This window comes from Chlamydotis macqueenii, chromosome 6 (genome assembly GCF_036417535.1).
Source record: "Chlamydotis macqueenii isolate bChlMac1 chromosome 6, bChlMac1.mat, whole genome shotgun sequence".
In the NCBI taxonomy this organism is placed as follows: domain Eukaryota; kingdom Metazoa; phylum Chordata; class Aves; order Otidiformes; family Otididae; genus Chlamydotis; species Chlamydotis macqueenii.
The window spans coordinates 42,809,064-42,864,890 of NC_141561.1; the positions used below are offsets into that span (position 1 = coordinate 42,809,064).

The following is a 55,827-nucleotide window of genomic DNA, read 5'->3' on the forward strand; positions in this document are numbered from 1 at the left end:
CTAATTCCCCCAACTTTACCCCCTCTGCTGCTTCTGCTCTCTGAGCCGCTTGCTGGACACTCTGGGCTGCCTGTTCGGCCTTTTCCACCATCTCGCTCGGTTGCCCCATAAGATCTATCATTTTCCTCACCAAGTCCTGTCCCCCACCCGCTTCTCGCTCCTGTTGTTCCCCCTTTTTATCCGCCTGTTCCCCCCCCCGGCCCAAATACGCCGGTGGCGCCGAGGCGTCTAACGGCTGATTTGTTCCCTCCTTCTGACTCTGACTCCAAGAGGAGAATGGCGGTGTGGGGAACGGAGTGGGGAATGGGCCTCCCCCCATCCCCCTTCCCTCCGCGACGGGGTGCATCCACCCTGGGAATCCTGCTATTCCCCCGACAGAGTTATTTTTGTTGAACCCCTATACTGAGCGTGTTTTTCCTTTTCAGCCGGCGCTAACAGTGTCTCCTGCTCTCCGGGGTTTTCCTCGACCACCCCCCCTTTCCCCGACTTGTCCTCCGACTCGCCCTTCTTGCTCTCCTTTCCTTCCGCGGGTGTTCCCGTCCCTTCCCCCGGGTCAGCGAGGTCCACGACTGCGGCAGCTAGCGTGTCGCGGTGCTCTCTTGGCGCCTTAAAGGTATCTCGCACAGCTCCCCATGCCGAGATTAGCCCTGCAGCCTCCTTGTTTCCCGCACAAGCCGATTGAAACAACTCCTCCCCCGCCTTTTCTAATACGCTCCGGTCCAGGCACCCCCTGGACTCGAAGCCAGACCACGCCGCATCATCCACTGGAGTAGCGCGCGCGTCTGTTTCCCATGCACCTCCGTGCCTGCACGAGATGCTAATGTCTTTAACGTGCTCACCACCGCCTCCATGGATGCCATGGTTATCCCGGGTGCCACACGCGTTCCCGAAGAGCACGCGCTACCCACTTCGAGAACCCTTCCTTTCTTCCTCTGGAACCGTCCTTCTTCTCTTGTGGCACACAGCTACCTCAAAGACCCCTTCACCCAGCCGGGCCTTTATCACGTCGGGGTCACCACTTGTAGCGTTCTTCTGTGGGCTGCTCTCCTCAGGAGGTCCCGAATACTAGGGCTCAGACCCGTCTCATCTGCCCTCCCAGGACAGGGACACGCAGAGACGGACACATTGCATCTAGCTCCAAATGCTGATTTATTGCTGCGTCACACAGCCTTATGTACCACACGCCACCTAGACACCCGACTGCCCCGGAACCCCGTGACCTCCCTAGCCCGCCCCCTCTCGCCCCTGTTTGGCTTTCCCAATTTTTGTCCCGCCTCCCTACCGCCCCGCTTCTGCTATCCTATAGATGGAGTCTTACTGAAATAGCGGCGATGCTCCCTGTGAAGCAGAAGTTAATCTGCAGAGACCTGGTTTGGAAGTGCTCTGGTTTGCCATCTTATGCAACTGGAGTTTCCCGCTGTGCTCGTGACGGCCAGCCGAGCAGTTCTGTTTCCTTAGCTGCAGAAGCATCTCTGGCCGTGAGATGAAGATGAGGGATCTGAGCCACAGTCAGCAGGCACTGACCTCCCTTGAGCCCCGTGCCAGAGCCTGCCCAAGAGCCCTGGGCAGGGGCACTCGGGTGAAACGCATCCGTTTGAAGGGAGCCCCGGTGCGCAGAGCGATGGAGCGCGGAGGCCGTGTGGAGCTCCTGGGTGAGGGAGTCAGGGGGAGCCTGGGTTCAGGAGAGAGTGGAGAGCTGTGTGTGTCAGGCTGTGCTTCTCGGGGTGCTTCGTGAGAGCGACAGGGCCGGCTGTGCTGGGCTGTGCGCGTGGGTGTCAGCCTGTGCCCAGAGCCCTGCCACGGGCAGGCTGGGAGGTGCGAGGTGCCAGCAGAGCAGGGCAGCGGGCTGAAGCAGGGTCCAAGTTATCACCAAGCGTGCCGGAGAGAAGAGCAGCTGGCCCCTTCTGAGGGCAGCGCTGGCACCTCTGTGGGCTGTGTGGGACTTGGCTTTTGGCATATTGGGCCAGAGTGGGTGTTTGCAGGTGGTGTGTGGCTCTGCTCACGGTCAGTCCTGCAGGCTAGCTGGCTTGGTCTGAGCCCTGGCACAGGTGATAGAGCTGGGAGGAAGCCTTTGGGTCCTGCCATGAGTTCCTCTGGCCGCTGCTGTGTTTCAGGGTAACACCCCGAGGGATGTGGCTGCGCTGGAGCGGGGAGGCTGTGCTGGCGGCAATGTCAGAGATGCCTGCAGTGGCCATTGTGTGCTTTCCCTGAGCTGCTGTTGCTGCTGTGAGATGAGGCCCTGCTAGCCAGGCACTCTGGTGTGCCTGCCCCAGCAAAGGAGGGAAGAGCGGCTGGTTTCTGTGGCGCTGGGGCAGCAAGGAGCGGGTCAGAGATCCCTGCTGATGGCGTGCGCTGCTCCTGCGGGAGTGGGTGGGCGCTAGCGTCCCCGTCCCCTCTGCCTCCGTGTCCGCCATGGTGTTCCGAAGCCGCCTCCTCCCCTCTGTGTCCCTGCTGTCGCCATGGCGGTGTTGGGATGCCCTTGTTGCTACGGGAACGAGGGCAACAGTCCGGCTGACAGCTGGGATCAAGCGGGTGAGTGTGCCTCGGTGTCCCCGCGGTGTGGGAAAGGTGAGGGATGCTGGTGAGCACCCCCGTGCTGACGTGGCTGCGTCTTGTCCCCTCTGAAAGAGGGAGGGCAGCTGTCGGTGCCGCTGAGCCCAGGCTGCTGAGGGTCGGGAGGAGGGGCTGGGGAGCGCGGCTGGGCAGAGACCCAGGGCTGTGGGGGAGCTCACGGAGGGCTGACACCCCCTGTCCCACGCAGCGGTGTGGGGGCACCCCTTGTGTGAGAGGGGGGAGAGAGGCAGGGCTGCGCCTGGGCCAGGGCCACCTCGGGCCTGACAAAGCTCTCCTGGGAGCAGGTTGTGCTCCCCTCCTGTGGGATCCCTTCCCCTGCGACCAAGCTGCTTTTCTGGGGGAGGATTTGAGGGGTGAGGTGGCCTGTGGAGCAGAGTGGGGGCTCTGCTGCTGCCTGAGAGGCACCTGGGGGCGGCAGCGCTTTCCGTGTCAGGGCCTGGGAGCTGGAGCCCCTTCTTCCCCCGCAGAGCTGGACAGGGAGCAAGCTTTGCTCCCCAAAAGACAAACTGCCAAAACTTCTTCCTTTCTTCCCATGGGATGCCCTTGTGACTGCATCCAGGCTGTGGGTTAAACGTGGAGGGGACAGAGGCTGCCTGCCTCGCGGCTGCTGCTGTTGCCCTCCTCATCTTGCACGTGGCCTTTTGCATGTTCTGGCTCAGCCTGTCAATGAGGGGTGAGATTATTTGTGCTTGCTCTGTCTATAAAATGCGGTGAAGGCTTATGATGAGAAGTGCAACAGCTGGCCCAGCTGGAAGGGACTGCAAAGCTGACTCACCGCGACTCCCCTTGCGTTTTAAACCCGTGGGTGATTTTCTGGGGAGCGGTTCCTGCGTACACCTAGGGAAAACAGCAAGGCTGGACTGCTCCAGGAGGGTGCAGATTTCTCAGACAATCTGATCCCCACAGGAGTCTTCCTGTGATTTCCAGGAACTTGGAATGGGCTCTTGACAGGAGCCCCTCAGGAGTGGTACGGCTTCGCTCACCTGCTGCTCTGGATTCAGCCATGCACAGTCAGCTCTGACCGCGCGTCTGGCTGCTGGCTGCTGCCCTGGGGATCCACTCATAGTCCTTTGGGTTCTGCTCTTCCCTTCCAAAGTCGCCAGCTGCGTGGGAGCTCTGATGCATTGTGACCCAAAATGAAATGTGGGCCAGATGCCCGGCCAAGAGTGAATAAAAAGGCAGAGCTGGTGCAAGTTGGGAAGGCAGGAGAGCAGAGGGAAATGCTGGGAGAAGAGACAGTCGTAGTGTAAGGCCTTAAGGCAGGAGCCATAGCTGTACATGACAGCATGTGGAGCTGTGGATCTCCAGCAGCCTCTTGGAAGGGAGCTTGGTCCACCTCAGTGTCAGCTGAGAGTCGGCGTTTGTTTAAAGAGCGAGCAGGAAGGTTTAACACCAGGCTCCTGGTCATTCTCTCAGCTGTGCTGGAGCTTTTGCACTGAATTGCAGGGTGACAGTGCCGCAGGGAGAAAGCACAGAGGAACTGGAATAAAAGGTGATAACAAAAGGGAAATCGTGCTGCTGTGGAGTGGGCCGTTGGCCTGGCAGGGCATGGTGGTCTGCGCTGGGTCCCCCTGGGGAATGCAACGCCTGGCTCCATCCAGACAGCCTAGCACCATTCCTCTGTAAGAGTTTCTCGGGTGCAATGTCCTGCGCGGCTCGTTGGCAAGCTTTGATAAATGAGCTTTGCCAGTTAGCAGCCTTGCAGATTCACCTCTGGAGCAGAGCCATCAGGTCTCCTTTTCAAGCGAGCTCCCCTGTGTCAGCATGAATCCCAGGAGAAGTTGTACATTAATGTCAATGAAAACCTGCCAGCTGCCAGCTGGGTATGAAGGTGTTGGCTGGGTAGCCCTTGGCTGATGGCAGAGCAGTGGGTGCCTCTGAGGCTAGTGATGGGCTCCGCACGGGATGCAGAGACAAGAGAAGAGGGTTGGTGGGATCCTACGTGGTCGCTGAGGCCACTTCTCTTGTCTGCCTTCCTGGGGTTGTGTGGATCCCTGGCCTTTGAGACAAAACTGCATCTGGTGCTGATGTTTGGGTGGTTTCAGGAGGCTCAGTGGCTGTGGTCTCTCTGGGGGAGCAGGCAGAGCTCTGCTGACAGGTTTTGCTTTGGTTGTCGTCTTCCAGAAACAGAAGTGAGTGCTTCAGTCCTTCAGGGGCTGTTGAGAAGCGCTACCTAACTCTTGGGAAAGAAGACTTTGGTGCTTTTGATCAACCGGTTTTGCAGAGCTGTTCTTCATGCTCTCAGCAGTATCGCCCAGCCACGTGGCTGCTGCGGTGGGATTTGAGCAGTCCTGGCTTCCTCTGCCCTTGAGCCTTTGTGCAAACCTGGCCACCCTTGTTGGGGAGCCAGCAGCGATAAAGTAGCTTCCCTTGGCGCGCGCTCCAGAAGAGAGACTGGAGGGGGAAATAACCTTCTCCTGAGGATGGGCATCCCTTGGGTGGGCAAAACCGGGTTATTGAGGTGAATCTATTAAAAGACACAGTGAGTGTTTCTTGTACACGAAGGAATCCATTTCCATTGCATATTCATTTTGCTTTCTGTCTAGCTGTAGTTATTTATCTTACAATGTCACTGCAGCGTTAATCTCGGGGAAACGTCTGTTGATCCTGTGTTCTCACAGTGCGTCTTCCTAAAGCTCAAAGCAGCTGCACTGTTGAGGCAAAGGGCGGTAGGTGTGGGGCAGTGGCGGTTGGCTGTTCCCTAAGGGATGGGGGGCCGATGTGGATAACATTGGTGCCAGGGCAGGGACCCCACCACGGGGGCCAGCCCAGCATCCAGGTGGGCAGATGAGGCTGCAAACCCTGCAGCTCCCAAATAGCATCTTCAGAGGAAGCCAGCTGAGGCAGCAGCTCCCAAGGGGAAGGTGAAATGGCAGCCAAGCTGTTCCACCATCCACTTGCAGCCAGGACAGGCCAGCTCGGCATCCGAAGCAGCGAGACCTGCAGGAAGCACCTTGGAAAAATGCTCTGGGTCTCAAGCGCCAAAGGCTGGTGTTGCTCTGTCCACAGCAACTGAGATGATGTTCTTCACGCAGCTTTCCTTCCGTGAGGCAAACAGACCAGCTAGTGGATGGTGATGAACTTAGGGGCAGCCAAGGTCTGGCTTTTGCTGAAGCTCTGAGCTGGGTCAGCCTTTTTGGAGGTGGCTTTATTGCGCAGTGTGCAGTGCGCTAAGGCCGTGGGGGTGCTGAGGCTGAGGGACTCCTTGGAAATGGCAGCTCCCATGACATTTTCCATCTCTGCTTCTCTTCTAGCTTGGTTCCGTGCTGCTGTTACTCTTTCAAGACAATGAAGAAAGGAGGACGCACTCATCATCTCTGTGGGACAATGGAAGGTTTTGCCCCATCTCACCGGTGTGACCGTCTGCCTGCCATCCCAAACACCAAGGGCAAAGCTTCCTTGCAGAGCCGCAAGCCTGCCTGCCCTGTGTTTAAGCTCCATCCTCTGAGGATGGAGCTGATGCCAGGCCAGAGCATGGAGATGGTGCTGGAAGGCTTCTCCAGCACTCCCCAGGTGAGGTTGCCCCGAGGGCTGAGCCTTTCCCATCAGATCACCTGCGCTGGGACTTCTTCTGCAGCCCCTTGACATTTCCCTGAGAAAATGAGCAAGTGCTTTCAAGGAACTGTTGTAGTGGCACAAGCAAGCTGCCACCATGGCGGTACCAGTTGCTTTCCTTGCTGGCCACCATCAGTTGCTAAGGCTTTTTCATGTTTCTGTAGCTACCATAAACCCACCTTGCTGCTAGCAAAAGATGGGCAGAAGGAAGCATTACTAGCTCAGGGGCAAACGGCAGGTTACGAGGTGTCACGTGCTGAGGTGGAAGGGAAAGGCAGAGAAAAGATGCTACACTTTGACTAGGAGCACAGGCAGAAAGTAAAGAAAAATGCAAAAAAAAAATGCAAAGCTTCTGGGGGAAGCAGCGAATAAAACAAAACACCGGTGAAGGGAGGGAGTGTCTGGGAACGACATTTTTTTCCTCTGTAGACAAAGATGGACAGAGGGCTGCTCTAGCTCTAAGTCCTGGAGGAGAAAAACAAGCACATTGTGCCAGCTCTGGTGATCACAGTGACGGTCCCCACGTGGGAAACTGTTCCCAGGGATCACTGTATTTGACAGCTTGACTTTTGTCAGTGTTTCCATAACTGCCTGCCCCAGTCTCGCAGCCAGCCCCGCTGTCCCAAGGGCAGCCAGGTCTTGCGGCACCCTTGGATGGCAGCTCAGAGAGGGAAATGTCAGCAGGATTGCTGGCTGTTCTCCTCCCAGGCCCCTTCTTTCCAGGGGAAATCCAGCTCTGCAGAGAAGCTGCCGGCTAACCCTGCTGCGCATTCCCTGCCTGCAGCATTCCTGGGCACAGATGTTTAAGCGAATGGGAACTAAATCTGCATACCAGCTCCTGCTGGTATGAGTGGTTTGAAGGTTGTTTGAAAGCGTTGCCTCAGTGGTAGCTTGAAGAAGACTTGATTACTCCCCTCGCTGACTGTGATGAGACTGTCCCAGTGCAGCTCTGAGCCCACAGGTTTAGCTGAAGAGGAGACAAAGGTACCAGAAAGGAAATAAAGTGCTCAGGGCACTGGTGAGGGTGTCTTGCCTGGAAAGCTGAAAGGGCATCTGTGGGCACAGCTGTGGCTTTGTGGCTCCTGCAGTCAAAGCCAAGACTCTGGGAGTGGGCTTTCCACCTTCCTTGGGTCTTGAGAACTTAATACTCCTCAGGCTGGTCAGAAGCCCAACTCCCTGCCTTGCCCGTGCGACACAGATGATTTGGAAGGCTGTAGGCTCAGAGGAGGAGTTGGGTTGTGGTGTTGTACAAGAAGGAAGAGTGAGAAATGAAAGGAGGAATTGGAGAAGTGAAACCATGGGAAATGAGGAAAAAGTCTTGAATGTAAGAGCATCTGGCTTAAGCAGAGGCTTTTCTTGTGAAGGGCAAGACCTCTCTTTCCTGGGGTGCTTTAGGAGGGCAGAGTACACGAGTGATCCCCTCTTGACCTGAAAGCAGGCTGGCTCCTTGGGTTTTTCCATGGATCCTTTCCACTAAGCTTCCAAGGCAGGGTCTGCTGGCGTTGGCCCTTCCAGCACCTCCTTCCCTTCATATGGTTCTATATTTTTAATCAGCTCCAACAGCTCTCCGTACGTATTGTGCTTAGCAAGGGGGCACATCAAAGCAATAATCCTTTGTGGCAGGGATTATTACGGCTGTAGGCAGCAGGTGACTCACAGGTGCCTTTTGTGGACGTTGGGGTGTAGCATTATGGACACTGGCGTGCAGAATAAATAGGAAGCAGCATCAAAAGAAAAGGGGGCTCTTGAGGAGACCAGTGGCTGTCACTTCATGGCAGCAGTACGGTCCGTGGCTGGGTGATGGTAAATGCAGGGTGTGTTCTGGATGCCGTGCTAGCACCCGCCGGGTGACCTGCGACTCTTGCACACAGGTGGTGAAGGAGCGGCTGCTGTGTCACGCCATCGTGGGAAGGGAGGGAAGGAAGAGGCAGATAATGCACATGGACGTCACGTGCGAGTTCATTGCTCCCGTCCTGCAAATGTCCTCCAGGGCAATCACTTTCCGGGTGGAGAAGGTAAGTCTCGGGACTGCATCCTGGCATTTAATAGCGTGGCTGAGGCCTGAAAGCCTGTGGGGTGCGTGTGCTTGTGCTCAAGGAGGAAATGAAAGAGCTTCTCCAAGTCAGAGACGGGACTTTTTTTTAACTTCAGCCAAGTAAAACTGAGATGACAGCTGCTGCGCTGAAGGGGATCATGGCCACATCCAGAGAGACACAAGGTTCTGCAGTCAGTGTGGAGGGAGGTTCTTGAGGATCCTCCAAGGCACGGTGAAGTCTGAAGAGCAGTCCTGTAGGGAAGCAGAGGAAAACTGAGATTGCTGTCAGCTCCTCAGGGTGATGAGCAAAACCTGTCATCTCTTGTCTCTCTTTGCCTTCTCTGACGTTGGTATGGATGCTAGCTCTTCGCATTTCCCCAACACTCACCTTCTTCAAAGGACCTGCAGACGACTTCAGCTGCAGCGCTGAGAACAACCCAAAGCAGGTGCCCTTTAGTCTCTGGATCCCAACTCCTGCGTGAACTTTCCCTCTCCCATGAGGTGTCTGACAAAGAGAAGATATTTCAGTGTTTAGTTTCTGTGTTTTCAGATGTCTCCTCTGGTTCCCAGGCATCCTGAGAAGCACAAAATCCTGTGAGCTGGCAGATTTAATTAGAAGCTTTTCAGCTCTCCCTGATGTCTGCCTGTGGTGTGCTTGACGCCACGCGCTCCGATTTATGGAGGGCTATGGCACTGCAGCTGTTTGATATCAGCACGCACAGCACTAGTTTCCCAGACACTGTCTGGTTTCTATAAACCATGCAGGAAACCCAGAGCAATGCCCCCTGTAGCAGGGGCCTCAGGAGACAGGTTGCTACCGGGCAGCTGAGGTTTCTCGCTGACTGTGTGTGCGTGTAAATGTTCCAAACTAACCTCAGGCTACTGCAGGCTCTCCACTACAGGGTAAATCCTATTCCCTCCGCTGTCCCCACACGGGATGCTGCAGTTTCTGAACATGGAGAGCATCTGATAGTCTTAGAGGAAAAACTTTTGGAAGGATACAAACTAATGAAAATCGTAAATAGAGATGTATGCATGTCTGGGGTTGAAAAAGTTGCAATGCGTCAGAAAGGGAAGGAGGTCCATGGCCACTTGAACTTGATTTTTTCCCCTTGTCTTCTGTTTCTGTAGCAACCCAGTGATGTCCTTTGCCTTCAGTACAAGTCTCTTTCTTTAAAAAACGACTCCTCCCTGCCAGTCAGCCTTGTCCTGGCCTTAGAGCAACCCTTCTTCATCTGCGATGCGCACCGGCAGCCCCTCCCTGCAGATGTCCAGGTGAGCAGCCGTGGACCTTCCTGCTGGTGGGTGTTGGAGAGGGAGGAGTGTGGTGGCGCGTTTCTGGTGGGAGGCCCTCCAGTAGAGAAGTTGATACTTTAGAGTCAGCAGTAGACTGGCCTGAACTAAATCAGATTTGAAACGAGCTGCTGAAGGAAACTGAATATCATCTGAATTGGGGAAACACACCTGGCTCTAAGACATGGAGAGAAGGCAGCAGGCAACTAGGTCTGGGCAAGCCGGGTAGTAAAGGCGTCTCTTGGAAGCCGTCCCAGCTCTCCAGCCGCCATCCTCAGACCACTTCTGGAGCTGCTTGCTCTCTTGGAGGGCAGCTCTGCCTTCAGCCTGGTGCCTGCCCTGCTGTTAGTGGAAGGTGTGGGACGTGGACCCTGCTAAACACGTGTTGTTGTAGGCACGGCCACCACTTCTGTGCCGTGCTGGTGACTAGCCCCGGCAAGGGTGAGGACGCAGTGCTGTTGTGTTTGTGTTGAGTGTGAGGATAAAGGAGTTTTTCTAGAGTCAGGGGAAAAGGCCCTGGCTTGCCAGAGTGCTGCTTTGGTGATGTACTCAGCATACAGCTTTGGTGGGTTCCGAGTACCGTAGAACAATATTTCTTTCCCCCTTGTATTGCTATCGATGCAGAGCACAGAGATGTGAGCCTGAGGCAGTCTCAGAGAAGACTGCTGTGGTGCTTGCGGTCAGGTGCACACTGTCCAGAAAATGAAGCATGACCTGAAGCCCACGCAGGGGTCACACTTTGAGCATTGACACGTTTTATGCCCTCAGACCTTGGGACTTCATCAGCTGGTGGTGAATGCTTTTCATCTCCTTGCAGCCCATGAAGCTGGAGGTAGGGGAGGAGCTTCATCTCTTCATCGGCTTTAACCCTGCTTATGAAAAGGATTTGAATAGCCGGGTAGCAGAGAAGACTCTGAAGATACAGTTTCTAGAGCACCCGCATGTGGAGCTGGTCCCCGTTAGGGGAGAGGTCTACTTTCCCAGTCTCCGCATCCAGACCACGGCCCTGGACTTTGGCGGCATCTTGAATGACACCGAACAGGAGCGTTACGTCGAGATGACCAACTGCAGCCCGCTTCCTGTCCGGTACCACTGGATGCTCCTGCCAAACAGCCACGTGAGCCGGAGGAGGTATGTGCACCTCTGCCCTCTCCTTGAAGCTCTTCTTCCTGATGTCCTGCCTGTCCTTGGCAAAGACCAAGGCTGTTTGCCTGGGACCTGACAAATTGCATTCCACTTTGCCTTGTGGAAATAACACCTGCCAGCTGTGGTCAGGGGAGATGCTCAGCAAACAGGTGATCTTCACCAGTTTGATGCTGGGAAGGAGACAATGTTCTCCAGCCAAGCTGGGGCTGTAGGATACTACCAGCACGTTTTGCAGAGCCGTAAGCTAGAATCCTGCTTTATTTCTGGAGCTACAAAGCCATGCTTAGGCACTTGGACAAGCAGATGTATCATGTGGCCTCTTTTCCTTCCCTGCCAACTCTGTTTGTTGTCGTCTCCTACTAAGAAGCTACAACGGCACTGCCACCAGCACGCTGTGCTGCTGTCCCAGCCTCTTGCTGCTGTTTGGCTGTAGCCTCTGTACTGGTTCCCCTGGGAAGGAAAGCTGGCGTGGAAAGCTGCTTTCTCAGAGCTTGGTGGCCTGAGGCAAACAGCACCTTGGTGAAGTGAGTTTCCATCTGTTAACGTGCACGTCACCTTCACGAACCAGCTCTTGAGTGTTTCACAGCAAACGGCAGGTTCTGCTGTGGCTTCGGGTACAGCTGTAGATGTTGGCGGGAGGACTTGTCTGAGCATCCCTGGCGAGCAGGGCTGTCCAGCGCTGGCCTGTGGGTTCCAAGCCCAGGACCAGTCTTCCAGTTGCGCTGGAGCCCATCTCTCAACACATTGCTAGCAGTTCCTCCCGCTGTGGCCTCTCTGCACAGGGCAAACGTCTGGTCTGGACAGTTTTAATTACAGCAGCAAACGATGTTGCTGTAACGCTGTAGGAAACAAAGCCAAGTTTACCATTGGACATGGAAGTGCTGCTATTCCAAATACAAGAGATCACCACGAAACAGTTTTGTTGAGGGAACTGGGATCTGGCCTGGAGGAGACGAGCTGCTGGACCTGGAAATGAGCTGTTGCTCCGAGCAGGGCTTGGGGGAGAAGTCCTGGGAACTGGGGTAGCCCGTTCACAGCTGAGCCTTACCAAGTAACAACAAGTCTTCAGTGTGGCCCTTCTTGATGCAGGGCGCCTTCAAGAACAGACCCTAAAAGGCAGAGGGAAGTCTGCAAGAGCAGGTGGAGGGAGGTGGGCAGGGAAGGAGGAGCAGGGCTGTAAGCTCTGCTTGGAGGCCCCTGCCATCTCCTGCTGAATTAGACTAGGGTTTAAGTACAAGCGGGCTCCATCGCTGCTCCGGCCTGATCGCACTTAGAGAACGCTACCAGCACTGCTGCTGGCTTGGACGGACCTACAGCTGTGGGTAATTGTCAAGGGAAATTTCAGGAGAAATATCCAGTAGAGCTGCAGATTCTCTCACTTAGGCCCTCTGGGTGTGGAAGGCACGGTCTGCAGGGGTGGGTGCTTTCAGGAGGGCACTGGGGGGTCTGTTGTAGCTCATCGCTGTCCAGATCTGCCCCTTTGTGTCTCAGTGTCACCTTTTTGCACAGTTCATGTGTCTTTTCTTGCTGCGCTTCTTACCTCCCCACAAGGCGTTCACCTCTGTCCTCTTCCACTTCTCCTTGCAACCAGTTACCAGCTGCCCGCACCAGCGCTATTCCAGCAGCGAGGCGCGTCATCCCCGGGCAGCGTGGCGAGGATCAAGACTCAGAGCCCGGTGAGGATGAAGGAACTGAGGCAGCTGGGGGAGGCAGAGCCCCTCGCCTTGAGAGCGGAGGATGTAAGTAGGAATGTGTCTCTCTCCTGCATTTCCAGTGTGGCAAGCAGTTACGCAGCTCCCGCTCCCACGGGTGGCTCTCGATGCTGCTCACAGAGCAGCTTTGCACCCCTCCAAGCACATCCCACAGCACTACTGCAGCGACTGGTCACTGGAGAGGCTGTGCGGGACGTGTCATAGGATTGATGGAGGGCATTACCTCTGCTGCACCCATGGAGGGCATTATCCATCTTGTCTCTAATCGAGTGGTCAGCAGGAAATTTCTGCAGTAGATTTTGCTGTAGCGTCTTGAGAGAGAGCAGCATGCAAATCAGAGAGAGAGTGCAAAGCATCAGGAGTCAGAGGAGCTGGGCTGGAGTCTTCCTAGGGGCTCCTAGGGCTCTCACCTCCAAGTCTTTGTGTTTCTCTAAAGGCAGTAAAACCTGTTTCTAAAGGCAGCAGAGAGAATTTGTTGCTGCCAGGAGACCTCCAAAGTACTTCAGTGTAGTGTATTAATGAATGCCTTAATGAGTGAGCAAGGGAGAAAAATTTTCCCGTGGTTACTGTGCTGGAAAGTGGAATGGATGCAGGCTGAGATGAGGATGATTTTGCCTGTGTTTGAGGGAGAGGTCCCTCCAGCCATGTCTGTCCTTTTCTCCAAGCCACGGCTCCCCTTCTGCACCCATTTCAGTGCTCGACATCTTGATCTCTCCTCCCTCGCTTCCAGGTTTTCGACATCCTGCCGCTGCACGGTGTGCTGCAGCCAGGCGAGAGCCAGCGAGTCACCTTCACTTTCTTTGGCCACGCCAACATTGTTGCCCGCGCCATGGCGCTGTGCAGGGTGGAGGGAGGCCCGACCTACAAGATGGCGTTGAGTGGGGAGGCTTCGCTCATCAGCTACCACCTAGACGTCATGGAGATTGACTACGGGCTGCAGGTACCGTGCACTTCTCTTGGCAGAGGTCCTTGTCACGAAACCACCACCGGCGCGTTGCTGCCCACCTCGGTCCAGGGCTCTCTCCCCTTCCCAGCTACTTTTTGAGTGATATGTCCTGCATCCAGGCTGGGTTTTGATGGCCATCTCCACACCTGCTCCCCCAAAATTGGCAGTTCCTCCTCTTCAAGGTCACTCATGCTGCCTCCTGGGGCAGGCAGGATCCCAGAGGTGATCTCCAGGGGGACATGCCCCAAGACATCCATCCACTGATCCGCTCCTAAAGCCTGAGGTCCAAGGAGATGCTCTCTTTCCATGCTCTTGATTAACCAACACAGTAAACCAGGGAGGAAGTGAACTTGGGCTTCCCGTCACTGTAGCTGGAGAGAATGTCCCACAATGATCCCTGCTTTGCTTCTTTTCAGCTCAAAACCCCCCAGATATTTCCAGCTGTTGGCCCTGTACATGTTGCACGTCCATCTCCCTTTGTCGCTGTCACTGCAAGCTCTGCAAATACTTGCGTGCGGGTGCCTGTTCTTCTGAAATGTCTTGGTGCCTCCTCCTTTCTTTCAGCCAGCTGTTAGATGACACCTTGAAGTGCAGAGGGCTGGCATCCTCTTTGGTTTCTTGATTACTGATCTGTCTATGGTTGGTATTGCCCCTCTGCATGCCGCCATCACTCTCTGTTCCTGTGCAGGGCTAAGAGCTACCCTGTGGCTGTGGGCTCCCCAGCCTGACCTGGGAGAGTCAAGTGCCCGTATCTTCTCTGCAGTCCCTGCTTCTCTCTTGCGTTGTGTTCATTTGCTCTCATCCCAATGCAAGCAGCAGGAGACTCCCAGCAGCAGACTGGTGTGTGTAACTTCCCGCTCCTCTGCCCTCTCTTCAGCCGTTTCACAAAGTCGCGGAAGCAGAGCTCACCCTGCAGAACAACGGCAAGGTGGGAATCACCTACGCGGTGCTAAGCCCCAGCACGGCCACTGCAGACAGCCCGCTGCCCGGCGTGCCCCTGGTTGTGCCCAGCACGGTGAGTAGCACAAGCGATGAACCCTGGGCCTGTCTCAGGTTGCCCAGGAGAGGGTGAGAGGGAAAAAAGGGAAAAAAGACAAGACCCACAGAAGCAGCCAGGAGAGACAGGGCTGTAAGCAATTGCTGCTGGGGGGCAGAGAGGGTCAAGCAGGTGCGGGCCTGAGAGAGTTCCTTAACGGCCGCTGCTGGCGGGTGGCCCTGCTGTCACACAGCACCCACCGGCGGGAGGCACGAGTGCTTGGGGAGCTCTCTGGCCCCCAGCTGCTGAGCTCTCTGCTCATGCTGGCGCTGGAGCCGGATGGCGCAGACTCTGCTGAGGGTCGCCTTCCCCCGGTTGTGTGATTGGACAGGACTTATTCCTGGTGCGAGCCTGCACAAACCCTGCCTGCCCCCTGCCAGCACTAAGCAGGGGAGACTGAAATACTTTCTTGTTTGGGCGTGAAGGTCCTTTGCCAGAAATGGTGACAGCCCCTGTACTGGTCCCTCACTGCTCCAGCTTTGCTGCTCTGCAGCAGCTTTGTGGGGCAGTGAGGGGGGCCAGGGAGGAGCGGGGCTGTGGAATAGCAAGGAGAGGAGTTTGCAGCACCCCACCATCCCAGCTTCTCCGTTCTGCGTGGGTGTCTTTGAGCTGAAGCAGTGTTCCTATCTATGTCCCTTTGTGCAATGGGAAGAGGAAGCCAAATGGCTTTCACATTTCCTCATGCCTGTCTCCGAAAAGGGCTGAGACGCTGATGCCCCCTTCCCGCGAGCTCCCGAAAGCACAGCTCTGCTTGGGCCCGGGCAGTGGTTGCTGTAGTTGCTTCATGGGCCCAGGCAGCTTGGCAGGGCTGGCTTTCGCTGCAGCTGTGTTGTGTGCTGCAGTAAGGGCACAGGAGACCAAGTGGCAGGATGTGTCCCGCTCAGCAGCTTCTCCCTGCAGCGTGGAGGGGAGCCGGGAGCTGAGGGTCCAGCCCAGTGTGCAGAGGGCGAGCTGCAAAAGCTGAGACCATGTCCTGTCACCTCGAGCAGTGGTGCTGTCTGCTTGTAGTTGCTCCTGACCTGGCTGGTGTCAGCCCAGCCCGGGACTCCGACAGCCCTTCTGGAAGCCCAGAGAGGAGGTGGCCTTCCTGGCAGCACCTTCTTCCCTGGATCTCCTCCTGCACTGGGCTCCTGCTTCTCCAGAGATGTACGTTTGCAGATCACTGTGAGTCTGGAGAGACTCGAGCACCCTGGGTGCAACCACACAGGCAGGAGACGTTTGGTTGGGATCTGTGAATACGTCGGCGCTCAACACCAGCCTGGGCACCACTGACGTGCTGGGACAGGAGCTGCCGGCCCGTCTGAGAGTGCGGGCACTTCCCTCATCTTGCGTAGCGGCTGGCAAAAGAGCCTTTCTTCCCTCAGCTTGGCTCTGGCTGGCAGAGGGCACACCTCGTGAGCAGAAGAGCTGTGCTCACGCTGAGCAAAGGGCAGGCAGTGCTGTGGGAATGCAGCCTTAGGAGCCCTCTGAAGGACACAGTGCATCCTGGTGCAGGAGATGTGAGCTTTGGGACAGAAGAAGGCCATGTTGTCTTACCCTTTCTGAGCCTGGAGAACATGCCTTCTCTTGGCAGCATGTCTATCGTCTGAGCCATCCCTCCACCAAAGCCTCTTTGGTGCATTCCCTCCCTCTTCTCCCGCGCTCTGCAGGGTTACGTTGGACCTGGCACGCGGAAAGTTCTCAAAGTCTATTACCTGCCGGGAGTGCCTGGAGGCTTCTGCAGGACTTTCCAGATCCGAGTGGCTCACCTGGAGCCAGAAGAAATTTCCCTGAAAGGAGAGGGGAGCTTTCCCAGGATCTGCTTGGACCTGCCCAGGAACGTCAAAGGTAAGCACTGCCCGTCTGCTCCCCAGGAAGGCCCTGGGGTTTTTTTCCCCCATGTTATATGTCCCTAGGGCATCTTGCTTGAGGAATGTGTTTCTGGGAGAGGCCAGCGTTAGGGGAATGGGGCTTCCCAGCTTGAATGGGAATGGTGCTGTGCCCACACTTGTATTTGTGGATGTTCTCTTCCTTCAGGAAATGAAAAATATGAGAAGCTGCTCAAAGAGGCGAAAGAAAAGGTGGAAAAAGACAGCCAGAGGGACGAAGCAGTTGTTCTGAGGGAGGCTGCGGCAGCGGAGCCACCCATGGACAACTCGCAGAGTCTGGTGAGGAACAACTGCTTCCCTCTTTGGCACAGGGTGCTCCCCCTGTGTCCTTTGGGCCCCTTGCACCCCACAGCAGGCTTCCTGGGGTCCTGCTGGCACTTGGGACCTCCCTGCCCACACCTGCCCATGGTCATGCATCAACTCAGCATTGCCCATGGGCTGCCCACCTCGGGGCATTGTCCCTCCCATAGATGCACCAGCTTCCTGACTGCCCCAGGGAGGGATCCTGAAGACCCTGCTCAAGGCATCGAATTGATGGTTCTTTGTGCTGGCACTGCAGGTCATGGCTGGGGTGTCTGTGGCTCACAACAATCGGGACAATCTGTTTAACAGGGCCTGCAGCATGACAGGACAAGGGGTCATTGTTTTTAACTAAAAGAGGCCAGATTCACACCAGGAATAAGGAGAATTTTTTTACGATGAGAGTGTTGAAGCAGTGGCCCAGGTTGCCCAGAGAGGTGGTGGATGCCCCATCCCTGGAGACGTTCAAGGTCAGGCTGGACAGGGCTCTGAGCAAGCTGATCTGGTTGGAGATGTCCCTGCTCGCTGCAGGGGGTTGGACTGGATGATTTCTGAAGTTCCTTTCCAACCCAAACCATTCCAGGATTCTAGGATTCTCTGAACCCAAGCCCTGCCAGGTTTACAGAGTTAATCGCAGCAGCCTGACTTGTGCCCTGGGGTTGTGCTGTCGGTGCTCAGCTCTAAGTGGCACCGGCCCAACAAAAGGTTCCCTTTTCAAGAGAGCTTTTGTCCAAGCTGCTTTGGCACCGGCTGGGCGTAGGCACTCGGAGCACTGGAAGGTTCCTGGCTTGTCCGTCTGTCTCTCTGACGAGATCAGCTTTTGTAACAGTGACGGGCAGGCGAAGGCGCTGGAGTTCATTTCCCTAGAGATAAGGTCCTGGCTAAGAGAGCAGGAGGTGTCACAGACACTGAGCAGTGAGCCAGGAGGACCCCATCACCCCTCTCCACAAGAGCAGGCTGGGATCCTGTTTCAGAGACAGGGTTGTGCCTTGGGAAGGACCTTTGCTAACCAGCCACTGTCTTTCCTTGTCATCAGTTGGACACTCGGCTGCAGATGCAGATGGAGCAGATGCTGGTAGAGGAACACGCCCTGGCACAGCAGAAAGCTCTTGCCTCCCATCCCCCGGAGGAGACAGCCTTTGACCAGCGTGCTCGTCAGAGCCTTCTCAAGTCAGTGGGGACTCTCATAGCCTATCTCCAGGCACCCCGAGGGTAACAGCCAGAGGCGCAGCCCTGCTGCTGCTGTTTTGGGGACAGATCTGGTTGCAGAGCGGTGGGGGCAAATCCTATTTCAGGGTCCTGAAGCAAGTTCAGGCTTGGGCTGTACCCCTGGCTCAGCAGTTCCACGGAGACCAGTGGAGGTCCAGTGAACTTGTCTGCAGTGGCTTTTCATAGCACACGAGCGGTGACCAGTATCCATTTTAAAGTAACTTTATTTTAAGGTCCCTTTGCTAGTTGAGGAAGCCTAGAACCTGCACTCCCTGGGACTTGCCAAAGTCTTACTACCAGATAGTCAGGCCTTGGGATTCACTGACTAGAGCTGAGTTTCTACAGCAGTGGACACAGAAATACCCACATTTTTTGCATCGTCCACCCACTTGGAAACGTAGCCAGGCTGTGGTTTAAGAACTGTCCTTACTCGTCCTTTCAGGGCTCAGCTGCCCGAGTACGTCCTGGACCTTGGCTCTGTCATTCCTGGTGACATCCACACGCACAGCGTGAAGATCACCAACACTGGCCACTTCCCTGTGTCCTTCCACGCCGATGGACAGGTCCTGCGTGACACAGGTAACCAGTGCTGGAGAGACTTCTCGTGGGCTTGAAGGAGCCTTGTCTGACAAAGTAGCTTCAGCTGCTGGCCATGGGGAGTTTTTTGAGTGCTTCTTTGTCTAGTTCTTCCTCCTTGCGACCCTCTCTACCTGCTGCTTTGGAGCCTGAGTTCTCCTGGCCAGCAGGACCCAGAGACCTGGCCTGCCTGTGACTGCCCTAACACTTCCCTGGGGGCTGGATGGGCTGATCAGCGTGGTCACCTCTCAGCAACCTCTGCTCTTGACTGCCAGGAGTGTCATCTGAGTTTCTTTGTGCACTCTGGGCTTGTGTTACAAGCAGACGGACTCTTTGGGGTTTGGAAGTGCTTTGCTTAGAGTTCATAAAGATAAAGGCTTGTGTTCAGCCTTTATTGAGAACGTGGCCTGTGAGGTCCTGTGTTGTATGGAAACAGGCTTCTGAAGCAGGCCTTTGAGGTAAGGCTGCACTGCCATCCAACGGTGACTCGCTGTGTCTGAGGGGTGGTCAGGTGTCTCCTCTAAGTTGTTTTCCAGGGAGCACCATGGCATGGAGGGATCTTAGTTGGAAATTCCCCTTTGGAGAGGTCTGTGCATCCTTCCGTGGGATGCCTGAAGAAGAAATTGCTGGAGGTCCTGAAATGATAGATTTCCTTTTTACCGTGTGGACCTTGGATTCTGGCTGTGAAAACCCTTTGTCCGTGTGTGGTGAGAAGGGAGAAAGAGTGGCAGGCTTCTCCGGAGAAGCCAAGGGGTCCTTCAGAGAGCCAGCAGCCAGGACACTCGAATGGCCTTAACACGCTTGTGACACATTGATGTGGGTTGTGCCTCTCAGCTGCTTTATTTTCATCTGTTCAAGGTTTCAGTGTGGAGCCTGCCCGTGTGAAACGTCTGCCCTGCTGGGAGACAGAGACTTTTGAGGTGCGCTTCGACCCACAAAGTGCCAAGCTGCCGCTGGGAGAGGTGGACGTGCTCCTGCCCATCAAGGTACCGCATGCTTCCTCACCTCCCTCACCACCTTTCAGGGCAGGTGGCAGCTTGGGACAGCAGCAGATGTCACCTGGGCTTTCAGCGGGATGCTCTGTCCTTCACTAGGTAACAGGGGGCCCCACATTTCACGTCCGTCTCCGTGCCAACGTTGCTGTGCCGTCCCTCTGCCTCTCCAAGGATACAGTGGAGTTCTCCACTGTCCAGTGCGGACAGTGCCAGGAAGAAACCATCCAGCTCCACAATCCACTCCAGGTCCCCTGCAAATGGTTCACCACCAGGAGTGAGCCTGTTAAGAAGGTAAAGCACAGACTCCGTGGAACGCGTAACGTCGTGGTTGGGCTTTCTTTGCCCCTCTTGCCCTTTCTGCACCTGTGGCTGCCTGAGCCCTTGGGCTACAGCCCACCTGAGGAAGCTTTAGAGGTACAGAGCAAATCTGGTTTGCCTGCACCTGTTCACTAGCTGATGCTTCACTTCTTTGCCAGCTTCACCCATTGCTCCTCTTCTGACAGTGCATCTGCGCACCCTGCCTGCACATTTTCCCTCCAGTTCTAGGCCAGTGGTGGCTGTGGCTGGTTTGGACGTGGGTGCTCGCAGCACCATGACAGTATCTCAGAGCACTGCAGGAACCGAGAGTCTGTCCTCACAGACCAAGGAGACCTCACACGATTGGTTTCTGTGCTCAGGTGGACAAACGTTTGTCGGTGCGCATGCATCGGAAGCTGCTCCAGGAGTTGAAGGCCAAGCCCTGTGTCTTCGAGGTGCTGCCCCCAGCTGGAGTCCTCTCTCCAGGACAGCGATGCCACGTGCAAGTCAGGTTTTCACCCGTGGAAGAGGTGAGATTGGCGAGGCAAAAACACCTGATAGACCAATTTAGGTCCATCTGATAAACAAATATGCGGTTCCCCTGCACACCAGGACTCATCGTGCTCACTCACCCCCAGGAGGTCTGTCAGGGCAGTGTGGTAACGAGAGCCCAGCGTGGGGAGGAGGAGATGAGGTCTACCTCCGCATGGAGCTTTCTGCAAGCCCCGTCCCCACTGTGCCTCGGTTTCCCTTGCAGCACAGCCTTCTGAGAGGGGCTTTGAAATCCCCATGGGGAGCTTGCACAGCGAGCATCAGGGCACTGCAGTGTGGCTACCTGTGGGTGCATGATGGGGAACTCTGCCTCTTTCCCATCATCTTCCCCCTTGCCAGGACGTATTTGCAGGCTGCATTGCCCTGGTGCAGAGCACGTGGCGTGCTCACAGGGGATAACGCTGGAAGGGCCCATCGAGGCTAATCCCACTGCTGGTACCAGCAGACAAAACAGCCGCCAGACACCCTCCTGGGCACGGCAGGACAGTCACCTGCAGTGCTGTGCTGCCAGCAGTCCCCATGGCCCTGGCCCAGCCTGTCTGCATGTTCCCAGGCAGTCTGACCTTGGGGAAGGCTTGAACGGGAGGCCCTGTCACCTGGGGCTTCATGGAGGAGCTTTCTGTGCTTCTCTCTTTGCAGAAATCCTACAGAAGCAAGGTGAAGATTAACATTTGCCAGAGCAGCCAGCAGCTCGAGCTGCAGATGTCGGGGCATGGGCTGCAGCCACAGCTGGAGTTCAGCCCCTCGGTGCTGGAGCTGGGACCATCGCTGCCGTGCAGCCGCGGGGCAGAGGGGACAGTGGTAGTGAAGAACCCGTGCGATTTCCCCATCGAGTTTTACTCCCTGGAGTTCGACCAGCAGTACCTTGCTGAGGAGCAGGTGAGAGGGAAGGTCTGGTCCCATGGGCACACTCCCGTCGCTTCCTAGCGCTCCAGCCTTCCCAGGCTCGTGCCAGGGAGGTGGAGGCAGTCCCCAGGGCAAAGCCTGGTGGCATTTCAGGGTTGGCCACCTCTGCTGGCAGGTGTGTAGGGGCTTGGATAGTCCGTGCCGTTGGGAGGAAGGAATGAGGGAGAAGATGGGTTGGCTGGGGAGTCTATTCGTGTGATGAAGGTCAAGAATCACATCCCACCTACGTTTTTTTTTCCCTATGCACACAGATCCTGCGGACGCTGAAGGATTACGATCGCCACAACACCTTGTTGCTGCCACCACGTGCCCCGGGTGAGAAGCTGCCCCCAGAGGTGCTGGAGTACTATGAGGACCAGAAGAGGCTGGAAGAGGAGCAGGCACAGTCCAGGACTGGGGAACCAGCAGGCCAGGACAACGGTGAGGGATTGGCATTGGCTCTCCTGAGTGTGGCCACAGCAGGGAGCTCAGCCCACACACCCTGAGCTCCCCATGACCTCGTTGTCCATGGAAAGCCCATGCTTTTAGCAGCTTCCCATTCCCTAGCTTGGTGGAGGAATTTCCAGGTGGAAATCTGTGGCTTGTAACACGCATCCTCTGCCAGCCCTGAGTGCAGCCAAAGCAAGCTCGTATCTGCCTGCCGTGGACTGGGGCAGTAGTCAGGATGTCCCCTTGTGTCCCTCATCCACAAAGAGTAGGATGGGATGAGTTCTTCAGACAGTCGGACCAGGTCTAATACCACTGGCTATGTCCGATTTGTTTCTTCCCAGCAACAAAAGCACAAGCTCAAAATTCCCCTGAGGGCAGCCAGAGCCTGGACAGACTTCCCTGTGCCTTGGGAGTCTCCCTCCTTGGGCAATTTTGTGTCTTTTGCATGTGGCTGCGCAAAGTGTCAAATGGCAAAGAGCAGATGCCTGAGCATGTTCACTCTCTTCTTCCCTCCCTGTGTCCTTCCTGCTGAGCAAACTTTGAAAGTGTCCGGTCTCTGTCAGCTCAAGGAGGGAAGCACTCTGCTGGGATCATTCACACCATCTCATCCCACAGCTCGGTCGTTCCCTCCTCCATTTTTGATGAAAGCCAGTCCAACAAGGTGGACTCTAAAGCTGAATGTGGAGAAGAGGAGGAGGAAGGCGTTGAGAAAAGATGCGGGACAGATAACAACCCTAAGCTCGTCACCTGGTTTATGTCCATTGTGGCAAAGGGGTCTCAGTGGAGGACTTGAGTGTCAGCTCCATCACTTCCCTGCAGCCTGGGGCCACCTTCACTCCTGTAGGCCCGGAATGCGCTCTTCTCTGGGAAGTCTGCAGGATCCCGGGAGGAGTCTGGGGCAGGGACAAGGGAGAGGCCAGGGAGGTTTTCCCCAGCTTTGCCACATGAGCATGTTTGCCCCCAGGAGCTGCTGGGATCAGGATGATGCTGTTCCCTTTGCTAGGCAGGGCAGGGCAGGGCGCTCGCTGTCCTACGTGGCATTGCAAGCTGAGTTGTCTTTTGGTGACCTCCTGAGGTCAAAGGTGGGAACTCTTTGTAAATGCTGTTCTGGTGAATTCAGAGCCCGGCCAGATGTCCTGCTAGTAATATTCCTCAAGCATCCGGCTTTTGGATAATGGCTTGATCCTCAGCTTGCGATCTGCCTTGGGACTGAGTAAGATGCCTGGTTCTGCCTGTGTCCCCTTACTCAGCAGGACCTGAGACCAATCTCCCATGACGACAGTTCATGAAAGATTTGGCCCAGGCCTTTCAGGCATTGCTGGCTGCTTGCTTTGTTCTCTTTTTGCCACCCCATTCTGCCACCCCATTTCCTGTACCCTGAAGAGGCACCTTCACCAGCATCTAGGGCAGACCCTGATCTGCACAAGTCTAAAGGAAGGGCATGGTGAGATCTTGGGTGTGACGTTGGTTTCAGCAGTCTCCTCTCCCAGGACCTGAGGGGATGGGAGGATGATCAGGATGACAGGTAGGCAGGAGACCGACTTTTCTACCTGCTTCTGCACAGGAGAGCATCAGCAAAGCACCGCCAGCAGCAAGGAGGCAGCGGGAGAACTGGACAACAGCCCTGTCACTAAGGCCATTGCCCGCCACCTTGGCATCGATCTCTCTGCAGAAGGGCGCGCAGCCCGAAACCGGAGAGGGATCGTCGTCATCGTCCATGGGGCACCCCTGACAGGTACGTGAGCGGCAGGCCGTGGCTGCCAGGATGGGGGGCAGCAGGAGAGACATATATCTCCTGGTGGACCACGGTGCTTGGTTGACCAAATGAAGTGAAGCAAGGTGAGCCACAGCTCTGCTGGTACATGAAGCAGCCTCAGGCCTTCGCCTAGCTGATGCAGGTGGTGTGGCTCATCTTGTGTCCCTGCTAGGAGCTGGGCTCTCATTCCCGCAAGCAGTGTGGCCATGTTCCTGTTGCTTTGTGGGACCACATTGCCTCGGGTCCATGTTGCCTCGTGGGAGCAGTCCCTAGCCCACACTGACCCTCAAAGTGTGCCCAGAGGTTGCCTGAGACAGCAGCGAGCAGCACAGGGTAGTGAATAATAGTCTGAGTGGTGGTGGGACAGGGCTGGAAGCAGTGTTCTGGCCCAGGGTCGAGGTCACCACAAGGGACAAAGTCCTCAGCTGAAGATGAGGTGGAGATGATCCACATTTCTAACCATGCTCAGGCTGCCTCCCTCATGGTCTCTCCTTAAGGGGCACGTGCTTTCCCCCTGCCCTTGAAAATGTGAAATACTTTTTGGGGCATTTCCAGAGCCTGTCCCTGACAATGCCTCATGTGCAAGTGTCACCAAGCAGTCTTCCTCTCTCTCAAGGCAAGACCACGGCAGCGGTCGCGCTGTCCAAATACTATGGCGCTGCCTGCTTGTCCATCGATGCCGTGGTGGAGGAAGCCATCTCGAAGAGGAGCAGCTCAGCAGGGCTGTGTGCCCAGGAGCTGTGCATCAGGGCTGCCATCGAGCAGAAGAGCCGCAAGGAGACAGAGCGTGCGGGTAAGGAGAAACGCTGGACCCCCAGCAGCGCTTCAGAAACCCACCATGACCATCCACCTCCCTTGCTCCAGAGAAGCAGCTTGACAGCCCTTGGGTCTCTTGGGGAACATGGCTGCAGCGTGTAGAAATGCAAAGCCGTTTCTTCAAACATCTCTGGGTATTAAAAAAATTCTCTATTTTCCGGGATCCGGCAGGGGCACTTTTCCTGCTCCTGAGCTTCTTGGCACGGGTTCCTTTTTCTAGGAGCAGTGAAGCACACTTGTTTGTGTCTTACTGAGAGTTCTCCTGTTTCCTCAAAGCTGAATCCAGCTTGCTCCTCAGGGCCGTCAGGCAGAACTGCTGCCCACTTTAAGAAGGAAAAAGGTCTCTAAAGTGGCTCATGAAGCATTAGACGACTGACTTTGAGTGTGGCTTCACAAAGATGAGAGGAAGGGAAGGATCACCTTCTGGGGCAGTTTCAGATGAGAGAGATGCTGCAGATGAGCTCTTTTCTCCAGAGATGTTCCTATACAGGCTGTCAGGTTAGGCAGCTGGTGCCAGTTGTGCTGTTCTCTGTTGTGAGACCGGAGACTTTAAGGAAACTTTATTGGGCAGCTGGTGCCCCAAGCTCTGCAGGGTGAGGCCAGACCCTGTCTGTGGTGGGGGCAGTTTTGCGTTGCTCAGCTTTGAACTTGGCTGGGTTGGGAGCTGGTGGAAGGAAGAAGGGCCTGGGTCCCCGGTGGGGTTATCCCATGTGGAGGATTTAGCTCCAGCAGAGATGGGTGATGCAGCTGGGGCAGGGCTGCGTGTTACGGTCTCTATCTGAGAATGTAGGATGGGGGCAAGGTACAGAAACAATAGTCCTGGAGGACAAATCCTTGGCTTGACCCATAGGGGGAGTGACTGTGGAAAAGGTGTTACTTGTGTGCACGTTTGTTGGGACGGACACAGGGCTGTGAATTAAAAGCTCTCTAGCTTTCCAATCTAGTTTCAGGTGGTGTGCTTTCTCGTGCTAATAAGAGAAGCAGGGAGGGAGCTGCTTCTGGGAGCAGTGCTGCCAGTGCCAGGCAGGCTGGGGGACAAGTGCTGTGTCCCTACCAGGGCACAAGGCTGTGCTCATGGAGGTGCGAGGTGCCTGCTTGCTCCCCACAGCGCCCGTCGCCAGCCCCACTGAGCCGTTTGTCCCCTCCACAGGTCAAAACGCAGATGCCTCCCGCCGCCGGCAGTTCCGGGCCCATGGCAAGCGCAGCCCAGACAGGAGCCAGTCGCCCTCTGCCAACAAAGTCAGCCTGCAGTCTGTCGGTTCCCAAAGCTCTGCAGCGGCCAAGACAAAGAAAAAGGAGCGCCTGTCCCAGAAACAGCATGTAATGGACCTGACAGGCTCCCGGGTGAAGCGTGATCGGCACAGCTTAGTGCATGGCACCTTTCTGTTGCCTTTGAGAATCATAGAATCTTAGAGGGGTTTGGGCGGAGGGGACCTTTAAAGGCCACCCAGCCCAACCCCCTGCAGGGAGCAGGGACATCTCCAACCACATCAGGTTGCTCAGAGCCCCGTCCAACCTGGCCTTGAATGATTCCAGGGATGGGGCATCCACCACCTCTCTGGACAACCTGTTCCGATGTTCCAGCGCTCTCATCATGAAAAATGTCTTCCTTCTGTCTAGTTTGAATGTCCCCTCTTTGAGTGTAAAACCGTTACGTGTTTTCCTGTCGCTACAGGCCTTGTTAAAAGTGCAGGGGCTGCTTACCGTGGCGGGGCTCTGTGTCACCCAGAGCCTGGTGTGGGGAACGATAGTGCAGAGAGGCAGCTGGGCAGGTTGGGGATGGCGTGGGGTGGGAACAAAAACCTGTGTTCTGCCAGAAAAACTCGACTGAGTCGTATGGTTTGTTGGCAAAGTGGCTGCAGGTGGTGAGCAAAGCTGTGGGACGCTGTGCCAGGGGCTTGCAAGCTTGGGTCTCTTGTGGCCAAGGGATGTGACCCCCAGGGTTGTCCCCTGGAGCTGCTGGCCTGCCCTTTGGGTCTATTGTCTTGCGAGCGAGAGACCTGAGCTGCAAGCCCAGCAGCTGGAAATGTTCAGGGGGTTCCAAGGTGGTTTATTTCTCTCGTGGTGTTCAATGTTGCAGGGCTCATTGAGTTCTGAGCTCAGCTCAGCCCTTCCCTGCGTTCCTGCGCAGCGATGGCTGAGCATCAGTGACAGCGCAGCGGGAGAGCTGGGCTTGATGAGCTGCGTGCTGCCTGAGGACTTGCTGGTGGCCATCCTCTCGGAAAGGCTGCAGGTACGTGGGGTGGGGGCAAATGATACGTTCCTGCTACAGAGAGACAGGCGGTGAGGTACAGTTTGCAGAGGAGGGGATCTGTATCTGCTGTTGGAGAAGTCCTGGGCTGCGTGCAGGCACGCCTGGGTCAAGCTGCAGATGCTAGAAGCCGGCAGAGTGCAGGGAAAGATCAGAGCTTGTCTGAGCCGATGCTCTTGGAACGACGACGCGCTGCCCTTTGCCGTTTGGTCTGACTGAGTAGCTGAGAGCCCAACGCGTGCCATCGCTGACTTTCTCTTCCTTTGCCACTTGATTCACAGCTGAGCGACTGCTTCCAGGGAGTGGTGTTTGATGGCCTGGAGACCTGCTTTGCATGCAGCACGGCATCTGCGCTCCTCTGCCTGCTCAAAGCTGTGGGAAATCGGCCTCACATCTATTTTGTGAACGTGTTCCGGGATTATGCTTCTTTGAAAGCCAGGGAGACAGCCGCGAAAGAGCAGGAAGGTAAGAATCTTCATCTCCGTGCCTTTCCAATCTTCTCTCAAGCCCTCAACCTTACCCGTGTGTATCTGTGTCACCAGCAGAGCTTGTAAGAAACGGTTTTATGAATCCTTCCGCCTTTTGCCTCAGTGTAGCCAGCACTCAGCTCACAGTTGCTTAAACACAGCAGAGCTGAGGCTGTAAGATTCCCCTTGGTCTCTGCCATTAAAGCTTGGGCACAAGTGCAAGCTGTTGTGGCTCAGTAACTACCCACCCTCCAGCTGTCCACAGCGCTGGTGCACGTGAGCCAGGCAAGGTACAGGCGACAGTTTGGGGGATTCTCTGAACGCTGGAGCAGGGATATGAGCTCCCCAGGATGGCCTGGCAGGATGATAGGCTGGGTCGGGACAGAGCTGTGAATCCTTGCAGCTCCTCCAGAACTTGCAGTGGCTAATGGTTTCACCTCTGGTCTGTGCTGAAGAACGGGAGCGGGAAGAAGCTGCCAGGAGGGAGGAAGCACGTCTCTGGGAGATGGATGAGGAGGAGTACGATGCCCTCATGGAGGAAGAGAAAACTCAATTTAATCAGAGGCTCCTACAAGCCCGGCGTGAGAGGAGGAGGAGGTCTGTAAGCCTTCCATGGACAACTCCCCAGGATAGTGTCCCTCAGGGCCTTCCCTGCTCCAGAGACCTTGGTTGAGCTAAGAGGGCTTTCAGAGCAAACGCCAAAAGTGTCTATTCCAAGCCGCACAAGGATGGCCAGTTCCACCTCCCTGGCTCCCAACAGGGGAGGGACTTTGCGCTGGGAGAGAAGAGAACATCTCTCCGATTCAGCAGTGAGCCCTCTGGCGTAGACGCTGGCTGCAGGCAGCTGGGCTCTGTGCTTGCCTTGCCGCTGCACCCACAAGTGTCTCTGAGTTAATGCTGTGGATGGCCATCTTCTTCATCCCCCTTCCTCACCAAACCAGAGGGGCTGTGGTGTGGGCTGGTGTGAGGTGCAGCTGTGCTGCCTTGGTGTAGAGAGCAGTCCTGCTGTAGGTGAAGCCCGTGCAACGCTGATCTCCCAGGGTTTTCCTGACTGAGCGCCGCCAGCCATAGAAGCTGGTGTCTCTTCGGCTCCCCTTCGCCTGCAGCAGCAGGGGCGCCTGGGAGAAGCTGTGATCCAGCAAAGCAGCCCTGTCCAGGAGGATGCACAGGGGAAGTGTCAAACTGGGAGGGGGACCTGCTTCAAGTGAGCATGCGTTTCAGCTTTTCTGTCAGCACAGGCCCCAGTTTGTTGCTCTGGGAGGAGATGGCTAGGGCTGCTTCCAATCTTGATTTCCAGGAGAGACGGCACAAGTTTCCCGTGGTGACGGCTGGGTTCCAGCAGGAAGTCTGGTTGATGAGAGCCTGTTTTGCAGGAGGGGAGTTACCTTTGCTTTCTGACTGATGTGAGTGTCCTCAGTAAGGAGCAGGCTATGCCCAGGGAGAAGGGCTGGATAAGCCTCGTAGGTGTTGGCGCAGGGATAAGGAGGCGTTAGTGATTTGTGAGCTGGTTGAAACTGGGAGAGCAAGAGAGGGCTTCTGGCATCAGTGCGCAGAGATGGTGGATCCGTCCTTGGCAGTGTGCTGGAGGGGTCCAGGTGGACCTGATTGGAGAAGCAGCACAATTTAGACTTTAGGACAGCAAAGCCTAGATTTGGCTGGCCCTGGAGGACCCCTCTCACCTTGCCGCCCTTTGGATGTTCCCAGGCTCCCCAGGTTGAGGGAAGTCCATGGCGATGGCCTAAGAGTTCTGTCTGGCCTCAGGGTCAATGAATGGCGTGCAGGGCCAGCTGGGATTGCAGCGAGCCCACATTTCTGGTGGTGACTCACAGGGCTGTTTTCTGTTTGGCTTCCTGAAGGGCGATGGAGCAGCCTGACGAAAAGCACCGTCAGGAGCTGGAACCCCTGAAGGAGGAACAAGAGCTGGAGAATTCCAAGAGGAGTAGGAGCGAGCTTGGAAAAGACCAAGTTAACGCTTCAGGGAAGAAAATGCAGCCTGGAGTCAGACAGGTGGGTGGCTGTGTTTGTAGAGATGAGTAAAAGCCCTGGGGAGCTTCTTCCCACGGAGCTGTACCATTCCCCGAGAAGCCAGCAGCCACACGCGGCGGTGGGCCCAGGAATGGGCCTGAGTGAGTAACACGTGGGGTTGTGCTGGGAAACAAGAGCCGGTGTTTGCTCATGCTGCTGCTTGGCCAGGGATGTTTTCCCATGGGTTTGCTGGGGAGCTGCATTTGTGGGATCATGCTGCCTTTGAGTCTTGGCTTCACATAACTCCAGACATTCACTGTGAAGCCCTAGATAGTTTTAGTCCAGCATTTCTCCCCACTCTGCACATGACTTACACCTCTGGGCCATGATCCGTCTGGGATGGGGTGTCTTTTGCTACATGCCTGGCAGGAGATCCCGCCAGGCCTTAGGTATTCAACCAGACTTCCTCAAGTGTCAGCCAGGCACAGGGACGCTCAGCACACCAGAATGGAGCCCAGAGGACTGCACAGGAGTACGGAGGTGTTTTAATTTCCCGGTTTGGTTTGGAGAAGCTTTTCTACTTTTCATCTGGTGGGCAGGACTCCCCATCAGTCTGGCACTGGGGAGTTTGGTTTCAGTTGAGCTACCCTGGGTACCAGCTGTGTTCTGGATTGGGATTTGTGGAGCACCCAGCACAGGTCTCAGGCGAGGCTTGGGGTGCTGTTGCAAAGATCATCACTGCCCTGCAGCATCTGAGTTGGTGCTTTGAAATGCTCACTGCTTTTTCCTGCTCCTCCTGCCCAGAACACGAACGCATCCGCCAGCAACACCAGCATTTCCACCAGCAACCAGTTGGATGCCACCAAAGGGGTAGACAAGAGAGGATCTGTAAAGAAGCACTCAGGCGCTGTTGGGAGTGACAAGGAAGAGAAGAGAAAGCAGAGCAAGGTTTCCCTGATGGATGCCTGCCCAGCCGTGCGTGTGCAACACTCAGACGCAGAACAGGGGGCTCTGAGTGACAGCGAGAACGTGGCCCTGAGGTTTAAGATCTATGAGGCATCGCAGAAGTATGTGGCGCATATCTTGTCATTCTGGGACAGGGTTCAGGGTATCCTGCTGTCCCCTCTGAACCAAGCGGAGGTGTGGCACAAAGCAGAAGCCCGGCGCCAGCCTGCCTTGAGCCACAGGAGCCAGCAAAACAGAGGGAAAGAGCATCAGGTGACACTGGAAAAGGAGTGCAGGAAGAAAGAGCGCCTGGAGGAGTCTGTGAAGAAAGAGCGCATGGAGAAGGAGAGCACCAAGAAAGAGCGCCTGGAGAAAGAGGGTGTGAAGAAAGAGCGCCTGGAGAAGGATTGCTCCAAGAAAGAGCGCGTGGAGAAGAAGCGCACGAAGAAGGAGCGGCTAAAAAATCTGGAGGCTCTTGAGGACTCCGCGTTATCTGAGCTGGAAGGGGAAGGTGCAGAAGGGTCATGCAGAGGCCAGCGTGGCAGGGTGCCCTGCTTGACCATCGAAGCACTGGGCTCAGAAGATGTGACCAGGAAGATCCTGGAGAGCAGCAAGCTGCCAGTGGCAGAGCAGGTAAAGCCCTGTGAAGCTCAGGTGCTGAGCCTGCCATGCTCTGCCCTGGTGCATTGCGTCCCACGGACAAGGGCACAGAGCCTTGTCCAGGCCACTGTTCCACAACGGCTCCGGAGCAGCCCCGTGGCTGGAGAGGTTCTCACCATCCCTCAGACGGGTGCAAAGCGGGAGTGCTCTCTCTTCAAGCATCCTGTCCGTTCAGTTTCCCAGTGTGGAAATCATTCCAGATGGTTCCAGGGCAGGGCAGCTCACGGTCAGTGTTGCCTTCAGCTGAGTCACTCAGAGGAGAGATTTCTCTCTAGGTCTCAGCTGTAGGTCCTGGCACTGCTCTGGAGCCTGCCCACCCCACTGGGCGTAAAAAAGCACTGTACTCCCTATAAATAATAATTTTAAAAACCCCATTGCCAAAAGCTCAGTGCCTTTAAGGAAGTGGGAGGTTGAAGGTGACGGGAGTATAAAGAGAGTTTTCTCTTCTGCTTTAGATCTTGGATGAGCTGGGACTGGGTCCCTCTGGGCCTCCCATTCCCCCTCCTGCTTTGTACTCCGTGATCCGCTACCCGGAGAAGCGAACGGCCCCTGCAGCAGGAGAAGCCCTCCAGCACTTCCAGCTTGTTGTGCCAGAAGGTGCTGTTGCGGAAGGAGAACAGGCGGCGACTGTAAGTGTCGTGGATGCCCCCGCTGTGCCCGCAGTGAAGGTTTCAGGGCAGGGGCCAGGCTGCATGGGGGCACGGGGGGCAGGCGAGATGGAAAAGAATCACTGTGGAAGGGCGGTCAAATCATGACGGGGCCACGTGTCTGCAGGCATCCCTTCTGTCTGTCCAAAAGAGACAGCTGTGCTGTCTCTCTGCTGAGAAATAGGATGGTTCTTTATCATGAGAGAAAAGAGCCACAGCTTTCTTTCCAGGGTGGGATGTCTCCAGGCAGGTCTGACCTCTCTCTCTCTTCTCTCTCTCCCCTTGCTGTTAAGACCTCCAAGAAACAGGTCACTCCAACAAGGGGGCGGTCGAGGAAGGAGAAAGCTGTGGGTAGCCCGAAGACTCTGAGCAAGAAGCGCAGCTCCAGCCGGGGCAGCAGAGATCTCCAGAGGCCGGACACAGGAGCACCCACATGTCCTGCCAGGTTGGACCAAAGTGATGTGGACACGGTTCCATCCCCAGGGAGACCTGTCAGGCGAGCTGTGAGGCAGGAGGTGACCCCTCTGCTTCGCAGCCATCTCGCCAGACAAGGTCCCTCATCTCCAGCTCTGCAGGCACCCTCGGCCGGTGCCTCCATGGCATGGCAAGTCCACAACCCTCCGTTCCTCATTTGCTTCTTCCCAGTGTTTGAAATCTCCTTTTTAATTGCCAGGCTGAGCAGCTGTCGGTGGATAGTGCCTGCCCACGGTGAGGTGCAACTGAAGGTCCACTTCAGCTCCACGGAACTGGGCCAGTTTGAGCAGACGCTGCATTTTGAGATCCTGGGGACAAAGCGTCTGTACCAGCTGCCCTGCAGGGGCACCTGCCTGTATCCCGCCATCAGCCAGGACCCGCGGTAAGGCTGGCGCGTGGGAGCCCTCACGCATGGCTCCCCCTGAACTCAGAGCCAGGGCTGCCCCTTGTACCCCTGTGACCTTCTGGCTTGGAGCAGCCAGCATCTTCCTGTGCTTGGAGCTGGGAACCAGTCCTGGTACCTCAGCCACCCAGAAGGGTTATGGCTTTCTGACCAGGTTTCCTACCTAGGAGCATCTCACAGCTCCTCATTCCCTGTTTCTCTCCCCAGGCTGGTGTTTCCCCACCAGAGGGAGAGCAAGGAGGATGAGGACATCATCTCCAAGAAGTATGTCATGGACACGGGTGTTTTCCACTTTGGACCGCTGCTGTGTGGGAAGCCAAGAGACGGGTACGTGCTCCCAGCCCTGAGTTAGCAGCTGATGCTCACACAGAAGGCGGAAGAAGCCATGTGCCTGGCATACTGTTATTTTTCCAGGTGCCTTTCCACTTAGATTTTGTAAAACGCTCTTTGAGTGCGTGACTGCATCGTCACACCTCTGGCATGGAGGCACCAAGTATAGGGGCAGACATCAAAGCAACGCAAGGATGAACCCATATTCCGTGCAATGTGCCCCAAAGTGATCCTTTTTCTTAGCCTGCTCGTGGGAACATGGTCTTCCAGTGCAGCCTGCCGCTGCCCGGACACGGTGCTTTCCTCAAGATGTGATCAAGGCTGTGGTCCTGGCATCTCCTCTGCAGCCTTTTCCCCTTTTGTGGACAGGTACAAGGAGCTGCGCTATCCCAGCAACTGCGAGAAGATAACCATCCTGAACGTCAGCCCCTTGGAAGCAGAGGTGCATTTCTCCTTTGAGCGCGATCTCCAGGAGAGCACGTTCCTTTTAGAGCCTCCCAGCATGAGGCTGCAACCGAACGAGAAGCAGGTAGGAGACAGGCAGGTAGGACAGGCAGCGGTGGCAGTGCCCAGGAGCTGTTTCTCTTGCTGACTGAATGCTCTTGTGTGTTTGTTCTTGCGGGGACGGGGCTAGGAGCTGAGCGTTTGGGCGTACCCCACTTCAGCCGGCCTGGTGGAAGACAAGCTCATCTGCTGCGTTCAGGGGAACCCAGAGCCGGTGGTCTTCCGCCTGTGCTGCCAGGGGGTGCAGGTGGAGCTGGGGGTCAGCCCCAAGGAGCTGTCGTTCAACACGCTGCTTCTGCCCAGGTCAGTCACCCCACAGCCCCTCGCCGGGGACGAGAGCTGTCAGCCAGGGCTGCTCCAAGTTCCATTCAACTGCAAGACTAACATGCCCATCAAGCAGCTGGTGCTGAGTGTCTCTTTTTGTCTGCAGGAAGGACAATGAGACCCTGGCCCTGCAAAACCGCACACCGCTGCCCGTGGCCTGGCGGCTCATTGGGCTGGAAGACCTGGGCGAGGACTTCTCGGTGTCAGAAGACAGCGGCATCGTGGGTCCCCACACGGAGTTTGCTGTGCAGCTGCGTTTCAAGGCCACAAAGGCTCTCAGCATTCTGAAGACCATCCAGCTGGAGGTGAGGGGGACTGTGCCCTCCCTGGCAGAGCAGGGCAGAGTGATCAGCCCTGTGCTCTTAGGGATGGAGGCTGCTTGAAGGGTACCCTGCAAAGAGGGCAAAAGGATGAGCTTCCAGAGATTCTTTCCTTCCTGCACTGCTGGGGGGCCGTGCCCTTAGCAGCAAGGGGCTCTTGGGGACGAAGTGACTGCTCGGGTGCCCTGGTAGCTGAGCTCCATGGGGCAAGTATATTGGGGAGTCAGGAAGAGATGGGCCTGACAGGGACAGGGGTGCTACGACCCCAGCTTCTGCTGCCTCCAGCTGGGTTTGCCAGCACACGCGCTGCATCCCCGGGCATCCACGTCACCTCAGAAAACCAGCCGCTGCCTCTGCAGGGCTTACGGCTGGGTTATGAGGCTGCGCCCTGAGCCCGCGCTACAACCACCTTGCTGCTGTGCCAGGTTGAACGCTGTCCTTGGGTTGTCCAGACTTTGGCATGCTCGCTGCACCCGTCCTGGCCTCTGTCTGGGGCTCTTGACAGAGAGCGACAAACTCTCGCCCTGGGAGGCTGTTCCCCATGGTTTCGGGGATGCATTTCAGTGAGGACGCTGGGTGATTGAAGAGGAGAGGGTTGGTTGTCGATGCCCCCTGCTCTGGGACACCTCACGCCTGTGGTGGCTTTAAGATCCCTTTGCTTCCCAGGGTGCTTTAGCAGCCACGCGGCTGCTGGCGGAGAGAAGAGTTGGGCTGACAGGGTTTCTTACTGCGGCAGAACCCCGCTGGGTCAGCCCGGGAGATGAACAGGTTAGGAAAGCTTGTGTGCTCACAGCGCTTGTCACGCAGGGGAGGCCATGGGGGAAGCAGCCTGTAGAGACAAGGACTCAGATATTGTCTAGCAAAAGAATGGAGGAGAAGGGGCTAAGCAGTGCTTGTTTCTTGTCACCTCAGGTTTCAGATGCAGAAGACATCTTGGGGGTCGTTCAGACCGAAAACATCAAGATCTCCGCAGAGGCCTGCGAGCCTGCTCTGAGCACCAGCGTTTCTCAAGGTCAGGGGGTGCCCCCGAAACAAAGTAATGCGGGTGCATGGCAGTGCCTTTGCAGATGGGCAACCAAAGCACTTCTCCACTGCTGCCAGAGCTGGGCGCTGAGGTCCCCCAGCGTTTGGGTGCGGGGTTGTCCCTGCTGGGCACGTTTGGGCAGCAGCCCCTATGGCCATTCATCACGAGCACTCCCCAGGGCTGTGGTGTGAGGGGTGGGAGGGTACAGGTGGGTGATGGGCAAGGGAAAGGGACCCCAGCCAGCATGATGGCAGGGGACCAGCGGTTCCTTCCCGAGCTGCTGGCTCTGCTTTGGTGATCAGCCCCTCCACTGTCTCTTCTCTCTCCTCTGCAGAACAACTGGGCCAACTTCCAGTCAGCGAAAACCATCAGCATGGCCCGTGCCAGCCAGAGGAGGTCAGAGAAGAGCATGGAGGTGACCTCCAAGCCCCACCAAGTGTGCAGAGCCAGGGCCGGTCTGCAGCTCTCTATCCGGCTTGGTGGGGAGTCCAGCGTATCCCTCTTCGGCCTCATCCTCCTGCTCAAGGCACAGGGACCCCTCACCATCACAGCCGGCGGCACCACTACCTCCGTCCCCTTCAAAAACCTCTTCCCGCAGCCCCTGGCCTTTCCAGACCCAGTGGAGCACCTGGCCTTCACCATCAGGGGCCCTGAGAGTTGGCGTGCCAGGAAGACCGCCTCCATCACCATCTCCTTGGAGGGCGGCCTGTACGCTGACGAGGCCCCTTTCACCAGCAAGGTGCTGCTCTCCTGCCCGGGGAGGGGCAGGCATCTCCTAGGTCTACCACCTCAGGGGCCTCCCCCCTCCCCAGTGACCTGTGCCCCCTTGGGAGGTCCCTGGACAAAGCTGCCCCTCACCCATAGTCTATTAAAAGAGTTCTCATTGGTGTCTATTCATCTTAATTTAAGCTGGATCCATCAAATTAGTGGTTGTAAAAGTATGTTGCAGAGTTGCATTCTAATAGAGAAACAATTTGGGAGTTAGCGGCCAGAGATTAATATTGCCCATGTAGAAAATCAGAGCAAAGAAAAACACACCTTGATTTCTGGCAGCTGAGCTGGGTGCGCTGGGATGCAGAATAACACCAAGTCCTTGACTCCCTGGCAGCAAGGGTTGACCGGTAGCGGAAGCCCCAGAGCCCTATTGCTTCCTGTGACCATCCCGAAAAACTGTCTTTTGAGATCTCGTTGATTTATGGTTGCTTTTCAGCATGTTAGTCCTTCATGGTGAAGCGGGGCCAATCCTGGGTGCCTTGCCTTACCGTTCTGGGTGGTATGAAATGGGTTTGTTTGTCAGCACTTGCCCCCTTTTCCCAGTTGAAAACACAGCCTCTCAACATCACTTGTAGCCTTTGCGTGTCGGTCTCTTCAGGGGTTTTTAGCACGTTACTGAGTGAAGACTGAGATCAAATTTCCTTGCCAAAGGCTGGTAATGGTTTTCCCATCTCATTTGTGCAACTATCCCCACGAATGCCGTGCTGATCTCCCGAGTTCCAGTTCTTTGTGCCCTTCAGGCACTGACAGAAGGATCAAACGGAGCCGTTTCTGCCAGCGCTGCGCTCAGCGGCTGTTCAGTGCTCACTCGTTAGGCAAGAGTTTGGATTGCCATCGAGCCCTCTCTTGTGACTCCTGATGGGAGCAGAGCTGGCTTCAGCTCTTAAGAATGAAATTTGCTAACAGAATGAGCCGGTGGCTGTAGACGCTTATACCCAGCAGGACCTTCAGGAGACATTCAAGCGCAGGAACCCTTTCCACCAGGCAGGAGAGGCCAACAGAACACGCAGCTGACGGGGTGTGCCAGCCGTTCCTTGCTGACAGTCCTTTAGAAAAGGCTTTGGGGCACAGCCACCCCAACAAGCAGTTCACCAGTTGTGTGCCGCCTTTCTTGTGCACACGGGTGTGTTCGTGTTTGCGTGTGTGGAAATCCCCAGGACCGAACAGCTTTTGCTGTGCAGCTCATCCAAGTGCGCTTTTGTTTTGAAGGATATCTGTATTTTTCTGAGTAGATGAAGGGATGTTGTTTTGCCTGGCTATTGCATATTTTCATTTGGCCGGCAAATGAGTGCAGGTTTTACATGTTTCTGTTTCTGGGTTTCTGTACCAAAAATGGAACAAACGTGTGAGGCAGAGGAGGGAGAAGTCTGGGGAGGTTTGAGAGTTCATTCTCCGGAGCCACGGCTCCCTCGTCTTGCCGTGAGGGTCCGACCTTGGTGAGCGACAGCTACAGGGGCACGGGAACAGCCTGTTCAGCGGGAGTGGTGCTGGGTTCCCACCTTCTTGGACGGTCTTTACCGTTGCTGTTTCCTGGTTCAGAGAGAGACTTCAGTTGCAAACGTGGTCCAAGCCGCGCGTGGGAGGCCTGCACGCAGCTCCCTTGGCCTTGTCACCGTGTGTGACAGTCCAGGTCCCCTTGTGCGGTGGCTGTAAGCTCCTTGAACAGCAAGGGCTTTGTCTGGAGGATCTGCAGTTTCTCCTGGCCGTGACAGCCACTCTGGTAGGACAAGCCTGTCACACACTGGACTTTTATCTGCTAGCCTGTTATTAATCCTTACCCAAACGTTTTCATTCTCAGCGCTTGCCATCACGGATTGGTATTCTTCAGAAGAAGCTGTGTGCCTTTTTCCTCAGGGTTGGCTCTGCTGCACTGACAAGGGTTCCAGCTGATGGGCTGTGGCTCGGCTTTCTGATCTATCTTGAGACTGCTTGCTAACGAATTTTGATTGCAATTATTCATGCCAAGTGTTTTTTTCATTGCCTTCCTGCTTTGGAAGCGAGCTCCAGATTCGGGAGCTGGGGGAAACCCTTCTGTGTCCTAGAGTGTGGTGGTTTAGCCCAAGTCACCACACAGCTTCTCACTCACCCTCCCCCTGCCCAGTGGGATGGGGGAGAGAAGCTGGGAAGAAAGGAAGACTTGTGGGTTGAGATAAAAACAGTTTACTGAAATACTAAAAACTACAAGGATAACAGAATATAAGGATATTAATATCTACAAAATATACAAAATGGACAGTGTAGGATTTCTCACCACCCGATGTCCGAATGACCAACACAGCCCGTCCCGAGCAGCGATCACGAAAGGACACCGAGCAGCAAGCAAAGGGGGAGAGCAAGCCAGCAAGGGAGAGGGAACGATGCCAGCAAGCAAGAGAGGTGGAAAGAAGATGGATGCCAAGAGTGCATGCCAGAATGGAATGCCCGAATGGATGCCCCCTCCCATGGGCAACCCCCACTTCTGTGCTGAGAATGACGTTCATGGCATGGAATACTCTCTTTGGCCAGCTTGGGCCAGTTATTCTGTCTGTCTTCTGCCCAGCTTCCCACATCTGCACATTAACGAGACTTTAACGAGACTTGGCAAGCCAGACAGTGTCCGTCGTCTCCTTCACAACAGCTCCTATCATCAGAGTGTTTTTGCCAACAGTCTTCACAGATGAAATCCAAAGCACACCAGCTACTGAGACGAAAATTAACTCCATCCCTGCTGAAACCAGGACACAGATGTAGGAGATGACGCAAGAAATACTGCTCAGATACCTGAATTTCCTTCCAGCTGGAAGGTCTTTGTTGGGGAAGTCTTTACACTGCAGGCAGTGTTCAGTGAAGCTGATTTTAGAGATGCTCTAGACTGTCCGCATTGGCTGTTGGTGCAAGGAGTTTGGAAGTCTCATTCAAAGGTCTTTGACATGAGGGCTGGGTTGGAAGGGCCTGTGAGAAGGACTGTCAGGTTGCTTTTGGTGGAAATAGCGTTGCATGTGGTTTTACTGAATGACAGGGAAATGGCAATGCTCAGAATTGTATTCAAACTCACAAACAGTTCTATGAAATGTTTGTGTTCCCAATATAACCGTACAAAAACAGCGCCTAAAACATCGGGAATGGCAGGTTAGAAAGGAAAGGGAAAATGTGGATGTCTGCGTTTTGCTGCTACAGACCTTAAAAACGGACTTCTTCAGTCCTTCCAGTCAACTTAGACACTGCCCGCTGGTGATGATAAACCTTATTTGAATTTGGATAGATCCTAAGATGCTAGCCTGCCTGCCCGTTTTTGAGTGTCCATAGTTGGTGTTGAAAGCCAAGCCAAACCACTGAGCACAAAGCAACTCAGCTCTCTCTCTGCCTGAGCAGGTATTGAGCAAATTCTCTCTTCCCGTGCTGTGCCACGTTCTGTTCTGGTTTTGTTTAGTGAGGGGGGACTACGCTGGCAGCTGCTCTAAGAAGCTTCTAGAAGTTTCCCCCTTGTCCAGAGGACTCGGCCGGGCCTAGGGCGGACCTGCTGCTGGCCAGGGCCTAGCCAATTGGTACCAGAATGTTCCGTGATAACGCCTCTGCGATAACGTATTTAAGAAGGGGAAAAAAAAAAAAAAAAAAAAAGAGAAGATGTGAAGGAGCTGAGCGGGGGCAGGGAGGCGGAGGCACGAGCCCTGCACCCCTCACCCTCTGGCCTCCCGTCGGGCGGCGTCTGGGCCCGACTCGGCCTGGCCCGGCTGCAAGGAGCAGAGAGGAGATGAGATGGGAATGAGATGTGAAGAGACCCTGAGAGGCGTCTGCCTGCCTGTTGTGAAGGATTTCTGTGAGAGGAACGGCTGCAGGTCAAGGCATGGCCGGGGAGCTGCAGCTAGGGCATGAGACTGTTCCAGCCTGCTAAATAAATGCCTCAGGAGGTCAGGATGGGATTCAGACAGCAAGAAGAGAGTAGGGTCAGTCAGCTCTCCACATCTATATTCTGACGTATTTTATGGAAAACCGGTAAAGGTCAGGGAGATGAGGACAAGAAGGAACGCAGACACTCACCTGCCCAAAAAAGTAAAAACCAAGGACCGACAACTTCCTCTACTTGTTTGCATGAGGGTCCCAGTTTTAAGCAACCCTGTTACTCTGGCCAGGACAAACAATCCTTCAGGATACACATCCTTGTTAGGTTCAGAAATGTTTGCAGCACGAGGTTCTCAGAGGAGCCAGACAATTCATTCTCTGGGTCCAAGAGGGTCCAAGCACTTGCTCTACATTTTTAGGGCTTTCTCTGCACCAGAAGGTCTGTTCTGGGGGCAAGCTGCTTCAGGTCTCTACCAGAAGAGAGACAAGGACAACTCCCAGGTGCCTGAGCCCTTCTCTGGCAGCAGAGACAGGGAACTGCAGCAAGAGCGACTCCAGGGATGCCTGGATCAAGAAAGAATCGGCTGACGATGCCACAGAATTGGAGTTGCTTTGCAGAACAGCAGAGTGTGGGCGCGCATTCAGATGCACAACTGCAAGAATTCCTCTTGTGATGCCGTACTTTGCGCCCCAGCCTCTCTGCTTGGATGGCACGGGCCAGCTGTCGCATTTTTGTGACAGCTCCCATCGTGTCCGCACAGTACCGGCACCAGTTCCACCACAGCTGTGAACAGCAGTTGCCCCACTGGGGCAGAGAGGGACAGGGTCACAAAACCTCAAAAGTGCCAAAACCAGCCCCATCCCCACTGCCAGGGCAGGAGGGAGCAGCACACAAAGGTGGGCATGGCCAGGCCACGGGTGCTGGCCCCATCCCTTCCCCTTGGACAGAAAATTCACCTCCCCGCAAAAATCACACTTGGGGTGGGAAATGGTGGGGATGGGAGACTGTTGGAGTAGGAAACCGTGACAGGGCTGAGAAGTCATGGCTAGGTTGGGAATCCATTGTGGGGATGGGAAATGAGCACTGGGGACAGGAAATCATCAGCGGGACAGGAAATCCTTGAGCTGGGAAGTTGCTGTGGTAGGAAAAGTCAAACCCTGGCAAGGCTGGCTGAAGCAGGTGCTGGCGCAGTGTTCGCCATAGGGATGCAGGCTGGTTGTCCCCCAGAAACCTGACTCTGACCAGCTGCCATGGCAGGTACAGCAGCAGGCTCCAGCTCCTCCTGGGGCTCCTGCCCTCCAGGTAACCCCCTGTCGGACCCAGCTGCCAACAGCTCACCCCATCGCCCCGCTTTGCTTCCCCCACAGAGAAGCTCCCTCTCCAGCTGTCGATGCCGCCCGAGGTGCCCGGTGTGAGCTTCATGGTTCCGGGCGTGCCGCCGCCGGTCCCCGCCTGTGTGCTGCCCTCTGTTCCAGAGCTGCCGGGGTCCTGTAAGCCTGCCCAGGTCCACCCCGTCACCTACCAGGTGCCACAGGCCAGCGTCTGGCACGGGGTGCCAGGGCCCCTGGGGGCCGCGGGGAAGTTGCAGCAGCTCCCCGAAAGCTGGCAGCTCCCTCCCGTGGTGCAGCTCCCCTCCATGCCTGCTTCCTGTCCCCGTGCCCATGGCTGGGAACAGCAGGTGGTGAGGGGGACACTGGTGTCCCACCAGCCGACGGGGCTGGGGCTGTGGGCTGTGGTCCAGGGGGAGCCCCTCTACCCCACAGGCTCCCGCCCGCTGCATATCGCTGCCTGCCACGGGCGCCCGCCACCCTGCCGCCCTGCAGCTCAGCATTGGGTGCAGGGCCCCCCTGCGCTCCGCACCCTGCCCGGCAGCACCCAGAAGCCATCACAGGCCTCCAGCGAGGACGGGGAGACCACCAAGAACAGCGTCCCTGCCACCAGCCCACGCCAGCCTGTCCTCGCTCTGCCCACTGGCAGAACCACAGCAAAGCCCCAGGCTGAGCTTTGCGGGGTGACGGAGCCTGCAGGTGGGTGGCCAAGCCGAGGAAAGCTTGCATCGCCCCGCGGCTGGCTCGGCTGTGTTTGCTTTTCCTGCAGCACTGAGCACGCTGGAAGTTCCGGGCAAGCCTGCTCATGTGCCCGAGAAGGGGCCAGCCGCTCTCACCCAGCCCTTTCTGGAGCAGCCAGCGCACGCCACCAGCAACAACACGCTCAGCCGACCCCACGCTGCGCACGCTGAGGACACTGTCCCCTGTGTCCCCGACAGCCCCAGCTTGGCCGCTTTCCTCCACGAGCTCCCCGACCTCTCCCAGTACGGGGCGGAGGGCGGCTGCCATCAAGAAGGAGTGGTGCTGGCAGGTCTGGGGGACAGCAAGGACACCATCCCTCATGTCCCCGACTTTACCGCCTTCCTCAAGGAGCTCCCCGACCTCTCCAAGTATGTGGCTGAGTGCAGCTGCCCACAGGAGCAAGTGGCACTGGCAGGGCTGGGGGACAGCCAGGGCACCGTCCCTCACGTCCTGCTTTTCCCCAACAGCCTCGCCAGCACTGCTTTCCTTCCTGAGCACCACAACTTCTCGGGGGACGTGGTGGTTGGCGACTGCCCCCAGGACCAAGCTGTTGAGACGCAGCGAGGGGACAGCCAGGACACCGCCTTGACTGCCAATGTCGCCAGCTTGACTGCCGAGGCCCTCGCTGAGCTCCTCGACCTCTCTGAGTACGTGGCGGAGGGCAGCTGCCTCAAGGAGTGAGTGGGGGCAGCGGGGCTGGGGAATGCTGAGGACGCTGTCCCCGATGTTGCCAGTGTCCCCCGCTTGACCACCTCCCTCAACAAGCTCCCCCACCTCTTGGAGCGCAGGGCAGAAGGTGGCTGCAACAAGGAGCAAGTGGTGGCGGCGATGCTGACTGCGGGATACAGGGCCAGGCGGGTGGGAGGTGCCTGCGAGCACCAGGGGGCGGACCTAGGGATCACAGGGTCAGGGGGCGGTCGGGTGTACGAGTAGCGGGGGGTATATAAGGCTTTGTGACGCAGCAGTAAATTGGCATTCAGAGCTAGACACCATGTGTCCGTCTCTTGTGTACCTGCGTAGGGAGTTGCGCAGACGGACAGGCGCCTAAGCCGTGCTGCCGATCGAGAGGTGACAATTGGTGACCCCGACGTGATAAGGCAGGCCTGCATTGGTGAGGGAGGCGCGCAGTAAGGCGTCTCTGTTTCAGCTGCTCGATATGGCTTCGATGGAGCAAGTGGTGAGTATGCTGAAAGGCGTGGGGCAGCAGGTGGAGAGCCCTGTGCATAAGAAGGACCTGGACCCGCTCTTCCGTTGGATGGTGCGGACAGGTATAGCGGCCGCTCCTTCTCACTGTGTGAGTAAGGGGGCCCTCGAACAAACAGCAGAGGAACTATTCCAGAGAGCCTGTGTTGGGAACAAAGAGGCTCTCTCCGGTCTTCTGCCGGCATTAGGCTCCCTCCGGGCCATGCTGGAGAAAGCAAAAGACTGCAGGGGTGCGTGGCAGGCGGCATGTGCTTTGCTGCGGCCTGAGGCTTGGAACCGCCCAGGAATGTCCCTTCCCAAGCCTCTAACAAAGGACCAGCAGGAACCGTGCCCAAAGGGGTTAGTGGGTCCGGGCGCCAGGCACCGCTCCCCAGCACCCAATCGGTTGCAGGACGACCGAGCGAGAAGGCGGACAATGGACAAGGGTGCGGGGAGGGACAGGGTGGGGGAACAAATTGTGAGAAGGTTTGCGTCCCAGCTAAAGTCGTGGAGGGAAAAGAAAATGGCGGCGGGGAAGAAGATGGCGGGAGGGGGGCCGGAGAGCCGTTACTGGAGCCATTTACAGTGCCGCTCCACACGCTCCCCTCTGGCCCTTCAGCGCCGTCTGAGTGTCAGATGTGGGGAAGAGAGGGTGGTGGTGCGTACTGGGGTTTGGGAAAAGGGGGATTGGTCCGGATTCCCGAGGCGCCTCCAGAGGGCACCGGCTCCGGAGCCAAGGGGACGAGTCCCCTCTTCAGTGCCCCCGCCATATGGGGTACCGATAGCAGGGCGAGAGGATAAGGCGCTGCTCCCAGAGCGAGCAAGGGAAGAAATACAGGAGAAAGAGGGAAGAGAGAAAAGGCTTGAGGAAAAGGTAGAGGAGTTACGAGAAGAAATGAAGCGCTTGGTGTGCAAAGAGGGGGCACCGAATAAGGACAGGAAGCGAGCAGCAGCAGAACGCTGGACGATCACCGCACGGGAGTGCGTGCTTGCTGATTGCACGCTGCAGCCTGAGGAGGGGCCAGCGCGAACGGCATATCCAGGGCTGATCCAACCAGGGGGAAACCGTGCTTGGAATCCGCTTGATTACAAGCTTTTAATGCAGTTGCGGAAAGCTGTGACAGAAGGGCGTATCATGGGACCCTCTGCACAACTGCTGTTGGACACCATCGCCATGGGCGGCCCATTAATATTTGATTGGCGACAATGCGCTCGTGCTTGCCTTACTCCTGCTCAAGTCCCCATCTGGGAGCAGATGCTGCGAGAGGAAGGGGAAAAGCTGCTATTGCAGGCGAGAGATGAGCCAGACCATCCCATTTATGGGGCCCACATAGATATGTTGCTAGGCACGGGACCCTGGCTCGCTCCGCAAGATCAAGTTGAGTTGCCACTTCCTGTGCTGATTGCTGCAGCTGGGCTCGGGCGACAAGCCTTTGAGCGTATGAATCCTGTGCTCTCAGGGACACCGAGTTATCTCCATATAAGACAAGGCTCAAATGAGACTTTCGGCCACTTCGCAGACAGAGTGCAAACTGCAATAGCAGGGTCCTCTTTCCCAGCAGCTGCACAGGAAGTGCTAGTGCGAGACTGCTTGCGTACAAACTGCTTAGCGGCGTACACGCAAGCTCTTGCAGCGCTCCTGGCTACGGCTAGTGTGAGGGATATCATCCAGCGAGGGTGCGAATTTGGTCGCACATAGGAAACAGCACCACTAGCTGAGGCCTTGCAAGCTTTTGCAGTGCAGTTGACTGGCTCCAGCGGGGGGGGGGTACTTGTTTTAATTGTGGAAAAGCAGGTCACCGAGTAAAGGAGTGCCCAAAGAAGAAAGGACGAGGAAACATCGTTTGCTGGGTGTGTGGAGGCCCTCATCGAGCACGAGAGTGTCCGCAGAGGTTCCGAGGTGATCAGGGAAATGGGGGGGCCGGACGGAACAAGGGGTCGCCTGCCCGGCAAAACGCCTGGACCCCACAAGCAGCCGCATGGACGGGCCCGTGGGCGGGGCCCGAACCCGAGCAAGAATAGCAACAAAGGCAGCCCAGGTGGGGGGTGGCTCCTCTACACTAGGGCCCCTCACCAATCAAGTTGAGGCCGGGGCATGGGTGGCGGGACATACGGCTCTTGAACAGGGGTATGAAATACCACCACAAAAAACCGATGGACAGAGGGTGGCAGTTACATCCCTGCATACAGAGACTCAAGAGAAAAAACCCTTACCCTTGATTGCACTGACATTTGACATGACTACTCGACCCAAGGTACAGGTTCAGGTTTCTCTGGTAGGTTCACGACACCACAAACCTGCTCAAGCTACGATCACCTTCTTGGTAGACACTGGGGCTGACGTGACTACCATCTCAACTACTGACTGGCCCCGAGATGGGCCTTTGGACACGGGATCAGTAACGGTGGGGGGCGTGGGAGGAAAATCCGTGGCTCATCATAGTGCTCTGCCCCTCACCCTGCGGTGGGAGGATGGCGGGGTGTCACGCACCTCCGGCCCATTGCGTCCTTATGTTCTGAGCATACCGATCACCCTTTTGGGCAAGGACGCCATGGTCGGTGCTGGCACTGTCATACATCTTGGTCCTCCGCAGGGTTTTAGTGGGGGCCGCTGGGGACATCCCTTGTTGGCGTCTGCAATGGCGATCGGATGACCCTCTGTGGATTCCTCAGTGGCCCCTACCCCAAGAAAAATTGACTGCCCTATGGGACCTTGTACAAAGAGAAGTGCAGCAGGGGCATTTAATACCATCAACTAGCTCCTGGAACAGCCCGGTATTCGTCATAAAAAAGAAATCTGGTAAGTGGCGACTTCTCCACGACTTGAGAGGGGTCAATGCCACCATGGAGGCAATGGGGGCGTTGCAACCAGGCTTACCTCTTCCATCAATGTTACCCCAAGATTGGCAATGTCTTGTGATTGACCTGAAAGACTGTTTTTTCAGCATTCCTCTACATCCAGAAGAGACGAAGCGGTTTGCCATGACCATTCCTGCCGTGAACAACCAGACGCCGGCTCAGCGCTTCGAATGGGTGGTGCTGCCACAAGGCATGAAAAATTCCCCAACTATTTGTCAAATGTTTGTACATGCTGCTTTGCAGCCGGTGAGAGAGCGTTATCCTGATGTGGTTATCATCCATTATATGGATGACCTCCTCTTCGCAAGTGCCTGTCTGCCTCCGGCCCTGTTGACCACAATCAGACAGGTTTTGGCCCATTTTGGCCTTGCAATAGGAGAAGAAAAGACGCAGACAGTGCCACCGTTTAAATATTTGGGTACTGAGCTCTCTCCCCGCATAGTAAAACCACAAAAGCTCTTAGTACCTACAACGACTGTGACCTCCCTCCATCAGCTACAAACACTGGTGGGCGGTATACAGTGGTTGCGGCAGTTTGCTCCCTTAAGTCCGCAGGAAATGCGTGAATTGACAGATCTCCTAAAAGGTGACACGGATCTGGCAGCTCCACGAAGACTGACAGCAAAACACCGACAGTTGTTAGCTGTTTTCTTTGAACGCCTACAACGCAGTGCCTTACAGTGGCGGGATGCCACACGGGGCATCCAAGCGCATCTCCTACTACAGGCGGCGGGAGCTGTCATTGAGCTGCATCAGGGGGAGGTTCAAGCCGCATTGTTGTTTGGCTATGTCGCTGCACCTAAAGTTGCTTTGCCTCAGTGGGATACGCTACTTGCCTTAGCGCTTCGCTGGGCTAGGGATCGGGTGCTTGCTGTTGCAGGGTCAGAGCCTCAACGAATCACCGTAGAGGTAGACCCGATCTCCTTAGACAGCATGCTGCGATACTCCTTGCCTGTGCAAACCGCTCTTGCGGGATATCAGGGCTGCTTCGCTGCCTCACCACGCACACCTTATGCAGACCTGTTCTCCCTGGCGACGGTGATGCCCATACTGCCTGTCTTAGACCAACCGGTGGCAGGCCGCACGGCGTTCACTGACGCTGCAGGGAAAACAGCACGCTATGCTGTTACCTGGCTCGACCGCGGCAAGTGGAGATCTGTGGTACAAGAAGACCCTTCCTGTTCATTGCAGCAGCTTGAGCTAAAAGCAGTATGCTTAGCTTTGGAGGCTTTTCAGGATGAACCCCTTAACCTTGTTACCGATAGCCAGTATTGTCTTCGCTCTGCTCGTCTCTCTTGTTCCTGCACTGAACCCCGAACACAGACGGCAGTATTGCTATACAATGCCTTGTCGCGCCAGCGACATCCTGTCTTTATTATGCATGTCAACAGCCACACCCAACTCCCAGGTTACATTACAGCAGGGAATGCTCAGGCCGATGCAGTCTGTTATGTGGCCCTTTGTGACTTGCAGGTAGCCAAGCAGTCGCATGCTCAGTTCCACCAGTCGGCCCTTGCTTTACACCGCATGTTTGGCCTCCCCCTGCCTGCTGCCCGGGAAATAGTACAGGCATGCCCAGGATGCCGTACGGCACCGGCATTTGCCCCGGCAGTTAACCCAAGAGGATTACACCCCAATGAGATATGGCAGATGGACGTCACAGATTACCCAGAATTTGGCCGCTTTCGCCATCTGCATGTAGCAGTAGACACTTGCAGTGGAGTGATATGGGCGTCCGCCTTGACAGGGCAAACAGCGCATCTTTGTGTAAAGGCTCTTCGCATGGCCATCGCGGTTCTGGGAGCACCACAAGAACTGAAAATGGATAATGGGCCCGGGTACCGCAGTGCCACCTTTGAGAATTGGTGCACTGCATGGGGAATCCGGCACGTGTTTGGCATTCCTGGAAACAGCACGGGTCAGGCCTATGTTGAGCGGGCACATCAGACCCTGAAGACACGGCTACGGGCTCTTAAAGAGGGGGGAAACCTGACGGGACCTGAACTTTGTCCCCATGCGGTACTGCTACGTGCCCTGTACAGTCTCAGTCACCTAGAACGCCGTGCCCAAGACCATCAGTTGACGGAGAGGGCTCCCATGGGCATGGTCTTTGTCCTCAAAGAGGACGGGTCGTGGACCACAGACCCTGTTCCCCTGCTGGTCCTAGGACGAGGATATGCCTGTGTGCAGACCCCTGCGGGGCCACGGTGGTATCCTGCTCGATGGGTTAAGCCGGCACTGGGTGACCGCCACTGTCGTAGTTCAGCCCCGATTGGGACCAGACTACGCAGTTTCTCTCTCACTTCCCCCACCCTCCGAGAGAACTGGGAGAGATGATATAAGAAAAACGGCTCGAGGTTTGAGATAAGGACTGGGAGAAATCATTAAACTTACCGTTACGGGCAAAACAGACTCAACTTGGGGAAAACTATTCATTTATTACGACAAACAGCAGGATAATGAGACAGAGAACAAGATAACCTCCCTCCACCCCTCCCTCTTCCCAAGCTTAACACTATCTCTACTACCTTCGCCCCCCGCCCCCCCCGCGAGCAGCATAGGGGGGAAGAGGGAATGGGGGTTGCGGTCAGTTCATCACACGTTGTTTTACGCCACTGCTTCATGGTCGGGGGAAGAACTCCTCACATTCCTCCCCTGCTCCGTTGTGGGGTCCCTCCCATATGCCACAGTCCTTTGTGAAACTGCTCCGGCGTGGGTCATCTCTTCCACGGGGTGCAGTCTCTCCAGAACGGCTGTCCCAGCAGGCCCTTCACGGACCACAGCCACCTTCAGGCATCCACCTCCCCCGGTATAGGGTCCTTCATGGGCTCCAAGTGGATCTCTGCTCCTCCGTGGACCTCCACGAGCTGCAGAGGGACAACCTGCTCCACCATAGTCGTCACCACAGGCTGCAGGGGAATCTTGGCCAGGAGCCGCGTTACTCCTCCCCCTCCTTCTTCACTGACCTTGGTGTCTGCAGCCGTTCCTCACAACAGGCTGGCAGATGTCTCTCAGGATCTTTTTACATCTTATTCACTTCTCATCTCCTCTCCACTTCTTGCACCCAGGCTAGGCCAAGTTGGGCCCAGTCGGCTGCCTGGCGGGAGGCCAGAGGGTGAGGCCTGCAAGGCCCATGAGGCCTGTGCCTCCCCCTCTCTGCCCCCCGCTCAGCTTCTTCACATCTTCTCTTCTCCCTTTTTCTTCTGTTTTCCCCTACTTAAATACGTTATCGCAGAGGCGTTATCAGGGAACATTCTGCTACCAATCGGCTCGGCCTTGGCCAGCAGCGGGTCTGCCCTAGGCCCGGCTGAGTCCACTGAACAAAGGGGAGCGACTTCTAGCAGTTTCCTACAGAAGCTGCCACCTTAGGCCCCCCTCACTAAACAAAACCACGACAGCCACTCATAATGAACAAGGCTGTTTGCTACTAACATATATTCCTGTCGTTTCAGATGATACCACTCCTGCTCTTAAGTGGTGGGGATCTGGAAGCGGGTTATTGGCAGAGGTATGCCGAGCAATGGCACTCGGACATCTGTATTCTGATGCATGGCCTGGCTGACCCAATCATCACCTGTGCAGTAGGTTTCCGCACGTCCCCTAATGGCACCTGCATCTAAGGCGATGCCAGCTACAAGAAATGCACATTGGCTGACATATCCAAAGGAGTCAACCTCTGGAACTGGAAATACAATTTCACAACGGTGGACGTTCAGGTCAATTTCTCAACGAACTGGAATGCCACGGTCCTCTGGGAAAATTCAAACAGCTTCAACATCACACTTCACAGTGACGTAAACAGTACAGCCAGCAAATGGACCAGGTCAGAAAAACGTGTCATGGGCGGCTGTTCTCTGTGCGGCACGTTTGAGCTGCTAAGGAACGCTACTCCCATTTCAGCCGCGGAGCTCCAACCACCTTGGATCACGGAAGGCATGATCCAGAATCGCTCGGTACCATGGCTCTGGATAGGACTGCCTGGTCTGTCGAAGTGCCCTATAGACTTTTTACTGACAGACGGCGTGCATAGATGGTCTTTTCCGATGAAAAGCTCTAGCAAAGGCAGTGAGGTGGAGACTTCTATGCTTGTGCCTGGGTACCAACCCCCACAGAACATCCGCCTCCCAGAGCCATGGTGGCTATTCTGTGCAAACGGCACTGGCTGGAAGACGATAGCGAAGAACACAACCTACGGCCTCTGTTCTCTTGGGCTGTTATTTTGGCCTGACGAGCGTACGGCGGCCAGAAAAAAAGCGAGAGATTACAACACAGACAACAAGCATCGCGGCAGACTGCCAAGAGCGCGTCAACCTGCCGAAGTCCGGCCTCCGTATTTTCCTCTCCATGTTTCTGCCTCCTCTCCTTTCGGCCTGGACCGCCAATAATGTTGATAGCCTTGCCTGCATTGTGGCAAAGAACGCAAACCGTACGAAAGAAGTTATTGATGTGCTCACGACAGCGTTGCAAATCTGGAAAGATGCACATACACAGGCTATTGATTATGCTCTTACTGCATTGGGCTCTGGTTGCTCTGCATCGCTGCCGCCAGCCCTGGCTTCCTACTGCTGTGTTCGCGCTAACGGCACAGTCGAAAATCTCTTAGCTCGTGCTACGGCAATGGGCCAGGAACTGGGCGATACCTCACAAAAAATTAGGTACCTAAATGGATTCTCTTGGAGCTGGACCTGGCTCACAGGACTCATTGATACCATACTGACGTGGGTTATCATTGGCCTTCTCACTATTTGCCTTTTGCCTATGCTTCTCCGATTCCTGGAAGGTATGATCCGCAAACACGTTGTAGGCATTCATTCTATGATGCTTCCGGTAGATGTTGACACAAATAAAGAGCGTGAAGAGTCAGAGGCACAAAAACCCGAGATAACTCTCACATACAAGCAGCTCTAATAAAGGCAATTTGCTCAATTAGGGAACTAGCAACAAGAATGTAGAGATTATGAAACGGTAATGGGGGTACACCGCAGGGCATAAAGAGGGGGGAGATGCGGGATACAGGGCCAGGTGGGTGGGAGGTGCCTGCGAGCACCAGGGGGTGGACCTAGGGATCACAGGATCAGGGGGCGGTCGGGTGTACGAGTAGCGGGGGGTATATAAGGCTTTGTGACGCAGCAGTAAATTGGCATTCGGAGCTAGACACCATGTGTCCGTCTCTTGTGTCCCTGCATAGGGAGGTGTGCAGATGGACGGGCGCCTAAGCCGTGTTGCCGATCGGGAGGCGACACTGACAGACAGCAAAACCACCTTCCCCGATGTCTCCGGCAGCCCGGCCAGCAGCACCTCCTTCAACCAAGTCCCTGACTTCTTGGAGTCCAGGCTGGAGGGGGGCTGCCCCAAGGACCGCCTGGCGAAAGCCATGCTGGGGGATACCGACCCCTTCTGGGGAGTGGCGGCCTCCCCCTCGCAGGACCCTGAGGGGAAGCAGGGCGGGCTGGCGGCAGACCTTCCCAGCTGTCTGCCACTGAGACCCTGGGAGACTTCCCGGGAGAGCTGGCCAGAGACTTCTGCGGAGAGCTCTCCAGAGAGGTCTCCAGAGATTTCCGCCGAGACTTCAGAGGACAGTGCTGGGGACAGTCCCCGGAAGGCTCCTCTGAAGTACCTTTCAGAGGGTCCCCATCTAAGCCCCCTGCGCATCCCACTGCTGAGTCCCCTGCCCAGCCCCCCGGCTCCTCCCAGCATCACCCGCCATGCCTGGTCCAGCTGCTGGAGGAGGCGCTGCGGAGGAAGCCTCAAATTCGCTTGCTACGGCTGCCGGCCAGCATCTCCTGCCAGCTGGCACCCACAGCAGGAGAGGCGGGCGGCAAGAAGGCCAAGCGCCCCGCGCCAGCCAGCGGCTCCAAGCCACAAGAGACCTCCCCGTGGGACAACAGCTCACCCAAGCAGAGGAGGCTGTGCCACGTGGGAAAACGCTCGGAAGCCCTGTGGGAGGGGAAGCCAGACAAGGACGGGGTGGTGGCAAGGAGCAGCAGGCAGCAAGCGGGCAGCAACAAGCAAAAAGCAATGGATGGCAACAACGTGCCCAACAAGCCAGCTAGAACCCGGGGGGCTGCCGGGGGGAAAGGTGCCCCACGCCCCCCTGACCGCTGCTGGTACCTGGACAGAGAATGAGAGGAGCACGAATCCCCCACAACACGTCACCTGCACTCACCCACTTCAGCCCCAGCCCTCTCCCAGACCTCTGCTTCTTTCTTAACTCGTTACAGGTTGGATGTTTGTTTCCTAGCACCTGTGTCTGCGGCCATTCCTGCAACAGGAGGGGAGGGGCTTAACGCAGTCCCTGCCGCACGAGTAGATCTGACCCTCCACCTCTGCCCCCAGCCTAGGAGGAAACCCCGTGGGTCCGCATGCAGACGCTTGGTCAGAACCTTAATGCCCAGACTTGGGGTAAGGAAACTAGAAAGAGCTCTTAAAAATCTGTCCGCTCCCATGGAACCACAGACCATTGCACAGCAGATGCCACTTGAGCCTTGCAGCAGGAAAATTCTTCTGTAGCCCTGAGAGTAGGACCGACCCCTCTGGGACTTGAGGTGCTCACCCTGCAGCAAGGAGGTGTCTGTGCATCCATTCATACCGCCTGCTGCACCCGCGTTAACAACTCAACAAACCAAACGCCGTGTCCGGGCCATTTCAAACATCTTCAGCCAGCCCAGCTTCAGTTTAATCTCTGCTGTGAAAAGGCCCAGTAGTGGGGTCCTCAAAACCTCCTGCACTTTCCGGGGGACAACACAAATCTACAAGTGGGCTGTAAGCGCAGGCGGTGCCTAAAGGAAATGACAGGAATTCAGCTTCAGAGCTGTAGATTTCCAAGGACTGCTTCACTCCAGCGCCAGGCCACCAGGCCAGGCCAGTCGTTATTCATTTTAAGCTTCATCGCACTCTAGGAATTGCTAACTGCTGCTTCATTCTTTCCCCTCACGCTGCGGAGACCGCTGCTGCCACTCTTTCCTTCAGGAAGCCGTTCAGGTCACTTCACAGCCGCACAGAGCGACGGGATGAGTCAAGGCAGCGGCTGAAACGTAAATAGGCAGTCTCAGCCGCGACACGCGCTCAGAGCCAAACCGCTTCTGAGCTCTGCTGCACTGACTGAGCGCACTGGTGAGTCAGGGTCACCCTGGGGAAGCCACCAGAAGCCGGTACCTTCTGCTCCAGCCCCGCTGCAGCAAACCCCGCTGTCCCAGCATCCAGCCCAAGGAGCAGCGGCTGTCCTGGCTGTCCCCTCTGGAACCCACGGACACACTCGCTGTCCTGGTTTCGGACGCTGCGGGCGAGGAGAGAGCCCGTGGCGCGTGCCCAAACGTGGGCCTGAGCCATCAGCAGCCCGAGCTGCGCCCCCCTGGCCAGAGCAGGCAGCCCCCCCAACACGAGCAGCCCTCCCCGGGCCGGGCACCGCGCAGCAGCACCCACAGCCGGGCCTGGCGCCGCCGCCACAGCCCAGGCTCCGCCCAGAGCCGCCCTGGCCGCGGGGATCTGAGGAGCCAGCGCCGGCCTGGGGCACGCAGCCACCGTCGGGGAGCGGGCGGCCACAGCCCCGGGCCTGCACCTGCGGGGGTGCCGGCTCTGATTGGTGCCCTGGGCTGTCACTCTGCCCGCATCTGCCTCTGATTGGTACCCGGGGCTGTCATTCTGCCCTTAGCTGGCTCTGATTGGTCTGCTGGGCTGTCACTCTGCTCTCCTCTGCCTCTCATTTGTTCGCTCGGCTGTCACTCTTCTCTTTTCTGGCTCTGATTGTTGCCTAGGTCTGTCACTCTGCCCTCGTCTTCCTCTGATTGGATCCTTGGCTGTCACTCTGCCCTGGTTTGGGCCTGCCCTTCCCTGTGTGGATGCTGCCTCTGATTGGCCCCCGGGGGGGTCAGGCTGCTGGGCTGCAGTGCCCGCCCTTCACCTGAGGCGCTGCGTCCTCTGATTGGCTGCGTGGGATGTGCCCCTTGCCCCTCCCATCAAGTGATGGGTCAGGCAGCTTATCAATCGTGCGCGTGCTGCTCTCCCGCCAGCCGTGATTGGTGCCGCCGGCACGCCCCGCCCCGGCAGGCGGCCCAGCTCTCCTGGCTGTTCCCACCTTTCCTGTGGGCCTCCCAGCCTGAGCGGGCGTTTGGGTTTTGTACCCCCTGGCTCCCCGCGGCGAGAGCCGCATCCTCGGCCACGCTCCCTCCCTGAGAGCCCCGGGCCCTCCCCTCAAATAGGCAAACAAGTGCATCTGCAGGAGCCCGGGGGCAGCTGCGCCTGCGCTCCAGAGACGCCTGAAGCTGCCCTGAGCCCCAGGAGGCCCTGGCGCCTCGGCCTGCGCTGGGCCCTGCAGCCCCGCGGGGCCTGGCAGCGCTGGGGAGCCCCCGGGACAGAAGGGAGGGGCCGTGGTCGGCCCCCCTGGGGAGAGCGAGGGCTCCGTCCTTCCTTCTGGCCGCAGGAGGGTGCCCGGGGCGGGCACAGGGAACTGACTGCCTGCGAAATATCGCTTGATTTAGGAGACTGACTGCGAAATATCGCTTGATTTGGGAGACTGACTGCGAAATAGCGCTTGATTTGGGAGACTGCCTGCGAAATATCGCTTGATTTAGGAGACTGCCTGCGAAATATCGCTTGATTTGGGAGACTGCCTGCGAAATATCGCTTGATTTGGGAGACTGCCTGCGAAATATCGCTTGATTTAGGAGACTGCCTGCGAAATAGCGCTTGATTTAGGAGACTGCCTGCGAAATATCGCTTGATTTGGGAGACTGCCTGCGAAATATCGCTTGATTTGGGAGACTGCCTGCGAAATATCGCTTGATTTGAGAGACTGCCTGCGAAATATCGCTTGATTTGGGAGACTGCCTGCGAAATATCGCTTGATTTAGGAGACTGCCTGCGAAATAGCGCTTGATTTGGGAGACTGCCTGCCTGCGAAATATCGCTTGATTTAGGAGACTGCCTGCGAAATATCGCTTGATTTAGGAGACTGCTAGACAATGCCTAGCAATCCTGTTTGCCTTGAAACTCACTTCAGCTTGTCAGGGACTGGAATTTGTCAAGAAACTGGTATTTGTCAAGGACTGATATGTCTAGCAAAGGACAGAATGTCAGTTCAGATTCGGTCAGAAGTCGGAAACTGCTGAAATGCCCCAGTGAAAGGAGAGCGTGGGTGAACGACTGAAGCTCATCTCCAGGAAGATCAGACCCCTGGAGAAGGGAACGACCACCAGAGACAGCTCTGAAATGCTAACGCAAGTGGTTTTTTAATAGCCCCGCCTCGCTCAGGCACATGTATGTCTGTATTGTGCAATCCTATGGATGTGTGTACCTGCACCAGATAAATTTTGGATAAAATGTGCTGTCGGTGTGCGTGCTTTTGGAGGAGCGATCCCCCACGCACCCGGCGCCAAATAAACATGCCTGCTTTGTAACTCACTCCGACTTGTAGAGTTTGATCCGCGCGTCACGCTGACCCGGGGTGTCCTTGCAGCAAAGCCCCCGTTGCCCCACAGGAGCACAAGAACCCGGAGGGGAGGAAGGGGAGAGGCGCGTTAGGCAACCTGCCCCCTCCTGAGACAGCCCACAGCACGAAAAAGCACTCGCATCCTGCCAAGTTTGTCCCCGTGCACAGAGGTGGACACCTCCTGTGTGCTCTGGGCTGGCACAGCCTCCCCGAGTCGTGATCTGGAAAGTCTCATTTTTAAGGGACAATGTGTCTTTCATTACCCACAGCAATTTATTTCGCTGTCCCATACCCGCGGTGTCAAAAGGAGGGCAGGAAAGCTGGTGGCGGGGCTGGCAGGCGTGTCCCAGAGGAGCAGCTGAGGGCTCTGGGTGGTGCACGGCGCGGAGCCATTGGGCACCAAAGCCAGCTCGGGTCGGAACCAAGAGGTTCCCCTCGTTTTCAGGGCCCAAAGCGCCATTTGTAGCACCAGCCCATCCTGTCAGTGCCCACCGCCCCACTTTTAGGGCCAAAATCCTCACTATTCGGGTCCCAACCCGTCTGCTCTGATCCCCGGCCTTTTCTGGGGGCCCAAATTCCACCCTGAGGGCCTAAACGCGGGAGGCCCAGCCCGTTGCCTGGCAACGCCCGCCCAGAAGTCAGGGGGGCGCCAGTGGGCCCAGGACAGCCAGTGCCATTTGAGTAGGCGGGGCCAAGTCACGTGATTGACAGTGAGCAAAGAGCCAATCCCAGGAAGCATCGCCCCAGGGCAGGGCGGGCACTGTGCCTGCAGAGAGTGACAGCCCGGGCCGCCAATCAGATGGAGGCCGAGCTGTGCAGCGCAGCGGCCTGGCCGGCAGAAGAAAGAGGATTTCTTGCGCGCTGAGGCCAAATTCACCCGCTGGCCTGTGCTCCTGCAAGAACAGCTGGGCGCAGTGCTCTGCAGCGCACAGTGTGCCCATCCGTCCCCAGCCTTTCCGTCTGCAGCGCCGTCGGTTGGTGTCAGACCAGGCCAGAGGCCGCTGCTGCTGCTTCAGCCCCAGGGAGGTGGGGTCCCTTGAAATGAGAGCGCTGGCGTGTGGGCAGTGCCAGCCACGGCGTCTGTGGGGACACAGAGCTGTGCCTGTGGCTGAAACGGCCGCTTCTGCCAAGCTCGTGGGCCCCGAAGGGCCCCTCTGGGCCTGGATTTGTGCTGTTGAGCCATCTGAATTCTCCAGGTCCTGGCCCAACTGCCCTTGTGTGAAGCCCTGCCTTGTGCCTACAGATCCTTTGGCTGTGTGACCCTGCCCCATGTCATGAGCCAGGAGGAGTTCCCAGGGGAATACTGCTGCCCTGAAGAGAAGAGGTGAAGGTGCTTCTCTCTGCTGCTAATGTAGCTCCCGGCCAGAAAGACTGACCTGCC

The 55,827-nt window shown here is 56.4% G+C and overlaps 1 protein-coding gene across 1 annotated transcript; it reads left to right on the top strand.

Moving 5' to 3' along the window:
• The first annotated feature begins 2,459 nt into the window (after nucleotides 1–2,459).
• Nucleotides 2,460–41,911, top strand: LOC147600334 (axonemal central pair apparatus protein HYDIN-like). The gene is made up of 40 exons (XM_086751223.1): nucleotides 2,460–2,532; nucleotides 5,584–5,647; nucleotides 5,829–6,087; nucleotides 8,001–8,144; nucleotides 9,296–9,439; nucleotides 10,275–10,588; nucleotides 12,195–12,342; nucleotides 13,046–13,255; nucleotides 14,139–14,276; nucleotides 15,947–16,124; nucleotides 16,314–16,444; nucleotides 17,502–17,635; nucleotides 18,117–18,253; nucleotides 19,109–19,236; nucleotides 19,345–19,536; nucleotides 19,923–20,072; nucleotides 20,734–20,973; nucleotides 21,252–21,420; nucleotides 21,963–22,148; nucleotides 22,988–23,164; nucleotides 23,802–23,978; nucleotides 25,152–25,345; nucleotides 26,082–26,234; nucleotides 26,534–26,717; nucleotides 27,175–27,316; nucleotides 28,576–28,726; nucleotides 29,489–29,902; nucleotides 30,035–30,262; nucleotides 30,745–30,957; nucleotides 31,230–31,432; nucleotides 31,610–31,792; nucleotides 32,021–32,140; nucleotides 32,513–32,672; nucleotides 32,778–32,954; nucleotides 33,082–33,276; nucleotides 34,204–34,311; nucleotides 34,650–35,094; nucleotides 40,277–40,936; nucleotides 41,007–41,655; nucleotides 41,767–41,911. Exons 1-40 carry the CDS (start codon nucleotides 2,460–2,462, stop codon nucleotides 41,909–41,911), a joined length of 8,217 nt encoding a protein of 2,738 aa, XP_086607349.1.
• The last annotated feature ends 13,916 nt before the right edge of the window (nucleotides 41,912–55,827 follow it).

Excerpts from the sequence above, each read along its gene's own strand:
- LOC147600334 (XM_086751223.1), top strand. The coding sequence starts at position 2,460 with ATGGCGGTGTTGGGATGCCCTTGTTGCTACGGGAACGAGGGCAACAGT. Across the intron at positions 12,343-13,045 it reads TCGCCTTGAGAGCGGAGGAT|GTTTTCGACATCCTGCCGCT; the intron begins GTAAGTAGGAAT and ends CCTCGCTTCCAG. Across the intron at positions 34,312-34,649 it reads GCGTTTCTCAAGGTCAGGGG|AACAACTGGGCCAACTTCCA; the intron begins GTGCCCCCGAAA and ends TCTCCTCTGCAG.